Here is a 72,089-nt window from a genome sequence, read left to right on the forward strand (position 1 = left end):
GTTCCTTCATCGCTTTACTATTGAAGTTCTTCAAGATCAATTTGCATCCCACTGTTCTCTTGGCTTATAAGTTCTTGCTCTCGAAAAACCCTTATCCTCGCAATGAAGACAACATTGTCACTCGGTCTATAGAAGAGATATCCAAAGGACTTCTATGGATAGCCAATGAAAATACACCACTCACTACGAGGTTCAAGTTTGTCTTGAGTCTCTCGTCTTACGAAAGCCTCGCAACCCCAAACCTTGATATGTACCAACAAGGGAGCTTTCCTTGTCCATATCTCGTGAGGTGTTTTGGCAACCTTCTTAATAGAGACTAGATTAAGGATATGGGCGACAGTCTCTAAGGCATACCCCCAAAATAAGATAGGCAACGAAGCATGACTCATCATGGAACGAACCATGTCCAACAATGTTCGATTGCGCCTCTCAGCCACACCATTCAACTGCGATGTCCTAGGTAGCACCAAGGTCCAGTGGCATCATCAGAGAGGTTCTGACTAGACATGGGAGCCTGAGGCGGAAATGCGAGAGCACTACCCTAATTTATTCACGGCAACAGACTTTGAGGTTGAAGTCTATTTCAAGTGGGGGAGAGTTGTAACATCTAATTTTTCACGTATTCATTTTTAAAACTTGAGTTATGATTTGTTTGCAAGATTGGTCCTTAACAACATTTCCATAAATGTTTGTCCTCGTGTACGTATGTTGGGAGTACTCTTAGTACGGTGGACGTACGTAGCCAGACTGCAAACCCTAATTTTTAGGGTTTGGACCCTATTTAAGCACCTTTATGGCCTCATACACCCTCTTATTTTCATCCTTTTCCCTAATTTTGAAACCCTAAAGTGTATGAGTTCCTTGTGAAGCTTGAAGAGCCTTTTTGGTGTCATTTTGGAGATTTTGGAGAAGAATGAAGAACCTTGAGGTTGTGGTGTTTCACACAAGGCCTTGGATCCATCATCTACTTCCCTTTGTGCATCCTTTGGAGGTATAAAGCTCCAACATTGATGAACATGGATCTAGTTTTACCTTAAAGTTGGTACCTTTTTTTCCCAATCTTGATCTTTGTGAGTATGTAATAATCCAAGACATTTGAGTTGTCCTTCTAGATGTTTTAGGGTGTGTTATGTCCTAAAAATGTGATATTAGCCATTGGTTTCTTTCCATGCATGGTCTAAGTTGTCTTAATGGGTCAAGAAGTTAGGGTTTTTGTTATAAAGGTCTTAATAGCCATGCAAAAAGATAAAGTTGGAAAATTTATGGTTAAAATCACCTTTTTAGGGTCTAGATCTGGATTTTGGACATAAGTGTTTAACGATTAAGCACTTAATGGATAAAGTTGTAAGCAGTCGCATACGCTGGGCATACCAAGGTGTACGTTGTGCGTACATGGTCAGCTCCACGATTCTAATCAGCCAAGTATTATGTCTTGTGTTCATTGTATGTATGCCCAACGTACTTAATGAGTCAACTCGGTTGACTCAGTTGACTTTGACCTGGATTTTTACTAGGGTTTGAACGAGGGGTATTTTTGGTATTTTGATATATATGTTGAGATTGTGTCATTGAATTCATTAAGGTGACTGGTAGAGTTGATCTCAGAGTAGTGTGCTATTCAATTTGCTTATCTGTATGTGATGTGAGTTTTCATACTTGATCCATGGGTCGAAAGAATCAATGTCGGCCCATTACTTGTTATGTGGAATGTTAGTTATATCTATGATACTTGCATGAAAGACTAGGATCTCGCCCTGTCACTTGTATATAGGACCAGGATTTGGCCCTCGTCATTGCAAGGAAAGACTATGGGGGTAGCCCATGGTACTTATATGTAAGACCGGGATTTGACCCTCAACATTGCAAGGAAAGACCATGAGAATAGCCCATGACACTTGTATGTAAGAACGAGATTTGGCCCTTACCATTGAAAGGAAATACCATGAGAGTAGCCCATGACACTTGTATGTTTTGGTATGTGGTATTTCAAGGAACTCACTAAGCTTTGTGCTTACAATTTATGTTTATGGTTTCATGTACTTCCGATTCGAAAGGGAAGAGCTCGGTGTGATGGCATAATATCCTCCCCTCATGATTTCCGCATTTTGAATAATTGTACTCTTATGTTTTGAATATTATGACTTGTGTTGATTTTGAACAATTAATGAATGATTTGATAACCTTTAAAATGAAAATTTTTATTACTGTTTTCGGGACGTTACAAGTATATACTTTGGCTCCATAAAAAGTAAATCATTTGGCTAAAATTTATTTCAAGTATCATTGTATGTTTATTTTGGAATCGAAATCAATGATGTACTTAAAGTTCAAGATCCGATTCGATGGGTACAAATAAAGCTAAAAAAGGAAAAAATAACATCGTCAAATTCATCATGCGTCGTCCCTTTGGATGTAATTGAAATAACAAGGGACAAATTATACATACTTAAATTTTGAATATGAAGAAGCATTTGGACTTCACGAAAGGTATAACGTGTGAATAGGACCAACTTAAGAAAATCCAATTGTTAATGCAATACATAAGTCACTTTTCGGAAGATAATCTCAAAGCAGTTATGACAGTAACAAAAACACAATAAGAAAGAAATGTATTTTGTTATTCATACAATTTACATTTACATTTCTAGTGTTTTAATTTCATATTATGTAATATTCAATTTTAGTTACTAAAATTTTATGTTTTAACAGTGTTCTAAAAGACGCGTCAAGTTGTATCATAACGTGAGTTGCGACTTTGCCGTTTTGAAAGCCTCATGACAGCCCTCTTAGGCTACTAGATATAGATTGGATCTTGTGACTTTCCTCATTAGTGGTTCTACTACTAGGTGGAATAAGTTACTTCCCATAAAAATCAATATTTTTATTTGTAGACTTTTGCTTAACCAGTACTAACACGTTGTAATATGCTCTAATAAATGAAGTTTTTTTTACCACATGTCACACCCTCATTCAATTTGCTAAATGTCATTTTATGGTTTTTTTTTTGAATTATTTTTTTTCCACATGTTATTTTATGAGTTTTCTATTTTATTAAATTCCACATAATATTTAATTTAATAATTGCAATAAATATAGTAATAAATGGATATCAATTTTATTAATGAATTTACCTTTTAATTTCAAAATTAGCAAATTAAAAGCACATTAGTTTTTTTGTTTATTTATTTAAATTATTTGTTTAAATTTAAAAGATAAAAAAACATTTCAATTATAGTAATTCATTATCTTTCTTATTTTCTTATAAATTCAAAGTACACAAATATTTTGACCTTTATATTTAACCTTTTTTTTTTCTTTTAAATTAACTCATGTAATACATGAGTCTCACAACTAGTATTGATTATAGATGTATTGAGTTGCTTTCTCTTTTATGTCCTTGTTGTGGGGGAGGGGGTGCTCGAAGAATTGTTTCATTTATTTTTGAAGTGTTCTTTAACGACGGATCTTTGGAATAAACCGGTGACTTGGTTAGATTTATTGATTTCGAGTTTTCATTATATTGAAGATGTGTATGTTTGTATTGATGATCAGACATTGAAAAATGCTTCTAGATCTATCATTAGGGTTACATGTGCTACGTTGATTTGGGTTCTTTAGACATACTAGAATGCGCAAGTGTTTGAGAACAAGAAGTATAAGAAGGAGTTTATATTTGACTCTATTATTTTATTTCGTTTAATTGGTTTCTAGTAGGAATCATCAAGTTGTGAAAACGTGGATGCAAAATCCACTCATGAACTAATTGGTTTGTTCGTTTTTTTGCTAGCTTCTAGCTAGTCTTTTATATATACACAACCATTCAATATATATATATATATATATATATATATATATATATATATATATATATATATATATATATATATATATATATATGAAAAAAAAAATGATATTTTTGAAGTTAGAAAGTATAAATATGATATTTCATTGGGTAACATCCATAAATTTTACGTCAAATTTAAACTTTTTCAATCATAAATAAAAACCAAATAACATTGTTTACAAAATGTTTTCAAATCATTTTCCATCAGAGTGCCGCAAAAGTCATAACATAAGGATGAGGAGCGGTACGGTCACACCTTCGCCTTTCCCTGATCTCTTGAAGTACCTGAAACAATAAATTGAAAACTTTAAGCCTGAGGGCTTAGTGAGCTACCCCTAAAATACAAATACCATACTGACAATACCATATTAATAATAATCAATCAGTCAACATGCTCATTGAGCCATCGGCCTGACTGGACCGCCCTACCGGGCCTACAATCTTTCTGAATCTATCCCGAGCCTTCGGCATGACTGGTCCGCCACGTGGGCCTACAGTCTCCCCGGACCGCTCATAGGGTATATTGGCCTTCAGCACAAAGCAAGACTGCCTCAACCCAACCACAATCAAATAACCATGTGAGGATACTATCATATACAAGCATATACAAACATCAAACATATCTGTCACACTGATCATCAATCAAAGAATTCTCTTGTAACTAGAGTACCGACCTACCAGGTCACTAAGATACCAATCCCTACGGATCATAAGAGCATAACATACTGTCTACCCCGATTCCAATCTAACAGATCATAACCAAATGTAGCATACCATAACAATAACAACTAAAGGGTCGGCCTTGGTGCCGTAGACCCTATCAATATAGTGAGGATAATTCACCTCGCAGATGTCGACTCGGAAGGTAAAATCCAACTCTTGGATCACTTGACACAGGCTCCACCACCTATTATCATATTACATCATACTCATAAGTCCTTAACCTTATAAGGTACTCCATAACCCACTAGTCAACCATTGGGCAAAGGTAAATTCCTCAGTCAAGGTCAACAATCCATGTTGACCTTAACTCGCTGAGTATCCTTGGCTACTCGTCGAGTTCCCTGAAGTACATTCCAACTCGCCGAGTCATCGGAGTGACTCGTCGAGTTCCTTTGATTCTCGATCAAACTTTAAGGCCACCCGTCGAGTTCTTTCCTTGTAACTCAACGGATACACACTCATACATATCCAAGAGAAAACTCATCCGACTCGTCGAGTCTTATGACGATCTTCATCAGAGTCGTCGAGTTGTTCATCAACTCGTCGAGTTTACAGCCATCTTCATGTGACTCGCCGAGTCACTTTGCGACTCGCCGAGTCCATTCAGTCCTTTTTCCATACAAACTTATTTTTGAGCCATGCAACGACTCCAACTCATAGATCCAAGCTTCTAGGGCATGCTTATCACGTAAAGTTGCAAACTTTACGTGCTTGCATGGCTATAAAGGCTCTAAATGTCTATTTTAAGCTCTTAATGGAACTTCATGCTTAAGAGGGACCTTAATCACAACCAAGACTGTGACTTTATGCTTCTAGAATCCAAGGAGGGTCCTGATCTGAAGTTACAACTTTAGATCTAGCCCATAGCTCATCATACTAACTTGAAAATCCGTAAAAAGCCCCAGAAACTCAACAAAAGGGAAAAAGGGAAGTTAGGATGGCACTTTGATACCTCCAAAGGATGCTAGCTAAGGTAAATCCTGCTTCCCACTCCTTCCTTGCTTCAATTTCCTTTGCATTCTTAGCTTTCTTCCTCCAAGATTCTCTTTTCCAAGCTTCAAACACCACACAAAGGCACTCACACACGTATTTAGGGTTTTAAGGGCTCTCAAAGACTGGAAAGAGGCCAATGGAGGCTAAGGCTCCTTTAAATAGAGGTGCAAACCCCGAGATTTAGGGTTTCATCTGTCAGCTCCTACTCGCCGAGTCCCAATATGGACTCGTCGAGTAGGTCACTTAACTCACGATCTCATCCAGCTGCTACTCGACGAGTAGGTCAACCAACTCGTCGAGTAGAGCTTAACCCCAATAATTCTTATTTAAGCAATACCTGATAATCGGGGCGTTACACATTGGGCAAATATAATATTTTGATATTTATTAAGGACATAGTTGTTAGATGTTAAATTTACCAAATTAATAAATTCGTCTATGCCTCATTTGAACCTAAGACCTCCTCTCTAAGAGTATTGGGTATGAGCAACGGTGTTATGAAGTCAAATATTGCCACCTCACTTTTCAACATGTTATAAGAAGTGGTGGTGGTGTTTCCATGTTATAAGATGATGTTAAGAGGAGAGAGAAGGAAAAATAAAATTTTTTGGTTGAAGAATGAAGGAATAGCCAATGAAAGTAAATGTTTTATCTCGTCTTTGTTACCACTAAATATAACATAACACCCCCTTAACGAGAAGAAGAAGAAGAGGGGGGGGGGGGGGGTTGATTGTGTTAGACGACGTTATGGCCACGACCTCAGCCATAACGCGACCAAAAATTGGCCCATGCCGTATAATCTAAGAGGCTTCCACCTCTACCAAGTGGGCTAGTCCCACATTGGCCACCCTATGTATATTATAATAAGTCTTTTTGTTTCTTAAGAACATTTAATAATTGAGACGAGGGTTTCAAAATAGTTACGGAGGCTTGAAAATAAAATTGAAGCCTTTTTCTTTTAATATAAAAATGAATAAGGCATAAACTATAAACTATAAAGTACTATAGAAATGATAGCATTAAATTTCGTAAACGGTCACACAAATATTTATTAATAGTTTTATAAACAAAAATTGGATCTTGAATATACTATAAGATTTCTTGAAGTTAAATGAAGTCGAGTTCTAGAAGAAAGATGGACCAAAATAACCCCATAATATATATCGTGATTGTATGGAAGAGAGATTGGTTGAGTGGGGTTTATCGGTCACCAAACTGCCACAGAAACACCACAACCACCGACCCACCCTTCCATTGATAGGCACGCAACCCCTCACAACATCTCAGCTAGTCCCCTCAAATTTACCACCTATGATTGGATCCCATACTTCCTGGGTTGATCTAATTCCCAATAATACCCTTCGGTTATAGTAATAGCATAGGTTATTAAGATTAAGAGTGGTGTTAGCTTATCGATCCACCTCAACCCACCAACAATGGAGAAAAAGTTCGTGATGTCAATGAGTGAAGAAGAAGAGATTGAGAAGAGAAAGAGACCGGCAAGGTGGAGGAAGAGATGATCAAGTGAGAGTCTACAAGGAATTGTCAATATCGTATGTATTTATCTAAAAGACTATTATTATTTTATATGATTAATATTGTGTTTTTTTATCAAATGATTCCGGAATAATTGCCATCAAGATTAAATTTACAAATTTTGTCATCTTAATGAAAAATGAATTTTCTTTGTGCTAAACCTTGGTGCACATTCAAAAACTATGAGAGGTGGTATATGCATCGGGTTTTATGTTATGCGTCAAACTAATCATAGTGTGATTGTTTATCGGATTCCGTATTTCAAAATAAGTTGTTTTTTTTTTCTTTTTGCACAATAAAATGTTAGGTATATGAGTATTTTTTTGTTTGACTTCATACGTGTTATAGCAAAATTAACGTATAAGGAGTCTAAAAATTGTGCCGCTTATCAAGAGAAATCCAAAAATCTTTCATGTTAATGGTGACAATTTCGGTTTCTTTGTCCTAGACCTCGGTGATCATTCAAGAACTTTGAAAGATTATATAGGAATTTGAGTTTAGGTTCCATGTCAAATTAGTCATGGTGTGGGTGCATACAATTTAATAATTTATAACCGTTGTCCATTGATTTTTTGTTTCTGCGGGGAATAAGCACTAACATTTATTTTAGGTTTAAGATACATTGTATTTCGTTATATGTAAGACTATGTTTGGTGTACTAGCTGAAAAGCTAGTTGTTAGTTGATAGCTAAAAAGATAACTGTTAAATAAAAAGTTAGCTGATAGCTGAAAAACTAGCTGATAAAAAATAATGTTTGGTAAAACTTGTTGAAAAGTTAGTTGAAAAATAATAAATAATATAAAATGACATTTAAATGAATGTGTATTTATAATTAATTAAGGAATATATTTGGAAAAAAAAACTAATAAAAAACTAATTTAAGTAACTTTTTAAAAAGCTAGCTTATAAGGTACTTTTTGGTTTGCCAAACAAGTTAACTTAAAAAAAGTTCGAAAAATAAGCTAGCTTTTCAGTTAGTTGTAACGCGCCAAACACAGTTTAAGTCATTTTAGTAAACCTTTGTTATTCATTTGTTTTGTAATTTCTCATTTAAATGATGATTATGTCCATCGAGTTATGATACATATTTAAAGGAATAACACAACATGTTAACTCTATGGATGTTGAATAATATTGTAACCGACATGTAATTTTAAGAGTTATTTAAATTAAATTTATGGTGTTGTTGACTATGTGCTTGACTAACGATCACCTTAGATTGCTCTTTCAAAAAAAAAAATCACCTTAGATTTACACTTAGTCTTATACTTACACTTAGACTAAGATAAATATACAATTTTAAGGATTATTTAAATTATTTATGATGTTGTTACAAATAGTATTATCTAAGAGGCAATTATTATTAAATGGGTTGGTTATTTTTTTAGAACAACTAAATTATATAGAAAAACTAGTAAGAAGCTACAAAAATTACATAGACATAGCTAGAAAAGGGTTTGACAACCAATAAATCCATCTAGCATAACTTTAAAGTTTCTAAAAATAAATCAATTAAAAGAAAAAACAACAATGTTATAAAAAAATTATGTCTCCTTATGGAATCTTGTCAATAAAAATCAAATCATTTAGATGTTTCCAAATTAACCAAATCCCCACAACTATAATAACCTTCATATCATCCCGTTTCTTAAAACCACCAACCATAACATTTGTCCAATCAAATATATCCTTTAAAGTAAGCCAATCTGGTTTATCCAAATCACACCATGAGAATATTTTCCTCTGACTATTCGAATCAAGCTCACAAAAAATGCAAAGATGATCAAGAGTTTCCATAACAAAAGTACAAACCGAACAAAGAATAGAATGAACTTCAACTTCTTTATGGCTTATCTTCCACCATGTAGGCAAACGATCAAGCATGGCAGGCCACAAAAATATTTACTTTTTTTTTTTTTGGAAGAAAGCGATTATGTCTAGTTGGGGTAATGTTGTCAGGAAAGGTAATATGATAAACATATCTTCTAGTAGTGCAAACAGTAAAATCTTCCATGTTCTTTAGATTCCACTGTCAACAATCCCTTTCATTAGAAGTCTGGAAATCTCCAACAAGTCAAAGTATCTCATCAACCCTAACAGGTCCAACTCCAGTTGTAACCACCAACCAAACGATCTTGAACCATGCAATGTTTAACATACTCCGACATGAAAATACTCTAACATGAAAAGTCTCTGAAACTGAAGCTTCAATGGAATTTCACCTAGCCAAATATCAAACAAAAATTTCATGTTTATCCCATCCCCAACACATTTTTCAAAGAAAAAAGAGGGACAATGCGTTTTTCATGCACAATATTAATTGAACCAACTATATGAGCCCAAACACCACACCAACACTAACATCAAACAAATCATTAAGTTGACTTCCATGTAAATTGGAAATCTAATTAAACCATAAAGAATATGTTTCATGAACATAGCACCCCTCCATTTTAATAACAAAACCAAATTTAACACATCATCACTGTGAATCTGTATACCACCTTTATCTTTAGAAGCACTCACCATTATCTTTAGAAGGAATCACCATCTTTAGAAGTAATCACCAGGTTCCAAGAAATCCACACACACACACACACACAGACACACACACACACACACACATATATATATATATATATATATTTGAATTTTCATCTTCTCCCCCAAAAAAACTTTAAACGTAATGACTATAACTTTTTTACTTAGAACATGCATGCGAAATAGAGAGAGATAAGATGTACCTAACAAACCTAAAACTGAAGTAATCAACATGGCACGACCCCTAATAGAAAGTGTATTTGTCTTCCAACGATATAATTTCTTTTTTAAACTTGTTAACAATAGGATTCCAATTCTGAATCAGAGACATAAATGAGCCCATAGGAAGTCCAAGATAAACAAAAGGAAGGTTTCCAGAACGACATCATGTGAAAGAAGTTATGGATCTAATCTAATCATCTGTCACACCCACTACATATAAAAAAGATTTATGCGGATTTATTCTTAACGCCGCATCATCATTAAAACAATCTAAAATCCGCATCATCATTTTATCTACATATATAAAATGAGAAACCAAAGAACTCCCAATTTTATCGCCTATAATGAAACCATCATTTATATCATCTATCACCACAACATGTAAAGCTCCATAGTAATGATGAATAAAACATGAGACAACAAATCACCTTCGTGAAGCCCTCTCTCAATCTCAAACTCTAGAGAAGGATTACCATTAATTAACATCGAATCTGTAGACAAAATTAGAGCACCATGAATCCGAGACACCCATTTTCACTGAAACCGAGAATCATCATCACATGTTCCAAGTAATTCCAACCGATTGGATCGTAAGCTTTTTCAAAATCTATTTTAAGTATCATCAAATTTTTTCTTTTTCTTCTTACATTAATCTACTATTTCATTAATCGTCAAAGGGCTATTAAGAATTTGACGACCCTTCACAAAAGCATAGTGCTCCCCACTAATCACAAAACCAACCATCTTCACCAGACATATAGTCAATGCATTAGAATAAACTTATACTAAGCACTTAAGAGACTAATAGGCTTGAAATCAGTAACCACCACATGACTATTTACTTTAGGGACTAGAGTGATAAAAGAGGAATTGCAGCCACTTGGAATCCTTCCTTTAATAAAGAATTCCTCTACAAAGTCTATAATATCAATTTTAAAAAGATCTCAATATTTTATAAAAAAAAAAAAGCAAAAGAAAAATCATCGGGCCCCGGGGACTTGTCTGGCCCACAAGTCCACACTACTTGTTTGATTTCGTCTTCTAAAACCATAGATTCCAAAAGATCCACATGAGTCTCATTTAATTGTTTGAAATTAACACTCCTTATGATTATAGGGATACAATCAATCTCTTTAAATTTCTCTTTGAAAAGTTGAAAGAAAATATTTTTAATAGCCAATTGTTTTCTTTTCTTATTTATAATCCCATGACAAAAACTCGTATTTTCATTCACTTCTATTCCCATTTTAACTTTAGCTTTTTTATCAGAATCACGAACTCAATCACATTGAGTTATTTGATTTGTTGAAGCATCTCTCTTCTTTGCTCCCTACATGTAACACCTAGTTTTGGATGTTTCTTTTCTTAGGATAGCGTGCAATAAATGGATCAAGTAAATGTCTTGTACTTTAATGGAATAGAGCTTAGACCCTATCGGATGATGACAATGTTTGGTTAAGTGTTTAAAACCCTCGAATTGTGTTTCAAAGAAAAGGGTAATATGGGAAAAGTTATATATCAAGTTTCGTTAATGGATTATGGTTTTCTTTTGACATGTGTTAAGCTAAATACAACTAGATAGGATTGTGAGGATCATTAATACCTTTATGCGCATATAAAGAACGTAGACAACAGAGTTGAACGAAGAAATTATGGTTGTTTGAAGTTGAATTGGAAGTTGGTGGTTTTGTCCTACGCAGGGCATAGGCAAGTTACACAGGGCATAAATGATGAATTATGGATGCGAGTTTAATAACCTACATATGGTGTAGGTTATGCTACGCAGGGTGTAATCGCGGCATATCAAAACCTTATTTCTTCGATGTTGAGCCCTATTTAAGGACTCTAACTTCTAGGAAACCCTCTCATGACCATCCTCCATCACCTAAAATCACTCCTTGAGAACCCTTAGCCTCTTCTTACTTGTTTTGAGCCTTGGCATCAATTATAACCTTATTGCTCCATTGGAAGGTGGAATCTTGAAGAACAAGGTGGTGGCAAAGTGTATAGAAGAAGGGTTCAAGTATAGATCCAACAAGGTTACTTCATTCTTGGACCATTGTGAGTAAAAAGCTTTAAATAGTTTAGAGCCCTATTTAATGGCTTTAACTTCTAGGAAACTCTCTCATGACCATCCTCCATCAACAAAATATGATTTTCATAATTGAGAGACTTTTCGTTTAACTTTGATATACTTGCTATTTATGGTTGATTTAATGGAAGTGCAATGGATTAATGCATCATTGGTTACCGATTCCTAAGATGACTAGGTTAATGTTCACTAACCTAATCCTTTAGCAAATAATTTCATTCATACAGTGATCAGGTGGATAAACTAGAAAATTTACTAGTTCGGTCCGAGTTAAATTAGACTTACAATGGATTGATCAATTTGGTTAATTAAATCAATTCAATATATGATTAGTCGTCATATATATTTGCTCCTATAATTACTTACCCACTTTTCTATTTAACCATTGGTTTTGGTCAAAACATTAGTCCTACAATCTTGCAATTCACAAAGATCATAAGATTCAAGTTTAATCAAGAATGATGGTCATGAAAACTTAATTAAACTTAGAAATAAACAGAAAAGTAGTTCTCATAAGCATAGAGAGGTTCTTTAATAAGCTAATATAACAAATAACCAACTTAGCTTAATCCAATCCATAAATAAGCAAGTAATCTAGTCTAAATGAAATTCATGGGTTTTTAGCCTATGATTTCAACAAGTAAACACATAAAAATGAATCTCAACTTGTAATTCATAATCAAACACAAGAAGAAAAAAGTATTAATAAGTTGCCTCAAATCTCTCAAATTCAAGCTTTTAATCGATCTTCTACAACTCCAAGCTTCAAAGTACGTTCTCGGCCTTCAAAAGTAAGCAAAAGCTCCAACAAAAGTCTAGTTTTTGGAGGCATGTGCCATATATTTATATTTTTCTCGAAGTCGGTCCACCACGTCATGTTAATTCCACCACGACGTGGTCTTCGGGTTTATCATGTAATCCGCAAGCCTTCGAGGTTCGATAGGAAACTTCAAAACACCATGGCATGGTAATGTCACCACGACGTAAGAATGGGACTTTTCTTCATTTTAGCCTTGATCCAAGTTCCTAGCTTCCAGGTTCCTTTTTGTTCCAAGCATGTCTTTTACTCCTACAATACAACATATAATAGATTAAGTATCTTTTGTTCTACAATGAGCATAAAATGGCTAAAACTATTAAGATGTGATGTAAGATATATATATATATATATATATATATATATATATATATATATATATATATATATATATATATATATATATGCACATATCACTCCATTAGAAGGTGGAATCTTGAAGAACAATGTGGTAGCAAAGTGTATAGAAGAAGGGTTCAAGTATAGATCCAACAAGGTAACTTCATTCTTGGATCATTGTGAGTAAAAAGCTTCAAAATTGTTCATTGGTTCATAAATATTGTTAATTGTCATATTTGTCACTTTTTGGTCCCTTGAGTTTATGTTTTGGGAGTTGAGGTAACTCCATCACCTTTTGAGCTATATGGAACACTCTTGGGACTTGTTGGACTTGGAAAGTTGTGCTTTGATGCTTGTTCATCAATCCATGAATGCAGTGTTAGCATTTTAGTCATTTTAGTGCATAAAATTTAGATCTTGCTTGATGGGGTGCCTTAATAGATAAAGGTGGAATCTTTATTCATTAAGGCACTATAGAGGTCCATATTTGAAAATTTGAAGGATTGACTTTCTATATTTTGAGCTTAATGGAAAAGTTGTACATCAGGCGCTATGTAGGGCATAGCCTCATTTTCCCCCGATTTTCCCCTTTAGAATCTACATGGGGTGTAGAGCTATTACACATGGCATAATTTGGCTGGATGTTGACATTTGACTTTTTAACCATTGACCATTGACTTTTATCAAATTTGAATTTAGTTCAAATGAAGTAATTTGAGTCATAGATTGAGGCTTGGTCCCTGTTTGTTGTATGGGTGACCTATAGAGCTGATATTTAGAGTAATGATATGTTTAGCTATCTTCTAGACTTTAAGGTGAATTTTCGTCATTGTACTCGTGGGTCGAAGGCACCAATGCCGACCTACTAGGTTGTGTTATGTATCCTGGTATATAGGAAGTTGCTATATAGTAGTAATTTATTATATTGACAGATTAATATGATTGCATGTACTTGTTAGTTATTGTTTATCTGTACATATATCGACGCAATGTGGTTAGGTTGAGGCGTTACCGCTATGTACTGTAAGCCAACAAAGTCGGAGAAATCTAGTCCGATGACTATGGGCGGGTAATCCAGTTCAATGACTGTGGAGCCGAGGGTAATCCAGTCTGATGACTGTGGACCCAATGTGCAGGACAATCTAGTCTGATGACTGTGGGTCGAGGGTAATCCAATCCGATGATTGTGGACCCAATGCATGTTTGTATATGTTTTGTTTTGTGGGGTATTTTGGGGGAACTCACTAAACTTTGACTTACAGTTTGATTTCATGGTTTTAGGCACATCAAATGATTGGGGCAAGGCGAAAGCATGATAGTACACATCATCCTTGGATACTATATTGAGAGATGTTTTTGGATACTCCGATTTGATAACTAGGTTTTTGGAAGCAATGTTTTGTATGACTTATGGATTATAAAATGATTTTGAAAAATAATCTTTTTTACTATGATTTTTGGGGCGTTACACTACATTGTCGAGAACCACTTTCTACTTGCAAAATCTTCTCAATCTCAATCATAACACTAAAAAGGTCTTTTTCTGTCTTGTTAATATTACCCCAATATAGATTCTTCCATTCCTAAACACGTTGTCTTAAGAACTTCATCTTATTCTTAAATGATAACAAGACACATTTTATTAAACGATACGGTTATAATCTAGCGAATCAGTAGACACTAAACCAGATGAATGCTACTAAATAAGACAACTATGATCAAATAAGATTGTTACTATTAAACGTAATGATTGTTAATACAAGAGAAATGCAACTAAATGGGATGGTTGTTACAATGTTAGCTTTATTTAATTAAAGATGTTAAAACATGATATATATATATATATATATATATATATATATATATATATATATATATATATATATATATATATTATCCTTTCATTAGGTTTAGTGTCAAAGGATAAATTTATGATTGATCTTAGAATAGTTAGAATGAGATTTGATGATTTATTATTTTTATTATTTGTTATATAACTATGTAACACTTGAAATTGTAGCTTTAAATTACAAATTGTGGGGTTTTTTAACGACAAATCTAATCTATCCGTATACTATTTAATTTCACCTATATCCACGACAGGACTTGAACCTTCGATCTCAAGGAGCGAGAGCAATACCTAATACCCCTAATACTGTTGGGATAGAAGCTTTTAGTATAAACTATGGTTGTTTATATGCTTGTCTGGTTGTTAGCACAATATACACCATATCTTGATGCTTAAAACTTAATTGAAATGAATTTTTTATAGGTGTTACTAATATTAGTTTTTATGTGTTACACTTATGTTTCCCATTAACTTATGTACATTTTAACTTATGTTGTAGTTCCTTTAACCAATACTTATATTACCCTAACCTTTCTATGATGATTTCACCTCCAAACGCAAATGTAACATCCATAAAATTAGGTTTGAGATGTTAGGGAATTAAATATTATGAATTTATGAAGTATTTTGGAAGCGTCAAATCCTTTAAAAAGTATGAAATGAGAAAAATTATGACAATTTAATTTTAAAGTTGTACTTGTACATGGTGTAAACTATGTAAAATTGGGTTTTATTGTAGTGTACATTATCTTTAAATTGTCATTTTAAGTGATAGCATGAAATTGTTCAAAGAAATATGATGCTTAATAAGTGTGGCATGATAGTTAAATAGATTATAATTGTACTTTAAAGTGAGATAAAAGATAGACTAATTGTTATATCTTTCCAAGAAAGTATTTAATGATCATTATACATCTATCTACAAGCTACAAACACTTGTGAGAAAGACCTTAGGTTGCATGGGAAGTGTTTAGAATTTGGATGAGACAAATAAAAAAAAATTATAAGATTTATACTTTGAGAAAGGGGTATTCCAAGAACTTGTATACATGCATATTTAATAAACTAAAACTCTTGCAAAGTACATGGAAGTTACAAGGGTAAAAGAGACCAAACAAATAACATTCTAACATGGTTATTCTCCCGAGGAAGGCCTAAGTCAAATCCAAACTTGGACCGAGTAAGCGGAGAATCAAAGAAACATCAAAGTAGAAACATGTGGGCGAGGTTAACACGAACTGTGTGCTTGATATAATCAAAATCTTACACGGACCGAATAAACATGTGACATTTCCATTCTTGACCATTGTTTAAGCACGAGTGAAGTTCATTTTCAATCCATTTTCGATCTAAAACTTTCCTAACATGTGTGTGCTAACTCAACGTGTGTGTAAATACTCAAATGTGATGCAAACAAGTGGGTTTCATAGGGGAAATCAAGATTCAACCAATTATAGCTTTCATTGATGGTAAACAATCTTTTATCATGCATGTAAATGGTGTACCGGTTGAATTTGAAATAGTTGTCAACCATAGCTTTTTAGTAAATGCCTTACATGTTAGAATTAAGTAAATACAATAAGAAAATAAGTTATCTTAACATGCTGTTTATTGTTATTAACATGTTTACAATCATAATTTGTATTATGCATCTTCTTAAATAGAATTAGTATCAACAAAGCTTGTATGAATAGGTTATGAAATCCCATATATATGATATAAATATATATGATATAATAATTAATCATGAGTATTGAAGCACTAGTTAAATTTATGGATTTGGATCTCACTGAAATACAAATATATTTGACTCGATTTTTCTAAATATAATTTTATTTTTTTTGGATGGAAAAGGAGTTGAACTCGGTATGCCCGAGTCAGACATCTCCTCGGAAACCAAAAGACACAAATTATCTATCACTGGATCCGATTTTGCCACGTATGCACATGCATCTGACCACCGCTCGATCTAACTAAAGCTTCCATCTTCTAAATTACACATCCACAGTCAACCGCCTATAGCCGGTCTCGTAGGGTTATCCACCGGCACTTCCGGTCACCCCCTTCTCTCAGAGTCCCGCTAGGTATATAAACCCCGATCGAACTCTGAAGTCAGTTTTCAGCTCCATCGCGACGACTCTTCCCCATCAATTTAAAGGTTAGATGTTTTTTTTTTCAGTAATTGATGTTTCTTTCTGTTTCATTTTGCTTAAAAAAATTGAGTTGCTTTTTCATGTTTAGTTCTCTGATCGATACTTTCGAAGAATAAGAATCAAATCTTTATTACTATTATTTTATTTTTTGTATCTTTCCCCTTTTGAATCTGAATTTGTTCCCAGTTTTGTTGCTCTACTCATCGACTTAGGTTGAACCAGTCTGTTTTTACTTCCTTTATTTCAGTAAATTTAGTGATTTTTGTCACGAATTGAGTTCGATCTCTTCTCGCGATTTTCAATGAATGTGACAAGGGTTTCTAGAAAAAATTTGAAAATTTAGTCAATTTAGTGAACATCTCTGCTATTAGTGTTTCTTACGACGTTACATCATGTGTGAATTCGGTCGTTAGTTTACCTGGTGATGGCATTAATTAGGGTTTTCTCGTGAATCAAAATTAGGGATTTTGTAATAACTGCTGATCTCGTTTCAATAGATGCTCTTATCATATATACTTTATCGATCTGTATTCTTCAAACTTCAACCCCCTTGATTCCATGTCTTGCGTTAGCTGCTGATTATTCTCCTTATTTTGCTTACAGACAACTTTATCAAATCCGACCCCTTTAAATCAAAGTATTACCAAAATTGGTGATATAAAAAAGCTTCTTAAGGTGAAAGGGTATAATTCCTCTAAGTTAGCTAGATTTTAAACTAGATCATCCCCTATCTCCTATCCTGTATCCCCTTAGGGGTATTATAGGAAATCCATCTAGTGATCTTCCATCATTGATCCACTGCATCACTGTGGATAACTACCTGGATTCCAGCCAGGAACTGGCCCTACCTACCATGGGGCCTTCTCGAACAGGTGGAGGAATGTTACATTCTTCATCAACTTCTGGAATCTTCTTTCAAGATAACATGCAGTCTCAATTTGGATCTTTTGGAAACATGTCAAACCCAATGCATCCAAATGCATCTCATTCTCATATTTCTGCTGACATAAGCAACAATCTCATGACTAGTATCGCCACATCAGCTCCTAGCATTGGTGCAAGCTCAATGGTTACAGATGCTAATTCAGGTCTTTCAGTGGGCCCACATCTCCAAAAAAGTGCAAGTTTCAACACAGATTCCTACACCCGTTTACCCACATCACCATTATCATTCTCTTCCAACAATTTAAGCATTTCAGGTTCTTCAATCATAGATGGAGTCCAAAAGGACCAAAACTCAAACCAAGATCCACACTCTCATCAAATGCAGAAAAAACCAAGATTAGATATCAAACAAGATGACATCATCCAACAACACCAAGTTGTTCAACAGATTCTCCAAAACCCTAACCCTAACCCTAACCAAAACCCCCAATTACAAGCTTTGATTCAACAACAAAGATTACGCCAACAACAACAACAACAACAATTACTCCAATCTCTTCCTCCATTACAAAGAGCACACTTACTTCAACAGCAACAATTGAGGCAACTTCAACAACAGGCATCTGTGAAAAGACCTAATGATGGAGGTGTATGTTCTAGAAGACTCATGCAATACCTGTATCATCAAAGACAACGCCCTTCTGTAAGTTTAATTAATGAAAACTTACTCAAATCATTCTTTATTGTTGTATATGTTAATAAAGTTTGTGTCTTTTTATGTTTTTTTCACATTTGTAGGATAATAGTATTGCATACTGGAGGAAATTTGTTGCAGAGTATTATTCCCCACGTGCTAAAAAAAGATGGTGTTTGTCTTTATATGAAAATGTTGGGCATCATTCTTTAGGTGTATTCCCTCAAGCAAGTCTAGTAAGTATATATTTATATAAAAAAATGTTCTCCTTTCTTCCTTTTTTAAGCATACTTTATGAAATCTTTTTTAGATTGTAACAAGTTTTTATTGTAGGATACATGGCAATGTGACATATGTGGTTCAAAATCTGGAAGAGGATTTGGTATGCATCTTGTGTTTTGAGTTTTGAGTTTATTTATATATATATATATAATAATAATTAATGATTTGAATTTTGGGATTTGAACAGAGGCAACATTTGAAGTGTTACCTAGACTTAATGAGATAAAATTCAGCAGTGGTGTAATTGATGAACTTTTGTTTCTTGATTTGCCACGTGAGAGTAGATTTCCTTCTGGAATAATGATGTTGGAATATGGGAAAGCTGTTCAAGAAAGTGTATATGAACAAATTCGTGTTGTTAGACAAGGTCAACTCAAAGTCATCTTTACCCCTGATTTAAAGGTCAATAAAAGCATCTTCAATCTTGATTTATAACTATTAATTAATCACAACTATCTAATTTAATGTTTTATGCTTTTATTTATATGTTTTAGATATTAACTTGGGAGTTCTGTGCAAGGCGCCATGAGGAGCTTCTTCCTCGAAGAATCGTTGCCCCTCAGGTTTTCTTTCTTTTTTATTTTTTTACTTAAATGTAAAAAAAAAAAAAAAAGTTAAGTTTTAATTTTTTTTTTCAGGTGAATCAGTTGTTACAGGTGGCACAGAAATGTCAGTCTACAGTTTCTGAGGGTGGATCTGATGGGGTATCCCAACAAGATTTACAGACAAATAGTAATATGTGAGTTTATAATTTATATAAAAAAAAACATATTTTACAATTTTTACGATATATTGATTGTTTCGGGGACCAGGGTTGTGACAGCCTGGCGCCAGCTGGCGAGGAGCTTGGAGTTACAATCACTAAACGACTTGGGATTTTCCAAAAGATACGTTAGGTGTTTACAGGTAAATATTTAACAGTTTTTTAAATGTAGGATATTGATATTGATGTTGACTTTTTGTTGACTTAATTCAGATATCTGAAGTTGTTAGTAGCATGAAAGACTTAATGGATTTCTGCCAAGATAACAAAGTGGGCCCCATTGGTAATCAGTTATTGAATCTCGGGTGAAGTTTATAATTTTTTTTTTTTTTTTTTTTTCATGTATTGAATGGTTTGGGGTTTTTGTGTGTTACAATACAGAGGGGTTGAAGAGTTACCCTCGCCAGGTCAGCGCGGGGTCTGCCAAGGTGGAAATGGGACAGGTGTCAAGTCAAATGGTCAACAACCGGGGAGCTATGTTAAGTGGCTCACCTCAGTCTGCACTTACACTCACGAATTACCAGAATATGTTAATGAGACAAAAGTCAATGAATTCAAACCCCCCAAATAACGGGTCACTTCAAGATTGGGGGTTGCAGAATAATAGAGTAAGTGGCGGCTTCCACCACCAGCCACCGCCGCCGCCATCTCAAGGCGGCAGTCAGGCGGCACAACACCACATGATACAGCAATTGATTCAGGACATGAATAATAATAACGGAGCAGGAGGTGGTGGTGGAGGTGGAGGGCCAGTTCCAGGGCCAAAGCCGACGGTCTCCGGGCAGAGTGGTGGTGGTGGTGGGAGTATGAGGTATGGCGGTGGTGGTGGTGGTGGTGGTGGGCCAACGAGGAGTAACAGTTTCAAAGGTGGTTCACACAGTGACTCATCTGCAGGGGGTGGGAATATTGGAGTGAGCAAAGGGGGTGTGTTGGACATTGTTGAGGACATAGGTAGTGAGTTCAATGAAAATGGATTTTTTAATAATGACGATTTTGAGTTTTGAGGATACAATATAATAATATAATATAATATAATATAATATAACATATATAGATATATCTATATGTGTCTTTGTACAGTTGGATTGAATTTGGGACATTTCGTACATTATCTATCTTTAGATTGGAGTTGAAGGTTATGATGTTTATTTCCCCCTTTTTAGTCGTGGGTAAGTGTTTTTTGCAAGTGTAATCTATTTGTATACACATTTAACAAGAGTTTTTTTTTTTTTTGGGATTTGCTGTTAAGTTATTATGATATGTTGTGGTGGATTTCCATTTCGTTCATGTTTTGTTGCTCTTATTGGTTGTTCTCTTTAAAAATTATACTTTAGTTGTTTCAAAACAAATAGTTTTTGGCATATAAGTATGACGAAATTGTTTGATTACTAGCTAAATGTTGGAAATATCGTTTGGATAATCTCTATGAAACTTGTACGTACCATGAAATTTTGGGAGAGTACCCTAAATGCTGGCTTTAGAAAACAATTTTTTTTGAAATTTGAGGTCAACATCCGAAGAGAAGGGGTTACAGTTCAAAACTGATTGTATATGTGGTGCAATTTTAGGAGGAAGGGAGTAAAATGATGAAGTAGATATGAGCATAGGGGAATCTATACCCAAAGAGGGGTTCCAAGTATTTAGGGTTTATGATTCGTATAGGAGGAGGCAAGGGGGTTTATGGTTCATAGAGGAGGGAGGAGGTAGACGATACTAATTGCATAAAAGAAGGTTTTAACAAAGTGGAGGTCTTGCGTGACAGTAAGGTACGGTTGAAACATTTAGAAGACTTATAGATTCTTGTGTAACAATAAGTTACCGTTGAAACTTTAGAAGATTTTACAGAGTGGTTGTTAGACCATCTATGTTGTACATATACAAATGTTGGTAACCACAGGAGTATATGAAGATGGAAGTAACATAAATGAGGATGTTGTGGTGTACATATGGTAAGACATTGCTAGAAAAGATTCCAATTGTGGCTTACAAATTATGTTGGGAGTTGCACGATCATTGAAATCGAAGGAATGGAGATTGTAGTGGTATGGACATGTCCTTAGGAATGGGAGGACACTGTCGTTGATCGATAGGAGGGTGAAGTTTGTGCCGGTTGAGGGTGAGAGAAGGAAAAAGACAACAAAGAAGGAAGTGGAAAGATAGTTTTAGGTTAAAGATTAAAGAGTTCGCGGTTTTAAAGAACATGACACATGATAAAGAGAGTTTGTAGACTTAGTATGTGGGCAATGTAATATTATAGGTTCCTTCTATACTTGATGTATTCATTTGTATATGTACGATTTACCCCATTGCAAGTATTTGTTGCATGTGTTATATCTTAGGGTATATGTTTGTGTTTTTCGTACATGTTTTTGCATTTTTTCGTGTAAATGATTTGCTAAATATAAGTGGTTTATTTATTCCTTTTGTTTTGTTGTCTCATTTACATGTTCATGTTTCTTTATGTAAGAGGTCATCAACATGAAATGGTTGCTTTGCCATCGTAATATCCTTTTTATGTATCCAAATGTTGTAAAAAAAATTAGTGTAAACAATTATTCATCTTTATATAATTTTTTACACTAAAACGAATATCAAAACATATTTTCCTTCTTCTATATTATACAAAATATTGTTATATTTATTAATTTATTTTACAAATTTGACTCATATATATATATATATATATATATATATATATATATATATATATATATATATATATATCCTCTTTAATAAATGAAAGTTTTTTTTTATCACTTGTCAACCTCTTATGAGTTTTGATACTTGTCATTTTGTGGTAATTTTGAAATAAATATTATCCACTTGTCAATTTTTGGTTTGTTTTAATTTTTAATTAAAGTTATATACTTATATATGTAAGGTATTAAATATCATATATATGATATTAAATTGTAATAAATATGTTTTTTTATTTCTTATTTTAAAGTTGTACATTAAAAAATATTTCTTTTTTATACTTTAAGTTTAATCATTTTTTAAATCAACCTGTATAATATACGGGTCTCACACCATATATATATATATATATATATATATATATATATATATATATATATATATTGGTTTATAACCCGTGGGAACCACGGTTATAAAATTTTAAACTTTTATAAAAAAAACTCAAATTGATTAATCAATTATAATAAATAAATTACTAATTAAGAGATATTTGTATTAGTTATGTGAAATTATAATCGTTAATTCAAATAATTATGTAAAATTAATTTTCAATATATATTAGACATTTTTTATTTGTGAACTAATGAAAACAATAATATAAAATTTAAAATTTAAAATAGAGAAATCAATACATTGACAAATAACATCATATTAATGAAGATGTCTAATAAATTTAATGTGGAGAACTAATAGATTGATAAGTAGCAATACATTAATTAAGAGGTCTAATATGATGACACATGACAAAAGAACTACTCTTTTATTAGTATACTAGTTTATAACCCGTGGGAACCACGGTTATAAAATTAATTAAACTATTATAGTGACAACTTAAAATTATCAATCAGTTATTTCAAATAAATTATTAAGTAAGAGATATTTTTTTAGTTATATAAAATTATAATCATTAATTTAAATAAATATGTAAAATTATATCACTTTATAATTTGTATTAATTTTAATTTAATTTTTATTATAATGTAATTAAATTAATGTAATTAGAGTGAAAAATTTAAATTTTAAAATTTAAAATTGAGAATTAATAGGTTGATAAATGACATGCATTAATGAAGAAGCCTAATAGAGTGACACATGACAAAAGTAGAATAAAATATGCATTAATTAGAAGGCTTAATAGGATGATACATGTCAAAAGGAGATTAAAATTATTCTTTTATTAGAATAGGAGATATATATATATATATATATATATATATATATATATATATATATATATATATATATATATATATATATATATATATATATATATATATATATATATATATATATATATATATATATATATATATATATATATATATATAAAATAGTGCATTTGAGACAAACATAATTTTGTAAGACCGTAAGACCACTTTTTTTCTAGTGAAATATTCTAATATTATAGTTATCGTAAAAATATAATATATATAATATTCAAAAATTATATGCTTTTAGAATATTTCAATGTAAAATGTGTTAAAAATATTGTTTTTGAATATCATAATATTACATATATTATATTTTTTTGAATAACTGAATATTAGAATATTTCACTAGAAAAAAAATGATATCACAGTCTCACAAAATTATACCCGTCTCAAATGAACCTAACCCTATATATATATATATATATATATATATATATATATATATATATATATATATATAAAGGTGAATATCATAATCTAATAAAATATATTGTTCTCATGAATTATAAAATAATAATTTTACTACTAATTTAGTATAAAATATTTTAAATATAAAATGTATAATATTTTAAATGTATAATAAAATAAAGATATAGTACAACCACATCATCTTAATTGTATTTTTATAACAGCTTATGCATGAAATAATTAAACTAATAATTTGAACTTTTATGAAATTTAATTAATTGAGATAGGTATTTTATACTTTAATCATCGCAATAATATATAGATACGGGTCATAAACAAATAATACTAAACATATGTATTGAACCGATATTATTTTTAACTATTATTAATGTTAATTATTTTAAAAATAAATTATTTGATTATTTCTTTTGGTTTCGATCATGATTATTGTTTTAAAGAACAACATTGTTTTCAAAATAGCATAATATAGATTTTAATTTTTTAATAGTTAATGTTATCGTTAATTAATTGTAACATCCTAAAATTTTCAAATAAAATTTTAATTTGTAGATCACCAAAACAGTCCCATAAATATGAAAATTAAATAGCAATTGTTTTCAAAATTTATAACCTCGAGTCCTCAAATATTTTATTCAATATATCAGAGTGTCCCATAAATAAAATTATACTTTAATTGTTTCAAAACAAATGGTTTTTGGCATAGAAGTACGACGAAATTGTTTGATTACTAGTTAAATGTTGGAAATATCGGTTAGATAAGATGTATGAAACTTGGTCGTACCATGAATTTTTGGGAGAGTCTTATCGAGGCAGTTTTGCGGTGTGTTATAGCTGTTTTAGAAAACAATTTTTCTTGGAAATTTGAGGTCAACATCGGAAGAGAAGGGGTTAAAGTTCAAAACCTAATATATATGTGGTTCAATTTTAGGAGGGAGGGAGTAAAATGATGAAGTAGATGTGAGCATAGGGGAATCTACACTCAAAGAGGGGTTCCAAGTATTTAGGGTTTATGATTCGTATATGAGGAGCCGAGGGGGTTTATGATTCATAAAGGAGGAAAGAGGATGTGTAGACGCTACTTGATGTGTGTAAAACCAACTAATCTTAATCCTACTAACTTCAACACAAAGACAAACACACGAAAGGCAGTGTACCTATCGATTAGCAGTTTAGTTAAGGTAAGTAGGGTATCGAACACAGGGAACAGTAAACAATTAAAATAGATGCTAATATTATCTAAATAAAACAAGTAATAGAAAGAGTTTTCTCTAGTTTTGCAAGACTAGAAACTTAAACAATTAACTAAAACTTAAACTAAGAAACTAAGAGCTAAGTAAATAAAAATCAACTAAATTCAATAATAAAGAGGACTTCTGTTTAGGTTCGACTCATTTGTTCTCATGGATGATTTCGATGTATCGGATTAATTCTTCATTAGCTACCGACTAAGATGATTAGTTCCACGTTTGCTATTACTAATCCTTAGGAAACAAATTAACTCAAGCAGTGGCCAGTTGTCTAAATCAACGGATTTCCTAGTTATTGATTCGGGTTAAATAAGCCTTGTAATAGTTAATCAAATTGGTGATTCAATTAACCTCTTGTTAATGGTGTATCACACAAGCTCACACATTAACTTACCTATCTTCAAGTTAATTCTAGTTTCACATTCGTTATTCCTAGACATACAACTATGTGGTCACGTAAATCATATGAAATTAGCAACTAAGAGATGTTCATACAACTTAATTACTAATTTATTAACAGAAGAATAGTTATTGTTAACACATAAGGTTCTTTAACAAGCTTAATAAAACATAATCACCAATTAAATTTAATCCTAATCAAATAATCAATCCATGTTCACAAATTCATCTACCTAAACAGAAGTTATGATTTTCTAGCTCATGATTACAGCAGAAACAAGCTCAAAAATGAAATCAATTGGTAAAAACATAGTTCAAACAAGAGATTAGGTAAGAGTAAACTTGTTTTTGACTTGAATCTCCTTAAAATTGAATGTAGGGTTGATTCCCTTGCTTCCCACGCTCCAACAGCACCTTTAGTCGACAATTGGCCTCCAAGGGTTCATCCATATGCTTTGATATCGATCTGAAAGTCCCTTTATATAGATTTTCACAAAACAGAGGCTACTCGGCGAGTCCAGTGACCTACTCGGCGAGTCCGTCACTTAAAACCCGTGTACGACAAGTCAGCGCGTCCAGAATCGCGAAAGTTCGATACAACTCGCCGAGTAATCGACCCTACTCGCCGAGTACCTTTCGAATCATCATTTTCTCAAAACATGAAAGTCGTCCGAAATTGTGTCTACTTTTCAGAACATTTTGAATCTCGTCAATCGGAGTTACGGTTCATGAGATATGGCCAAAACACTGACGAGGGGTCAAGCTGTCCAGCAACATCCTTCTTTCTTCAAAATCCAAGATCCAAGCCTCCAATTGCTAGTTCCACTTCATTTTCCTTTCGAGCATGTCTTTGTTGCTGAAAATAAAATATTTAATCTAATTAAGCACCTTTTGTTCATTAAATGAGACAAAATCAACATAAAGTATTAAGATAATGCATGAATTTTATAACTAAATATGTCCATATCACTACTCATTGCATAAAAGATGGTTTTGATAAAGTGGAGGTCTTGCGTGACAATAAGGTATGGTTGAAACTTTTATAAGATTCATAGTTTCTTGCGTAACAATAAGTTCCCGTTGAAACTTTTAGAAGATTTTACAGGGTGGTTGTTAGGCCATCTATATTGTATATATACGAATGTTCGTAATTGAAGGAACATGTGAAGTAGATGGAAGTAACATAAATGAGGATGTTGTGGTGTACATATGGTAAGGCATTGCTAGAAAAGATTCCAATTGTGGCTTACAAATTACGTTAGTAGTTGCACGATCATTGAAAAATCGAAAGAACGAAGATTGTAATGGTATGGACATTTCCTTAGAATAGGAGGACACTGCTGTCGATCGATAGGAGGGTGAAGTTTGTGTTGATTGAGGGTGAGAGAAGGAAAAAGACAACAAAGAAGGAAGTGGAAGGATAGTTTTAGGTTAGAGATTAAGGAGTTCGCGCTTTTAGAGAACATGACACATGATAAGAGAGTTTGTAGACTTAGTATGTGGGCAATGTAAATCTAGGTTCCTTCTATACTTGATGCATTCATTTGTATATTTACGATTTATCCCATTGCAAGTATTTGTTGCATGTGTTATATCTTATGGTATATGCTTTTCTTTTATGTACATGTTTCTGTATTTATTTCGTGTAAATGATACCACTTTTTCATAGTGAAATATTCTAATATTATAGTTATCTTAAATATATATATATATATAATATTTTAAAATTATATGCTTTTAGAATACTTCAATGTAAAATGTGTGAAAATATTGTTTTTGAATATCATAATATTATATATATATATATATATATATATATATATATATATATATATATATATATATATATATATATCAATGCGTCGCACATAATCTAATAAAATATATTGTTCTCAATTATAAAATAATAATTTTACTATTTATTTAGTATAAAATATTTTAAATGTAAAATGTATAATATTTTAAATGTATAATAAAATAAAGATATAGTAAAACTATATCATCTTAATCGTATTTTTATAACAGATTATGCATGCAATAATTAAACTAAAATTTTTAACTTTTATGAAATTTAATTAATTGAGGTATGTATTTTATACTTTTATCATTGCAATAGTATATAGATGCGGGTCATAAACAAATAATACTAAACATATATATTGAATCGATATTATTTTTAACTATTATTATTAATTTTAATTATTTTAAAAATAAAGTATTTGATTATTTCTTTTGGTTTCAATCATGATTATTGTTTTAAAGAACAACATTGTTTTCAAAATAGCATAATATAGATTTTGATTTTTTAATAGTTAATGCTATCGTTAATTAATTGTTACATCCAAAATTTCCAAATAAAATTTTCATTTTTAGATCACCAAAAGATTCCCATAAATCTGAAAATTCAATAACAAATGTTTTCAAAATTTATAACCTCGAGTCCTAAAATATTTTATTCAATATATCATAGTGTCCCAAAATAAAATCGCTGGAGAGAGTGCACGCTGCGCCATCAAGCCGGAACCTTTCCCTTAGGCTCTGAAGTACCTGAAACCAACAACAAACTGTAAGTTAATGCTTTGTAACATCACAAGCCCATGTATACCTTGTAAACCTTGATCTTATGAGCATTTGTCCATTTTGGCCTTATTAGAGAAAATGTGATAAATAAGTACGCGGGGAATACTAGAGTGTACACTCAGCGTACTCATATGCATGCATATGACGTAGAGGCCACCTAGTACGCTGGGCGTACCAGAGGGTACGTTGGGCGTACTAGGCCCAGATTGTTAACCCTAATTGTTGGTGAGTCCCCTATATAAAGGATATGATGGCCTCATTCCTAGCCACCTTTCCAAGATACCAAACCCTCTCAACCTAATTATTCGTTCTTATAGCTTGTAAGTGCATTTGAAAGCTTGTGAGAGTATTCTTGTGTTCTTGAAGTGCAGAAGGAGTCTTGAAGAAGAAGGAATGGGATTCCAGGCTTTGGATCTGAGCTTATCTGAGGGTGGAGCTTCATTTTGAGGTATAAAGCTCAAATCTTTCTCACTCTTTTGATTTGTGCATCTACATAGTGTATTTTAGGGGTTTGTCCCAAAAGATGGAGACTTTATGAGATAATGAGATCCAGAGACCATGAACAACACCTTTTAGTGTATTTTGTGGAGTAATGTCATAAAAATCCAATCTTGGACGTTAGAAACAAGCCATGCATGAGATATGAGCTTTATGAGAAAAGAGGATGAATGTTTTGGGTGTTTGTGACCAAATCAGCCATGCAAAGGCTTAAAGTCACTGAATTTACGGATTAAGAAATATTAGAGAGTCCATATATGCGATATGAGCCAAGGTCTTAACTGATTAAGACCAAACATGTGAGGAGGGTGAAACTGGGACTTACGCTGGGAGGTAATCCCAGTATGCACAACGTAGGGGTCGAGCATCCCCAATGCCTTCATGGCAGCTGAGTACACCCAGCGTAGAGAGCCGGTACGTGCAACGTACTCCCTGCCGTTGACTTTCAGTTAACTTTTAGGGTTTGGTCAATGTGTAGACTATTAATCCCATGGAGGGGTAAATGGTCTTTTACCCTTCTGTGAGTGTAGGGAAGGATTGGTCTAGCTTCATGAGAACCATTATTAATTAGAGATAGTTATTGTGTATATTAGGCGAAGGTTAGTTCGAGATTTCCGAGCACGATACTTTTACTTACTAGCGTACGAGGTGAGTCTTCTCACTATACTTACCATGAGTGGTATCTTGGTGTGACTAAGATGTATTATGTGGTTATATGTGCATTGTGCTACTTGCATTTTGTCCTTATGGTTTATGCTTATTGTTATGAACTTATTGAGTGAGGGCCAGGGGGTCCTCCCGAGTGTTGGACCGAAGGGTCTCCATTGGAACACATTGGCCAGAGGGTCGTATTGAGTTAGCCTCGAGGGGATAATGTGATACGTGTGGTATTTTGGGGAACTCACTAAGCTTTGTGCTTACCGTGTTATGTGTTTCACGTACTTATTCGGATCACCGGAAGGCGCCGACCTGATTATACACACGTCAGTGATTGAATTATGATATACAGGACCCTGGAGTTTTAAATATGAACAGTTTTTGATATGAGATTTGATGATTTGACATTTGATATTTTGTGTTTATTTATTGAGACAAATGTGTTTTAACTTGAAAATTTTGGTTGAAATTTCACGGTGTTACATGCTTAGTGAGTTCCCCATATCATACCCCCATACAATCCACATGATCACATAATCTATATTAGCTCTATAAGCTACACATAATATATAAGCCATGCATACAAACATATAAGGATGCCAGGGAAACCATCCAAGGTCTTACACCAAACGCCACTGGAAACCCCCACGTGGTCTTAACTATCTGCCATGGGAACCCCCCCCCCCCCCCCCAACATGGTCTTTGCTAGCCGTCATTGGATCCAGTGTTGCAAAACTCGGCCTACTCGGCCGAGTACTCGGCCGATTACTCGGAATCGGCCCTCCACCGAGGCGAGTAATGTCAACTCGGCCAAAAAACTCGGATTTAGTCAAAATCGGTCAAACTCGGTCAAAAATCGGACAAACTCGGTCAAACTCGGGCCTACTCGGTCTTACTCGGGCCTACTCGGTCAAACTCGGCCAACTCGGTCAAAATCGGTCAAACTCGGTCAAAGGGTCAAAATTATCATAAAAAGAGAAAAAAATCAAGAATTTCAAGATTAATATGTATAATGCACTTAATGATTTATTATTTAACACATACATGTGATTATTACTACATGTATATCTTAAATTTTCAGTAATTATCCACGTAGTGAGATAATTATGTGTATTTCAGTTTTTATGTATTCACATGTATCTAATTTTGGTTATATATTTCAATCAAATTATGATTTTAACTTATGATTTTGACATATATAATTTTCTAAAAATATTTCTACATGAATTACCGAATCCGAGTACCCCCCGAGTACTCCCGAGTACTCCCGGGTACTCGCTACTCCCCAGTCGACCGAGCAGGTACCGAGTAGCGAGTTCTACAACCTTGATTGGATCCCCCACGTAGTCTTGGCTAACTGCTGTGGGAATCTCTACACTGTCTACACTAACCACATAAATAACATACGAGCTAAACATGTAAACATACTAGGAAGCCATGGAAACCCTCCAAGGACTTATACCAAATGGCATAGGAATCTCCTCATGGTCTTAATATACTGCCACAGGAACCCCTCGGGGTCTTCCATACAAATGTCATACCAACATATCATATAATCAACTAACAATACCTATATCATGAAATGGGTCATCCTTGGTACCTTAGACACATTGGTATGGTGAGAAGGCTCACCTCATAAGAAATGCTGAGCTGATAAGATAAGTCCCAAATTTCAACTCCACCTCAAATGTCTACAACCATCATGTGATTAACTTGTCAAAATCCTGAAATACCAAAAATACCCTCAAGGTCAAACTTGGTCAACCCTGGTCAAAGTCCAAGTCAACAGTCCATGTTGACCCCAACTCATCTATTGCATCTAGCAACTTGTCGAGTTCCTTCAGAGTCCATAAAACTAAAATCTTGAGTCAACTCGCCGAGTTACCTGAGTAACTCGTCGAGTTCCTTAGTGTCCAGGAGACTGAAAACTCGAGTAGACCGAAAACTCTAATCAGTCCACCGAGATCAATCAGAATCCTGAAAACAGGTAAACCCTACCCAACCCGTCGAGTTAGCTATGCAACTTATCAATTCTCTTCAACCCTTTTCATGTTCAGTCCTTTCTAGTTGAATCCAAAGCTCCAAACTACAAATGCAGTTCCCTAGGGTGTAGTTACCACGTAAAGTTGCCAACTTTACATGCATGCAAAGCCTTAAGAGGATAAAACACTCAAATCTAAGCTTATGAATGGGTTTATGGCCTGGAGAAAGGCCAAAGCTTGATAAAGCTTGAAACTTTAGGCTCAAGGAGGCTTAAGGTGTCTAGATCTGAAGTCATAACTTCAAATCATGATCAACTCCGAAAGTGGCTCCCAAAATGGGTTAAAATGCACTAAACTCCCATGGGAGGAGATCTAAGAAACAATAGGTCAAGGTAGAGACTTTTCACCTCCAAACGGATGCTAAATCGGGGTAGATGTCAGATCTAAAGCTTCCACCTCACTTCAATCCCTTCAAACTTCGAGTTTCCTTCCAAAGAACACAAGATTCACTCTCCAAAGCTCACACACACTCAAGAAAGCAGTAAGGCATGACTAGGGTTTCTCTCTGGACAGTAAGGACGATGAGAGAGGCCACAAATGGGCCATAACTTCCTTAAACAGGGTACATACCCTTGAAAATTAGGGTTTCCATTTACAACGTCTACTCATCGAGTTGGGCCTTCCAACTTGTCGAGTATATCCTAAATCTCGCGTACAAAATGATCTCTACTCGACAAGTTCGAGTTCCCCAACTCGTCAAGTTCCAGTCTAAAACCCTAAAATCCTGAAAAGTAATTGATACCAGAAATGAGCATTACAAATCTCCCCCACTTGAACTAGACTTCGTCCTCGAAGTCTTCTGATGCGAACAAATCCAGGTAGTGCTCCCGCATCTCATCCTCCAGCTCCCATATCCACTCAAAACCCATTCGGTGCTGACATTGCACCTTCACTAGCCCTACCTCTTTATTGCGAAGGACCTTAAATTTCCTATCCAAGAACGCAACGAGCCTCTCAATGTAGTCCAGGCTCTCATCCACCTGAATGTCATCTAAAGATATAACCGTAGCCTCGTCAGTAACAGACTTCTGAAGCTGAGAGACATGGAAGATGTTGTGAATCTGGCTAAGCTCACTCGACAGATCCAAACGGTAGGCCACCTTGCCCAACCAGGCGGTAATCCGGAATGGATCAATATATCGGGGCCCCAACTTGCCCCTCTTTCGGAACCGAATGATACCCTTCCAAGGTGAAACTTTTAGCAAGATGAAATCTTCCACCTGGAACTTAAGATCCGAGGGCCGCCAGTCTGCATAGCTCTTCTGACGGCTCTGCGCGACTCGCAGTCTATCGCGTACCTGCTGGATCAACTCGGTGGTTTTAAGCACCACTTTGGTGCATCCCATGACTCGGTGTCAAACTTCACCCCAACAAACTGGGGTCCTACACCTCCGACCATACAATATCTCAAACAAGGGTCGGTCGATACTAGCATGATAACTATTGTTATATAAAAACTCTGCTAGTTGGAGGTATGTATCCCAGCTCCCTCCGAAATCCAGAAAGCATGTCTGCAACATATCCTCGAGCATCTGGATTGTTCGCTCGCTCTGGCCGTTTGTCTAAGGGTGATATGTAGTAATGAAGTGTAGCTGTGTGCCTAGTTCCTCATGGAACTTCCTCCATTGAGTATCCAACACCTCATGAAACTTCCTCCAAAACTGGAGGTGAAACGAACATCTCGATCTGAAACCACCAAAACTGGCACCCCGTGCTGAACCACCACCCCCCGATGTAAATGTTGGTCGACTTCTTAGCAAATATACTCTCAGTGATCGGTATGAAATGGACACTCTTGGTCAATTGATCAACGATGATCCATATAGAATCAACCCCACGTGCCGCCCTCGATAACTTTGTGATGAAGTTCATAGTGATCTCTTCCCATTTCCACATGGGAATGGGTAATGGTTGCATCTTGTCGTGGGGTCTCTGATGTTCGACCTTGACTTTCCAGCAAGTCAATCACTACTCTACAAACCACACTATCTCCATCTTCAAACAGATCCACCAATACCTCAACTTTAGATCCCTATACATCTTTGTGGCTCCTGGGTGAATCGAAAACTTTGACTTATGAACCTCCTCTAGTACTGTCTGTCTAACCCCACCAGCAAAAACCATAAGTTAATAAGTTGCTTTTAATGTCAATAATTATAAATTTTGTCTATTGATTATCTTTCAAATATATTCAATAGGATAATAAATTATTTTTAGTTTTTTTTAATGGTGAACGCATTAGAAACTAACAAAACGCTAGCACAAAAGAGAGTTACAGATTACAAGCATATAAAGGAAAACTATATCAATTAATCAAAGAGATAAAATTAAACATCAATCTATTCTTTACACAATCGAACACAAATATTTGAGTTTCATCCGCCACCTTGAGAGGGGGCCATCACCTCTTCTTAAAAACCAAGTCATTACGAGCTCTCCAAATAGCCTATAACACCAAGTATATTAACAGTAACATGAAATTCACTCTCTTCACATCAATAATATTCGAGGAAATCAAAACCATTTTGAGCTCATTGCGGTTATTGGGAATAGAAAGGAGTAAACCACTTCAATTACTAAACCAATACCATATCTTAGTTGAGAAAGAGCAATACAGAAAAATATATTCAACTGATTCATTATTTTCTCTACAGAAGTGACAAGTAACAGACTCCAACCCAACTTCGTTTTCCACAAGCTTGAAAGCCATCAGAATCCGATTACCAAGCATCCTCAAAACCAAACAATTATCTTTAATTGGAATCCATTTCACCCAATGCAAATATAATTATTGACATCCAAATTATTATCCATTAAATCCCTAAGAGATTTATACAAAATATATTTGACTAGCCAACCTTCCACTCCCATAAATCCGTCCGTGTTTCCAAACAAAGTTGTACCCGCCACTATACATGACAGCTTCTCCAACTCAGCCGACTCCTATCACTTCTCGAACATTCTCTTCCACAAGCCTTGAAAAACAACACCATCACCAATATTACTCCTATCCGAGATCTTGCAATTCATATCACTTTCAATCTTATACAACTCTCAGAATTCATTTCTTAAAATTACATCACCACACCTCCCCAAAGAAATCTTTCCAAAACTCCAAAAACTTTTTTAGGATTTTTAAAATAGAAAAGACGAAGAAATACATAAATGAAAAGACAACTTTTTCTTGAACTTCTCAATAAATTATTTTCAGTGTTAATCCATCATAAAGTGTAAACCGATATATAATTCTACTTGGCATCCTATGTGTCATCCAACATGGACACAATATGATTGGATGTTAATTCAACCGGTTGAAATATACTCTCATGACTTAATACAAATACCAATAATACTTTGCTACCTATTCGATACAATTAAAATTAAAAGATGAGTAACTAAAATAGCAAATTAACAATTATTAGAAGCCATTTTAGACATTAACCCTTGAAAAAAGGCTTCTTCAACACAAAATAACCAAAGTTCAAAACAACTCATGCTAATGTATTCACATGAAAAACAGCCATCAAAATTCAAAATAACAACCCACACACACATATATATGTCTATATATATAAATATATCTATATCTATATATTATCTATAAACCAGTCTTGTATCTTTTCCATGCAAAAGCTTTCCTCCTTTCTTCACTTCTTAAACGCTTAAAAGTCAAACCACCTCCTTTTGACATATAGGGCAGTTCTGACACCAAAATTCAAAAAATATATATAAAGGGTATTTTTGTAAATTGACACAAAAGAGAACCAATATTTTTTTTATTTTCTATTTTTTACCTTCTTCATCTTCAACCACTCACTAATGCATTTGATATGATACTGATGCAAACAAGGCAATGTGATCAATCTTTCACCAAAGTTGAATTCAGATTGACATATCACACAGCTAAAAAAAACAATCATGTTAAAACCATTATAAAAACAATTAAATTAAATTAAAAAAACAAAAAAGATAATTTGAAATTGTTCTTACTTCTCTTCTTTTTTCTTATTCTTTGAGAACAATTTATATCCATACTTGGAAGTTGGCAATTGAGAAATACGAGTTGCAGATATTCCTCTGTTTTCAACACCAATGGCTTCAGCCAAGTGTAGTAATTCCTACAAAGAACGGAATGGAATCAACCATTCCATTGTGTTAATTTTCCATTTCATCATGGAATAGCAAGTCCATAATATATTTATACCTCATATTGCATGCTATCAGGATCAATGGAATCTTGCATTGAATTCAACCTTTCTGAATGTGCCTGATGATTGAAGAATATCAGAGTGGATAATTTACAATTTTAACCTCAAATAAAAGAATTTTATTTAATACCCTTGAAGGAGTTGCTATAGGACTTTGTGTGCTTCCTGTATAAAATATAAAAAAATATGTTAATACATTTTTACATTTATTGATTTACAGATATATTTATTTTGGATTAAATGTTGTGAGTTGAAACAAACCGCTTGCAGTGCGACTGTGTTCAGATATGATGATGTCATCAAATCCCTCTCCTAATTCCTGCAAAGATCGAGCTAAAGCTTCATCAATGGCTTCCTGTGTCATGACACCTTCATGCCTTGAACATTCACCTTCTTTTTCTTCTTCTTCTTCATCTTCTTCTTCTTCTTGTAATAAATGACACAGATAGATGATGTCGTCATCAATGGCAGCTACTTTCTTGTTCTTGTCACGTTCTTGAAATGATTGATACATGCTTTCCTGTGTCATTGTTAATGTTATTCAATCTAAGAAGTAAGTTTACGATCTTGATTTTGATTTCGATTTTGATTTTGATTTTGATTTTGATTTTGATTTTGAATTTGAATTACCTGTTGCAAAAGAGCTTCTTCGTAACTAAGACCATCGTCGTCTCGAAAAAACTCTATCAAATTTTCAGGGATTTCATCTGGAAATCTGGAATTCAAATAGTGATTATGAAGGTCCATGCTTCTGCTCATGGATCTGTTAAAGAAAACACAAAGACGATTTGCAAAAAGGTTCCGATTTATACACAAAAAAACAAAATTGATGAGTGAGAAGAGAAAAGTGATATGATATGATATGATACAAGTAATTACCAGAAAATAGTTAAACTATGTGCATATGCTTTTTAGTGGACTTATTTGTAAGCGATTGTGATTGATGAATCAGAGTTGTATATATCTGTAGCAGATTACGACAATAAAGACTCAAAATTCCAAATCAGAAAAGTGTCTCATAAATTATCATAAAGTTGTATATTCCCCGTGGAAGAAATTCATTGCGTTACTTAATCATGAGGTGAAATCTGATTAATTTCTCTCACAAAAATCCATATTTATCTTTCGAAATCTGATGTTAATGAAGGAGATATGAAGATATGGTTAATGAATATTCGCATGCTTTCAGTGGGTCTTTTTCACCAAGGAAGACATGTAGGACCTCGATTAAACAACCCTCATTATGATTCAAAAATTAAACAGAAACCCAGAAAGATTAAGCGTGTAATCAGTTCTTCGAAAGTAGTAACATCGATTCCTTATTAAAATTAGATTGATTCGTGAGTTTTTCTTCAGAATAACTTTTGGGTTTGGAATTTAAACCCATTGTACTTAAAAGATCCAGTTCTTTAACACAATGAGACAAACAGTGATAAAACCTAAAAGACAACAGAGATGCATCTGAGAGATATAAAGTTGGGAAGTGGAACAGATCACGAAGATACCCAAACCAGAACAATCGTACGATTAGCACATTATTGTGTTTTTCGAGAATTTTAAATGAAACGGAAAGTCTGATAACCCTTTAATTAGTGTAAATAATTGGGAATCTGATTACAGATTCTTGTAAGATTCAAGAAGCATGTGAAATTGGGCATTTTACCTTTGATAATGGAGTTGAAGATACAGAATAATAAGAAGCTAAGAACAGTCGCTGCCTTTTGTAATGTTCACCGCCAAAGGTGAGCTTTTTGTAGGGGGTGTAAAAGAGTAGTGTAATTGAGTGTTAGTAGTTTGGTGGAGAAAAGGGGGGAGTGTGTGTGTGTTTTTTGCTATGAATGAACGATAAGCTCCATTATTATGTGTGCTCTGGCCTCTGCCTTTGGGTCCACCCTATCAAGAAAGGTCTGCCAAATTTACGGAAGGTGAAAAGGAAGTAAATTAGAATTTCAACGGATTTAATAAATTTATACATATACCATTATTCTTGGTGGCAATTGACAGTTGACAGTTGACAGTTGAAAGTCGGTTGCTAATAAAATTATAGTTTTATTTTAGCGGAGGAAACAGTTTTAGTCGGGAGCTAGGGGGAGGTAGAAAACAACTAAATCAAATTATAAATTACAAGGTGTGAAAGTTGAAATTGAATTACATAACCAATCTATCTAGTTAATAGAGGATATTTTTTTTTTCCGGTTGTTTATCTAACCTCGTAGACTAGAGTTGAATGTTGAATGTGATTTAGGCTTGTGGATGTACACATGAACCACCACAATACCCAAAACAAAGGAGAGTATTATGGCTTTAGCACTTCTTCCTTGGGGCATCCGTCATGTTTTGGAACATCTGCATAATAGATGTCATCCAAGGATGAGTTTAGTATCGGGAGCGTAGGCACCAACAACGAACTATACATTCTCATAATTTAGTTTTGATTGGGCATAATTTAAACAAATGCAAGGTTGTTTTGGGAACTACTTTAACTCAACACTAACATTTAGGGATAGAAACCTATTAGTCAGATATATTTTGTATCATTTGTACCATTGTGTATTGAGTTTAGCCTCATAGATCTATACGACCCTTTTGTATTCTCGACCCACTTCTCACGTATATATATTTGTTATTCTCAATGAAATTAGCAAAGGAAAAACAATTGCTTTTATGGTATCAAAGCAGTTATTTACTTTCCCTTCAATTTTCTCCTCAATTCTCTTCCTTCCTTTTCTTTCATCTTCCTGTCGGCCCTACTAGTTTCTTGTATCCTCTATGACGAATGATACCATTGAGAAACCATTTGCAAACACCAACATTCGCTATTACGTGCCAATCACTCTTGATCTCGAAGAACTAAACTTTGACCCATAGAAAGACCTCTTTGAAGCATGCTGCATCACGTTTGGTGTTTAACACCACTTGACAGACCTTGCTCCTACTAACCCATCTACTGACTGGTCCAAACTTGACTCAATGGTTAAGATTTGGCTCTATGGCATAGTTCACAAATCCTTGATTCAGATGGTGTTGAAGAAGGGCATGACAACATATGACATTTGGAAAAGTTTCAATGACATCTTAAATGACAGCAAAGATGCCCGAGCTATGGAGCTCGATCAAGAACTATGTACCATAACAATTGGAGACATGCCAATTCACGTGTACTGTCAACACATCAAGACCATTGTCGACCTCCTAGCAAATATCGATCAACCTGTACCAGAGAAAACATTGGTCACGTTCATGGTCAATGGTCTCAGGGAAAAGTTTGATTAACTAGCCGGAATCATCCACAATCAGAATCCTCTTCCACCTTTCTTCCAAGCACATTCGATCCTTATTCGTAAAGAACTTCGCATATCCCGTAAGCGCCCTCAACACGGAATTCATCGAGACAATTCCTCAGCCCCAACAGTACTCTACAACGGAAATACAGACCCTTCTCATACTCCCTTCACCTACTCACATGGAGACTACCGAAATCAAGATCGCCAACAGAATAATGACCGTCGGGGTGGAGATCGTCGGTATCAAGACCGCCGTAGCAATGAACACAGGCAAGATGAACATTGACAACAGCAACAAATTAGAGGCGGTGATAGGCACCAAACTCACGTAGTTAATTTTGCTCCCTGGTAAATGTGGGCTTCCCCACCACCGTGGGCTCCTCCTGCCCAATGGCTTTAATCCTTAGCTAATGTTTCGTGGGCTCAACAATAACACCCCTCAGCACCTTGGGCTTTTACTGGAGCAGGACCATCTCGTCAACAACAATAACATGCCTGTGAAAACCTAAAATTTTCATTCTGTACAAACATATCAAGTCAATAGAAGTCAGAGCAGTACTACTAATTTTCAAACTTTTTGGTTTAAATTTGAGTATTTTAGGATTAACACCTTAGGAGATATCAGGAGAGAGGATTCCCTAGGTTTTATTGTGCAACAAAGTCCCGACACATCAAAATATAGGAGTTTACGGCCTAAACAATGGTGTTTATGGCCGTAAACCCCAATGAAGGGGGGTATATAAGTGACACTTAGTCTTTTAAATCATTTTCCACCTTTCCAAGAGCAAACCCCAAACTCTCTCAAGTATCATCCCAGTTTTCTTCGAGATCTTCAACCTAGTAAGTGTTTCTAGCCCTTTCAAGTTAGTATATCATCTAATCTAGTGTTTTAACACACATCCATCCGTGAAAATGTTCCAAAAGGTTGATTCTTCAAGTTTCACCAAGAACATCAAGACCACACACTAATGTTCTTGGACTTTTGGCTCATTTCAAGCTTCTATATTGTAAGTGATTCTATCCTAGAGTATCATAAAGCTTATTTTACGTCCATAGATCAAGAAATCACGAGGAAACACCAAGATCAAAGGTGTTTACGGTTCAAGAACACCTTGGGTCGTAAACCCTTCTTTAGGGGCCAAATGTGTACCCTAGTCCCTTCCTTCCCTTGTGAAACTAGTCTAGACTCATTCCTTAATGTGTATAGGACTTGAAAACACAAAAATACCATAGTCCACGAGGGTTTACGACCGTAAACCCAAAGGGGAATGGTCTTAGGTACGTAAACCCCTAAAAGGAGGGAAATGGTGCGCTAACTTCTTCCTTAGGCTTATACATCAAGTGGAAACACTTCTAAGTACTTATAAGGCTTCAAATCAACAAATGATCAAAAGATTATGAGCTTACGGCTGTAAACTCAAGGGTTTACGGCCGTAAACTCAATGAGTTATGGTCATTAAGGCGTAAACTCATGAAAGGGGTTCTATTGAACCCTAAAATCAATGGTCTTGTCCTACAACACTTAAATGCACTCCTTAGCACTTATAACACTTATATAAAGTGTTTATCAAGTCCTATGATGTATTAACTTTGTTAATTAGTTGTTTAAAGACTAATTAGATACATATATATATATATATATATATATACCACTATATGTTAAGTAGGATCCTTGTGTGTGTACAAGTCTTCACTTGACACTTAGCAACCCTACATCAGTCAATACATCCAAACCATGAACTACAGGTGAGTTCATACCCCTTAATCACTGTGTTAAATGTTTTTAAATGCTTTTATGGGGGGGGGGGGGGGGGAATACAAGTTAAATCATGCTAGTTATTATATCAATCACATGTGATTAATAACCAACATACAAATGGATTTACTACACTTTTAGCTGTTTTATCAAACTGATTACTTCAAATAGCTTTCCAAAATGTTTTACTTGTTTAACCAGTTTTTATTAAACTATACTACGTTCTGTATGTTTTCTTCCAAACTCTGTTATACTTTGTTATCAAAGGAATTACTTTTGAAATGCTTTATAGAATGACATCAAGTCATTAATATTTATTTATTGTTCAAAACCCTTAAATGTTTTATAAAGCTTCTTTTATACTTTTAAATTGTTAAAAGCATGCCTATATATGTATAGTTATATAAGTAATGTTTGAAGGACTTAGGAAGGCTAGCTCGCCTTATTTCCTTTTCCTCATTGGGATGTGGCTTTAGGGTATCGGTTACCCTTCCGAAGGTCGTTCAACTATCAGTTATATATCATGTATACCTATATAGACATAAAAGTACCCTCAGTCAGTTCAGTACCTTTGGCTAGCAAAGTTATACCTTCGTTGATACTTGTACCTTGCTAGTAAGTATTATAGGTATAGTTAGGAGATACTACTTGCTATTCCTATTACAAGGATTTACACCAGAGTCAGTTCACACATGAGTCTATACTAAATGCTATATGAAGAGATACACTTTCATGGATACACTTACATGGATACACTTACTTGGATACACTTACATGGATACCTTTACATATACACCTTGTTAAAAGCATGCATGTATGTGTATAGTTATATAAGTAATGTTTAAAGGACTTATGAAGGCTAACCCGCTTTATTTCCTTTTCCTCGTTGGGATGTGGTCTGGTGGGTATCGGGTATCCATCCGAAGGTCGTTTAAATATTTAGTTATATATCATGTGTAAATATACGGACATAATAGTCAGTTCAATACCTTTGGGTAGCAAAGGTATACGTTCATATATCCCTAGTAAGCTATTATAGGTATAGTTTGGGCTTATATATGATTTGGTAATAAATATGGATTTTGACCTAACGATTCGTTGCGGAAGTCACCTTTAGTTCCAAACATAGAATAAGGACTACCAATCATATTATTACTTACTTACAACGGGTCTCATGAGAAGACTACTTACTTACAACGGGTCTCGTGAGAAGACTACCTACTTACAGCGGGTCTCGTGAGAAGACTACCTACTTACAGCGGGTCTCGTGAGAAGACTACCTACTTACAGTGGGTATCGTGAGAAGACTACTTACTTGCTTACCTTCTTTCACTTAAAGTCTTGGTAGAAGACTACTTTCAAAACAATCTAGTTTTGGTAGAAGACTACATGTTTATACTAGTAGGAAATATGGGATTTTCTAGGAAATTCAAACGTTTACACTTTTACTTATAAGACTTTTCATTAATACTTATTTAGATAACGACATTAAATACTTATGAATTCACTAGCTTTAAAGTTGATACTCGCTTTCAAAATAACTTGTATTCTCAGGTCACAAATAGATAGGTACCGATGCAAGGTTTAGAGAAGACGGAGCAGTCAAGACTCGTCTTTTATTTTGAGTATTCATTATGTTGTTATTACTATGAAAGAATACACTTGTAATTAAAATTATACTAATAATGCAATGGATGATGTTGTTGCTTGTTAACTACTTTGCATTGTTGTGATATTGTACATGACGTCCTCCACCCCCGAACGTTTCCGCCGTTCCGGTTTTGGGGTGTGACAATGCCCAATAGCATGCTGCCTTTCACACTTCATGGACTGCTCCAAATTCAAGACCCACGAACATCTCAGATCATGCAAATTTATTACCAGAGGTGTTTCAAACCATGAACCATCAAAACCCGACCAACTCGGGATGGTACAGGGACACGGGTGCAACGAATCATCTCTCGGCGGGTATAGGTAACCTTCACACTATTTTTAATAAAAGACCCATTTCGTCAATTCTCGTTGGTGATGGTTCTCCCATACCTATCACTAACACGAGACATAGCATTCTTCCTACTCCTCATCGCCCACTTCACTTACATAATATTCTTGTCACCCCAAATATAATGAAAAATATTATCTTCGTTCGTAAATTTACCACTGATAATGATTGTTCCATTGAATTTGACCCATTTGGTTTAACTGTGAAAGATCTTCGGATGCACCAAACTCTTCTCCGTTGTGATAGTACCGGGAACCTTTATCCAGTTCACGACCTCCAGTTAATCCCATAAGCTCTTGTTTCTTTGAGTCCTACGACATGGCACCAAAGGCTCAGACATCCCGGGAACGAAGTGTTTCGTCATTTGCTTTCTAATAATTTCATTTCGTGTAATGAAACTGTTTGGATATTATTTGTAATGCGTGCCAATTAGGCAAACATGTGAATCTTCCTTTTCATAGTTCTAATAAAGTCGTGAACTCCCCGTTTGATTTAATTCATTCTAAAATTTGGACATTCCCTTTACCCAGCTTGAGTGGTCCAAAATAGTATGTCATTTTCTTAGACCATTACTCTTATTACTTATGGGTTTACCCTCTCAAATGTAAAAGTGATGTTATTTCAAAATTCTTATATTTTCAAAAACTTTTCAAAACCCACTTCAACAAAGACATCAAAGCCTTTCAATGTGATCAAGGGGGCGAATTTGACAACAACACCCTTCGAACCATTTTTGACACAAATGGTATTCTTATACGATTCGCATGCCCAAAAACATCTCAACAAAATGGAAAATCCGAACGAATGCTTCATACAATTAATAACCTCATTCGATCACTTCTTTTCCAATCTCACCTTCCTCCCACATATTGGGTTAAAGCTCTTAACATGGCTACTCACCTCCACAACCGCCTCCCATCCAAATCTATCCACAACTACACCCCTTACTATAAACTTTTTCAAAGTCAACCAACATATGACCACCTTCATATCTTCGGGTGCCTGTGTTATCCACATTTACACCCACCACACAAACTCGCTCCTCGATCCACCCCGTACATTTTTCTTGGGTATCCGGAAAATCATCGTGGGTTTCGATGCCTTGTCCTCCACTCCGAAAAGATCATTATCTCAATACATATCATTTTTGATGAACATGTCTTTCCTTTCGTATCTATGACACCCAACACGCCACCATCATATGATTTTCTTCACACATATGAACCTTTAAACTACATTGCATCAAAATTCATCGAAACCAACACCACAACAACCCACTATTCTCCACCAACACCATCCTTGTCACCACCTTCCACAACATCCTCCCCTTTATCATCTTACTCATAAGACTCCCCTATTTTGGGTGACCAAGCTGCTTCGGTAGCTTCTTCGGCCTTTACCACATCTACAATCGACACCTCACCCTCTCCCACCAATACGACTGTGCTACCCATCTCAAATAATCCTCCTCCAACTGCTCCGTTGCATCATCACATGCATATTCAATCTCGTAGTGGAATCACTAAACATGTCACTCACTTAAACATTCACACATCCTCTATTTATCCAATACCTAAACTCACATCCAAGAGCTTCATGATCCAAATTGGAAATACTCTATGCTTGACGAAGATGGGGCTCTTATTAAAAACAAGACTTGGGTTCTTGTTCCACAACCACCAGGGGTCAATAAAGTTCATTCCATGTGGCTATAGAAACATAAATTTAATGTTGATGGTTCTCTTAGCAGGTACAAAGCCATACTTGTTGCAAATGGTAAGAATCAACAACAGGGTATTGATTGCGATGAAACTTTTAGTCCAGTTGTCAAACCAGCTACCATACGCACGACTCTACGTCTTACTGTCTCTAGAAAATGGACTGTTCACCACTTGGATGTCAAAAATGTGTTCCTTCATGGCCATTTGTCAGAGACGATTTATATGCGTCAACCCCCAGGCTTCATAGACTCATCAAAACCAAGGCATGCTTGTCGTCTACAGAGATCATTATACGGTCTCAAACAAGCTCCAGGAGCCTAGTTTCAGTGCTTCGCTAACAACGCCATTTGACTCAGTTTTCAGCACAACAAGTCTGATTCCTCATTGTTTGTCTTACAGAAGGGTACAAGCTTGGCTTATTTACTTTTATATGTCGACAACATCATCCTGACAACTTCCAGTCCTATGATTCTCAACCAAATCATCTCATCTCTCAGCAAAGAATTTGACATGACGGATCTGGGCAATCTGAATTACTTTCTCGACATCTCTATGATTGGGCATAAAATAAACAAATGCAAGGTTTTTTTGGGAACTAATTTAACTTAAAACTAACATTTAAGGATAGAAACCAACATATGGTCATCAATGGATGTTCATAAAGAAAGTAACAACTGTTTTATTTCAAACTTTGGCAAAATTCTACCTTCCAACTTGTTGAATCTCACATTGTTGCATAAGGATTGGATGTTGAGTAGATCATTACGCATTTTGTTGAGTCTAAATAGGAAGTACCAACACCACATAAACATGTTTCCATGGTAAATGGAAAATTTTATCGAAAAAAACATATTCAAAGGTTTACTTCAAGTGAAAAAATAATGGTGGAAAGGTTGAGGCTAGACGTTGGATCCAATACGTGATCTTCTCTCATTTTTTGTTTTGCTTTTAGTACCTAATCGTTTAGAAAGTAGCTTAGAAAAAAGAATGTCGTATTTGTATAAGAAGTCATGAAGTTTAGTGAGTGATCTCTAATTCCCCCCCCCCCCCCTGTAAATTGAGTAAGGAAGGTTATCGAGCCTGCCAAAGGGAACATGTAAAGAAACATTTTCATCCTTTCAAATGCTACTTTTTACAATTTTGAAACACCACCACCACTTTCTCAATAAGGCCTAGTTTTGAGCCTTTAAACTCTCGACCTTAAGACCTCTTACTTTCATCTGAGCAATTATCTTATTCCAAGAAATCCAGTCTTTGCTCATGGTGTCTGTACCACCATGTTTTCCTGACATACCGGTAAGAACGAAATGCATTAAGATAGTCCATAAACCAGGAACTTCAGACTTCTTAAACTCCTTAGCCTTAAACTCACCATTATAGTCAATTTGGGTAAAAAAATGTAGAACTATTCAGACATCAGTTCCTACACTTGAAAACCTTTGGGGTTTTCTATAATTCCAATCGCTTTGAGAAAGGTAGAATTATGAACCAACACGATCCTGTAATTAGTAATCATCACTTCAGGAACACCATCTTCAATCTTCACTCTTTCGAAGGCTTTGTGAAGAAGTCTGTAAGGGAAATTAGGGTTAGGGATTTTGTGAGAGGAACAACAATGGGTTAGTGGTAGATTAACTCAATCATGATTCTCACAGACTCATCATAATCCATCGGCTCAAGAGAGAACAATTGAGTTGCATCTCTGAGAATGATCTCAGTGGAGGAAGAAAAACGAGACCCTTTTGAGGATTTCTTCTTGGGTGTAGGTTTTGAAGATTTGGGAGCCACATGAGGTGATTTGGAAGCCACTGTAGGAGGTGAGAGAAATCTTGAAGAATAGAGTGCGGAAGAGAAACACTCTAAGAAGATGATAGCTGAAATTTCAAGTCGGGTCGGAGATTAGAATGATGACACCCGAAAACCGAAACAGGTTGCAATTAATGCACAACCCAAAAGAGCTTCCTATGTCACAGTTATTATCCAAAGGATTAGACGTTTGTTTGTTCAATTTGGGAAAACTGTCAATTCAGTTCAGCATACTCATTACTTTATTGGAACATATTCCAAAGACGTGGTTACTGAGAATTAAGAGGATAATCATAAGAGAAATTACCATTAAGATAATCATGAGAAAACGTTTCGGAATCAAAACTTTAATGATAAGCTTAAAGTTCATTTATTGTTGTGAATTTCAGAACAGCCAAATTCTAAAATGGAATGTCATAAGATGCTTCGGAAAAAAATGAAACACATCATTAGTACATGATATAGATGTTGAGATGGTACAATCTCTAAACGAATATCAGAGGCAGAAATGCAGGAAGATCTTAGAGGAAATTTTTTTTGAAAAAGATTTGAAATTCTGAGAACTGAAGGAACAGAGCTCAGAATGATATAAGTGACAAAATCACATTACCAGGTTAGATTTGAATTACGAGTTATACTTCAGAGAAAAACATCCTGAGGCAAGTCGTTCAAGTTATCCGATGTGACTATATCGGATGAAACTTCAAGTAAGGCAGTATCCTGTGAATCTTAACACTAGAAGAAAAGGTTAGACAAAAAAGAAATATAATGATCCTTTATTTTCCGAGAAGAAATAATTCCGAGGAAGAAAAGTTTTAATTCGAAACTTTTTAAATTTCTAATGTTTCCATTTGAGAGTACAGACTTCTTGGAAGAATTGAGGATCAAGCATCATCATTCCTATTTTTCTTCAGAAATCCATTAAATTTGGTTTCGTCCACTACCTTAGTAAAGACATCAACAACTCCATCGTCAGATGAAACAAAAGTGAGCTCAATGTTAACTTTTAGAACATGATCTTTAATAAAGTGGTACCGAATATCAATGTGTTTGGACGTGGAGAGTTGAATTAGATTGTGAGAAATCGCAATTGCACTTTGAGAGTCACAATAGATAGGAATTTGTTGAAATCGATAACAATATCCTAGAAACTGAGATTTCATCCATATAAGTTACGAGGTGCAACTTGCGGCAACGATGTATTATGATCCTTTATTTTCCGAGAAGAAATAATTCCGAGGAAGAAAAGTTTTAATTCGAAACTTTTTAACTTTCTAATGTTTCCATTTGAGAGTACAGACTTCTTGGAAGAATTGAGGATCAAGCATCATCATTCCTATTTTTCTTCAGAAACCCATTAAATTTGGTTTCGTCCACTACCTTAGTAAAGACATCAACAATTCCATCGTCAGATGAAACAAAAGTGAGCTCAATGTTAACTTTTAGAACATGATCTTTAATAAAGTGGTACCGAATATCAATGTGTTTGGTCATGGAGAGTTGAATTAGATTATGAGAAATTGCAATTTCACTTTGAGAATGACAATAGATAGGAATTTGTTGAAATCGATAACAATATCCCAGAAGCTGAGATTTCATCCATATAACTTACGAGGTGCAACTTGCGGCAACGATGTATTATGCTTCGGCTATTGAAAGAGCAATGCAATTCTGTTTCTTGGATGACCAGCTAACCAATCTTCCACTCAAAAGTCGACATCCACCAGATGTACTTTTTCTATCATGTTGAAGTCCTCAATGCATAGTTTGAGTCGGAATAGGCTTGAAGAAAGAAACTATCATTTGCAGGATACTTTGCTCCTTCGAGATATCGGAAGATTTTCTTAACCGCCAAAAGATGAGAGATTTTCAGATTAACCTGGAATCTAGCACACATACATGTTGAGAACATGATGTCAGGACGACTTGCGGTGAGGTAGAGTAGAGATCCAATCATTCCCCTATACTTCTTCTCATGTATAGCAACATCGGACGTGTCTGAGAAGATTTTGTATCTAAAACCGATTAGAACTTTTGCAGATGCACATGTGTCTATAGAATATTTCGTTAGAATTTCGGAAATGTATTTTTCTAGATGAATAAAGATTCCTCTGGTGTTCTATTTGAACTGTAGTCCAAGGAATAAGCTTAATTCATGATTCATACTTATCTGGGTCGACTGACCATTAGTTTTGCAAAGTGTGCAACCATCGTTGGAACAGCTGACCCAAAAATGATATCGTCGACATAGATTTGAACTAGCATGAGATGTTTCCCATTTGTTGTGACAACCGTCAAAATTCGAGTCGGCTCCAGATTTGGCTAAGCTCGGTTGCACGAATAGGCATGACACATGGTAGACTTAGTAGCTCGAGGCTAAGTCATAACCTACTTGAAACTTAGATTCAATTAGAATCGAAGGATATTTGTACTTAGATTTCACATTAATAGGTGAATTCTACAACTACTTTAACTATAACAACTATCCAAATTCGTATAATTCCTTGACTCAAGTATCTTTGGATATTAATTTAGACACATAATGCATTAACCTAGTAGTAGAAATTGGGTCAGAGTCTCATAGGAACTTAAAGTCGAAGTTGAAAACCAAGACTAGTATACTTGATTCTTCAACTTCACTTGAGTCTCGGAATCACTACATAGAAATGCCAATAAACCGATAAAAATAAGTTACAAACATTAGTTATAACTTGAATAAGAGTTAGGAAACCCAAAAGTAATGTGGAGTCTCAAAGATTCAATTTATTTTGATATCCAAATATTTATAAAATTCCTTAAAACCCTAAAAGTCCTAAAAACTCATATTTATGAAGTTTTACATTAAAATCCCATGGAATTTTTTTTATAAACTCTATATTATCAATTTAAAATATTTAAAATGTAGAAATATAATCAAAGAAAGTAATTTAATTCATTAACATTAACTTTACTTTTATAAGCTAAAAATCCAAGAGTTATGAACAAAATTTCTATAAAATACACATTTTATATAAATTGAAAGAAATTCTATAAAAACTAAGGAATTAATTAAAAAAAGAAAAGGAAATAAAATTTCCTCTCTCCTCTTCAAATTTCAGATCCTTCTCTCTTTCTCTCTCCCCTCATTTCTCCTCCCAAAGTAAATCATTTTCACTTCCCATTCAGTCCACTTCATACTTTTCTCTTTCTAAAACTTATCTCTTCCTTCTCTCTAACAATGACGAACTTAGAGGCCAAATAACTGGGAGAGATTTTTACATTCGATTCTTCATGAGATCACATGCATCTCTGTATTTTGGTGGAGAGAATCCCCAAAAATATGGCGAGAGAGATTGTGTATCCAGAGAGACAGAATCTCTCTTTTCTTCTCACTAAAACCCCCCATTCATCCCCTCTACGAATTATCTCCAAAACCCAAGAAATTTTAAGTAATTATCACTCATTTTACTCAAGAATCTTCATTATTTGAAGCTGATCTTCAAGGTAAAATCAAATTCCTTACATTTTGTTCACTTTTATTTCAAAATTTTCAAGCTTTCTTGCATTTTCTCCCTCTTCTACACCATTTTTTATGAACATTCATATGCATGTTCATGCAAGTCGAATTTAATGATGATAGTGGAAGGATTTCACCCAAAAACAACATGCATGTAGTTAGAAGGTGAAATCCAATGACCAAAACCTAAATCAAATCCATCAACTTGAGTTTCTACAAGTTTTAAAGATCCAAAACCATATGCATTCAACCTTTTCATTTAGAAACATCATTTTGAACAAAGTAAGTTCATTCAAGGTCTTCAAATCATAATGCATGTACAGAACATCAAGCTTAAAGGCTTGATGATCAAAGTACATCGTTAAGAATGCTTATAAATGATTTATTCACAAATAAATATATAAACCTCATTTTATGCTCACCTCCGATTTTTCCAAGATTTCAAGCGAAAAAATAAGATGATCTGGAAATTTTTAGAAAGTAACTCATTTTTTTTATTTATTGTAATTTTTGCAAAAAATAGGGCAATAATTCACATAAAATACTTTTGAATATTAATAAATTCTGGGAAATTTTTTTATGACCTATACATTAATCAAAGACATTTTACGAAGTTGCGTGCATTTTTATGGCTATTTTGTATTCATTTCGATTTTATGTTTGTTCAGAATAAATAAATAGTAAAATACAGTTATGAATATCAAAAAACCATATTTTATAACTGTCTCATCTTTTATACATCTTGAAGACTTGATGAAAAGAAAAATACAAATTTTTCCATGAATATTTCTAATTTTTACCCATTTATTGAAGGTTTAAGGGTTTAAACTAATATTAAATATCTACACTTGTCCAAAAATTATAGAACTTTCTTAGAATATCTTAAAATACATATTAATCATAAATAAAAAGTATAATGAATTTTACTTTGTAAATAAAAAATTTAATGAATTTTACTTATTGTTTAGTTATTTTTCATGAATTAATGCTTATTTGATGCTTATTTGTGAGAATAAATCAAGGAAAAATAGTTAAACTATCCTAAAAATCACAAAATTATCATAACATCTTATATTACATTTTAACAACAAATAAAAGTTTGGGAAATTTTATAAACTTTTTAATATTTATTTCCATTTTTGCTAGAATAAATATACAAGAGTCATAAAAACTGGCTAAATATTTAAAAACCAGTTTCAATATTTTTCTCAGTATAAATATATTAAATAATGGTTGTACAAAAAGTTTAAAGATTTAGTTCAACTGTTTACTATTTATTTCTAATTTTCTAAAATTAAACACCCATAAATCCCAAAATAGTTTTCAACAATTTAAAAATGACTTTTAATATTTTTCTCATACTATATACATTGTATAATAGTTGTACAAAAATATTGGTAATTTTCCAAAGTTGTTTAGTATTTTTCAAAGTTTTATGATTATTTCAAGGAATTAAACAGAGGAAAATAGTTAAACATATTTAAAGAACATGAAAAATTACAAGGAGGTTCTAAATTATAGTAAGAACCGAAATCTAAAGTATGGAAATTTTTAGAACTAAATTGATTTAGTTATTGAATATTTAATCATTGGAACACCTCCTAAAATGTTAAAATTTAACATTTTAATAATGAGAATTTCCACTTGAATTTGTTATATAACAAATTGATTCATAGAAATCTAAATTCATAGAAAAATGTTTATAACTTATCAATATCAAAACTTTGACACAATATTTTCATAATTCTATTGTAGTAGTAAGTATAGTAGTATTAGATTTCGGTTAGAGACTCATTAGTGTGTAACATCATTGTAGGAATCGGTAGTGGTACGAGTGGAGCATAGTTCAATGCACCATTTGCATTATCTCAATGCATTATGAGTATTCAAGCCTCCCCCTACTTTTTTTTAAATGTTTTGGGGTGGAAAAACATGGCGTTTACTCAATTATTTTCGTTGTACTTATTTTCAATTGTATCAAAAGTTATTTGTTATGTATGTGTATGCTATTGTTAATTCATGAGGCCTTATTGCGGTTAAATCCCTGGAATCAGTTCACACAACTCATTAACTCATTTGTGCACATGGTCATTACAGGTAACGCTATTAGGAGGTAAACAACTCCTCACTCACCCGTTTCATAGAGTGCATTTTACCATTTCTATATATGTGAGGGATACACGTAAATCTCAATAAGGCACCCCTCGGTCATTAGGCTTGAGTTGTGAACTCATGATTTGATCATGAACCTTGTATCTCGTTTTAGCATCAAACTTATTTCCCATGAGAATATAAACTTTGCATCTCATTTTGGCAACGCAACTTAATTCTCATGATGACAACGAACTTATTAACTCATCATATCAATGAACTTTTTTGTTATGAAAACTTGTTTACTCATTATAACAATGAACTTGCTTACTCATTTTAGCAACAAACTTTATTTTTCATGATAACAATGGACTTTGTTTCTCATGATAACATCGAACTTTATTTCCCATGAAAATATGAACTTTGCATCTCCTTTTGGAAACATACTTTATTTCTCATTATGACAACAAACTTATTTACTCATTTTAGCAATGCACTTTTGCTTGTGAAAACTTCTATCAGAACTTTTGATTATGATTCATGAAACCATATTTTTTTGTAAACCTGTGCACTCACCAACTATTTCTGTAGTTGACACTCATTCTACATGCTTTTCAGGAATCATCGAGTAAGTGGCACGTAGGAACACATCATTTGTAGGAGAATTTGCGTATGTTATTTTATTTTACATTGTAATTTAAAAATTATTCAAAAGATATTGTAAATTGTAACACTTTTTAATACTATGGTTGGTGTTGTCTTTATCTTTTTGTTGAATCTATATGCGCAAGAATCATTATGGAGTGATATTGCTAATAATATATGATCCTATAGGGTCACACCTTTTTCAAGTTGGTACATTTTGTATATTTATTATTAATATGATTATTAATAAATAATATCAATTCTTGTATTTAATTATGGAATTATTATTGTTTTGTGAAAATAATAATCATAAGAGAGTATAACTAGTTATTATTTCTTATGGTATGAATTAATAAGTCATGCACAAAATTTTGGACTAGTTGCATTCTTTTGTCTTTTACCTAATGATAATTTATATTTTATAAACTTAAAGTTTATAAAAATTAAACAATCCTCCTCTTTTCAAGAGGTATGACCAAAAATATTAAAATATGGGGGTTGTTTGTCAACATCCATGCATTTTATCTCAAGCTCCTTATGCTAGCCATTATTTTAGAGTATTTTAATGGTTATTCCTTACTTTGTATGGACTATATAAGAAATGCATGAGGCTTGCATTTTTTCTAAAAAGAAAAACACACTCTTCTTCTTCCTTTCTTCAGCTAAAAACCGCAACTAAGAAAGAGTTTCATCTCTTTGAAGTTTGGTGCTTTACTTTTGTGATTAAATCCTTCTTGAGTTGTATCCTCTAGTTCTTATTTGATTTAAGAACTTAAAGGCTTAATACACTCAAGAATAGAAGAAGTAACTAACATTCCAAGTGCCTTACTCTTGATGACGGACACATATAGAGGAATCATATTCTTTGATTTTCGCTATCTTCATCAACACCCTAAAACCAAGTGGGTTTAATGGCTTCAAAGGTTGTCATTCTAAAAACTTTTTGGTTGTTTTTATTTCATTCTAACCTCTATAAATGGAAACATGATGGTTTGGTTTTGTTATAAACTAAAAATAAACTAGTTATTTTTAAAGTCTTCTGTTGTTAGTTTTTATGAACAACAAACTTATATTTTGTATCAAACCCATCACTTTTGCTATGAAACCCTTTTTACTATTGCACCTCGTGTTTTACGCTTTAGCGGGGTGTGACATAAGATGGTACCAGAGATGAAGGTTATAGAGAATACTGGTTTTCCTTGGAGAACCCCAACTATAGCCAAAAAATTTCAAAACGACTTTCAAAAGTATTAAACATACTACTAGTATAACTAATTCGAGTACGCATTATTGGACTTTAATTAAGTATAACCTTGCCAACTATGCTTAATTAAGGAAAATTAATGTGAGACTAGAAACGAATATAGTAGAATTATGTTCAAAATGATTTTCAACTTAAGCTTTTGAAAAACTAAAATTTCGGTGTGCATATGGGCATTTCATATTATAGGCATTCATCTAGGTACACTTAGGAACTAAATTCACTTTTATCACAACGCCTTTATTTAGAAATATTATTATCCCTTATCAAGTGTTAGGCTAAACAGTTAGGTTATATCACTAACCACTTTAGGAACAATACACATAGTACTGAGAACTAGTACTCCTCGGTAGCTATTGACTCTAGAGGTAAGGTTATTAGCTAGATAAACACTAGTAATAATCTTAAGTCGAAACCAATACTAATTATACCTCAATACTTCTTCATCGTCTTCGTACTAGAGTTACAACTAGGAAAATCGTTCTGATACCGACACAGATGAAAATCGGAGCATTGGGTTGGAAGGTACATGATTCACTACAAGTAATCACTTAGAGACCATTGATGAACATCCTTGATATGACTCATGAGTAGACATGATAGTTTAACCCATTGTTACTGATTCGTGAGTGTAAGTCCCAAAACTATGGATCTTATACGATATCAATTAATCTATTTAGTGAATGTGGAGTGTAAACCAAATAGCAATTCAAGAACACACAAAAATATCAACTGCACATGATTATATTAATTAAATCACCTGGTACAATTTAGAAGTCTTTCACAACCAAATATCACAATGAATGAACGACTAGACTCTAAACGGCTAAAAAGCAATATATATATATATATATATATATATATATATATATATATATATACCAAGTACAAGACCTATCACGACCCAAGCTCACCTGACCGAAATCACCATAATTACTTTGGTTCCCAAAACCGAAAATCCAATAAACCTATTAACACAAATATATCTAAGCCTAAATACAGTAATAAATATAAGCCCAACGTAAACCATTTAAATATGACCCAAAAGTCTCCCCCTTGGTTTATTGTTGGCTGACTTCAAGGCTTCTCCACGATATGCATGTCAGAATCAGCCAATGCTCCTGCCCACAACTTCTTATCAATGATTGTTGCAATCATGCTGGTAAAATCCTTTGTAGTAGCTTCAAACATTTCATTCTCCACCATTAGTTGATGTTTAGACAAGGTATGAATATCATGCTCGCCATTTTCACTAAATCCCTAGGATCAACAAGTCGAATTTGATCCCTTTTCGTCTTTATTACCACAGTTGTTGTCGCCTCATCATATACCCAAAATAATAAATCATTCAAAGATCCATCAAGTATATGTTGAGTGATAGGGATATTTTCGCTTTATTCGTAGGCGGTCACATAACGTTCACCACATTCTTGTTGGTATGGGGATCTATGACATCATTGGCCTTTTTAATGAATGATGATGTTGTTGTCATGCCTTCAAAGTTCATCTTTGCTTTGTCTTCAAGGAATTTTTTAAACGCCCATGCATTGGGATCATTTGTTGAATTGTGGAATGGTGTGTGGACCAGCTCTGCAAGATCAACTTTCGTCCAAGACACAAACTCAATCTTCTTCTCACAATACTCAATGTTTCTGCTCTTTCGTATCACAACCCACATCTTCTTTTCCACTTCAAATCCCCACATGCGAATTCTAGAACAATCGTCGTATCTATCAACGAATTTTATTTTTCCAACTTCTTTAATAAACATCTGTGGGTGATAACCATGTGCATTCGGATCAAAAGATTTCATCAGAAGCATTTTATCTTTCTTAAACTTATCAACCCTTTTCTTATTTTCCTTTCTTTCTTCAGTAGTGATAGAGCCATAGGACAAAATTTGATCAATGTTAGCATTTGGGGCTGTGACTCTTTCAAAAGACTCCGGAACTTTACCACCATCAAAACTTGCAGTCTTGAACGCATTTCCAAATTTTCCAATCAATTTGTATTTAAGATCATAGTCAAGAGTTGTCAACCCACCAAGATTGGCCTGAAGGTATGAGATCTGCTTATTCTTTTGATAATTTTCTTTCTCAAGCTCTAAAACTCTCACTTCCAATCAACAAGTCCTTCTCAATAGACTCCTTCTTCAAAAGAGCGATCTATTGTTTGAGCTTAGAATTGGTTTGTTCAGAGTCTTCATCACCTCCATGCCCTGAGAAAATATATATTCCTTTTCCTTTTGATTGAGGAATAGAATCTTGAAAGGCAAGTAACTTGGCTAACTTGACAGATGCAGCATCGTGCTCTGTAGGTGGTGGGGCAGAAGATCTTCCCAAGGCAAAAGTTTCGTCATTAGCTAAGAAGTCGAAGTCATCGTTAAAAATTAGGCTTTGAACGTCTTGATGAACTTGGGCTGGTTCAACAATTGGACCTTAATCATCTTGATGAACCTAGGTTGGTTCAAGAATTGCGCTTTGATAAACTTGAATAACTTGGGCTGGTTCAAAATTTTGGCTTTGTACTTGTTAAAAAATAAGCACTCCCAGCCTTAAATCTCTACGTCTTAGTTTTCTTGGCAAGAGGGAGGCATTTGAATCATCTTTATCACTCCCAGATGGAGACTCAGTAGTAACAAGAACTGCTTGGGGAGGCTTCCTTGCAATTGACTGTAAATTTTCAATAACGGCTTCCATCTAATCGGGTGTTGGATTGTTTGGTTGCTTGAAAACATTGATTTCAGTCTATGTCTCAGCTGGAGTGATCAGAGTTTCATTGACTGGATCCTTAGATGTTACAAACAAACAAAAATTCACATAATCATCATCATCATCATCATCATCATTAACATCATTGTCATCATCATCATCATCATCCTAAACCTCAAACAAAAAACTAAGATATGACCTTGATGGTGCTACATATTCCTCTACCATCATAGCAATTGGAGTACAGGTAGCTTGAACACCTTCTATCTTAATTTTTTTTTCCAAATTTGACCAACTCCTTCAATCCTTTATAGGCGACTTTGGCTGCTTTTCTTGATTGCTTCATGAGCCCAAAGGTGCTGGGACTCAAGGATTTCATATCCAAAGTGTTAGATGACTTCTCAAGTTGGAGATATTTGTCATTTAGGGTCATTTGAAGGAACCTGGGATACATCAAAAACAGGTCCTTCTTCTTCCCTTGAAGGTTTTTTTTTTATTTCTTTAAAGACAACCCTTGAAAAGTTGTAATCCCAGTCCGTTGCTAGAGTGACAATGGCCGAGGTCGCAGTCTGACTAATTTCATCGGATCCTCCCTTCCTTCCAGAAATACAAATTACAAAGTAGTGTGCCAGAAGCCTCCAGAAAGGTGACAACAACTTCTTGAAAGTAGGAGGATAGGTTCCTTCATAACACATCTTCTCAAGGAATCCCTTCACTTGATCGGCAGAGTACTCAACTGGAAATATAGGAGCATCACCAAACTCAAGCACTTCTTGGATAACTTGCTCGGAAATAATTACCGGAGTTCCCTTCACCAGTGATTCAACAGCACCAGCTCCATCTGCTCCCTGCTTGCTGATTGAAGAATTTTTCCAAAACTTAGTAATTATGCCCTTGTAGATGACTGGATTAGAGCGCAAAGTGTGGGAAATACTGCAATTGTTCAAACTCGCGATCATGGATTTGAATTCCTTGTGTGCGGCAGGTAGATCCAAGAGATATCCTGCGATATTGTGAGATTCCACAAATTTCAACTGATCCACCATTTAGAAAACCCACAAGCACATCGAAATGTGCTTTAATGAAAGGTTTGTTGAACAAATCCGCCACATTGTTATCAGTGTAAATTTGTTCCAAACAAATGAGTTTACACTCATAACAGTCTTGAATAAAATGAACTTTAATGTTGATATGCTTTGTTTTTGAATGTTGAATGGGATTCTTGTTAATTTGAATGGCTGCATCATTATCACAAAAAATGGAGGTGTTAAGAAAATTCAAACCATAATCCAGCAATTGGTGTTGAATCCAGATAACCTGAGAGCAGCAGACTGAGGCGGCAACTTATTCAGCCTCAACCATTAAGGTCGACAGCATTTGCTATTTCTTGCATTTCCATGACACCAATCGGTCCCCTAAGAACTGACATCTACCTGATGTAGATTTCCTGTCAAGATCACAATCTCCATAGTTGATGTCAGCAAAAGCATATAAATCAAAATCAGGATTTTCAGGATACCAAAGACCCAATTTAGGGATACCTTTAAGGTACCTATAAATCCTTTTAATAACAATTAAATGGGAAAGTTTAGGATTAGCCTGATAACAAGCGCACGATGTCAGGTCTGCTGGCAGTCAGATACATCATAGATCCGATCATTGAGCGATATTCAGTATGATCTACGGATTCTCCATCTGGATTTGGAGTCAACAGTGGTCTGTAACGCCCTAATCCTCAGGTATTAATATTATTGCTTTAAACATTCAAGTTTTAAGGTCTATTCGACGAGTTGGATACCCTGACTCATCATGTAGCAGCGGGTTTGAGCCACGTGTTAAGTGACCGACTCGCCGAGCCGGAAGAGTGACTCGACGAGTAGGAGTTGGCAGATGAAGCCCTAATTTTCGGGGTTTTCCACCCTATTTAAGGGATCATTAGTGCCTCCTCAGTCCCCTACATCCCCTAGAGAGTCCATAAAACCCTATTTTGTGTGTGAGCTTCATTTGAGTGTGTTTGAGCTTTGAAAGGTGGAACTTGTGAAGGAAGCTTGAAGGTCAAGTAGCTAGCAGCAAGGAACTCGTGTGGATCTACAAATATGTCTCAGTTAGCTTCATTTTGAGGTATCAATTCGTAATCTTGGCCTTATTTCCTTCTAGGTCTCATATGGGTGAAGTTTAGGGCTTTTTGACTTGATTATGGAGTTATTATGGTGTATGAGCTAGATATGAAGTTGCAACTTCAGATGTGAACCATCCTTGGGTTCTAAGTTCATAAAGTTCTGAGCCTTGCAATGTATGAACCCTTCCTTAGGAGTTAAACCCCATTTCAAGCTTAGATATTTGCTTTTGAGTCTATAAAGCCATGCAAGTACGTAAAGGTGGGAGCTTTACATTGATAGCACACCCCAGGAACTCATATTTATTTTTTTGGAATGATGGGTTAGCTCAAAATCGTCTAATTATGGGTATAGGTTGCATGGACTCGGCGAGTCGGATAATCCAACTTGGCGAGTTAATGTAGGGTTTACGGTCATGGGTTACGTTTGGACTCGGCGAGTCTAGGAGATGACTCGGCGAGCCTTTTGGGGTTTTTCCCAGTTGGCTAGACACACTGGACTCGACGAGTTAGAAGCTACACTCGACGATTTGGGTCAACATGAATGGTTGACCGTTAACTTTGACCAAAGTAAGGACCAGTACCTTTAGAGGGCATTTTGGGTAAATTGGGATTTATGATGGAAATTATTGGTGGAATAGGTGTTGGTGTTCGAGAGCGTGGTTTGGAGGAGTTCGTTACTGTATCTTCAATCTACTTTCAAGGTGAGTTGTCCTCACTATATCGATAGGGTCTAAGGCACCAATGCCGAACCATATCGGATTTGCATCCGGGTTTATTGTATGATATGTTGTTGTTTACATCCTGGTAGTTAGGATGGTTCCTATGCTAGTGATTGGTTAGATCGGTATCCTAGGTATAGGATGGTTGCCATGATTAGTGATCTGTTAGATCTGTATGCTTAATTGTTTATATGAATATGCACATGTTTATTGGTTTAAGGGAAAGGGTTGAGGCAGGTCCTATTGTGTGCAGTAGGCCAAGACACCCTGGGTGGACCGGGTAGACTACAGGCCTAGACCGGGCAAAAATCTAGTCAGGCCGAAGGGCCAGTGAGCGGTCTGGATAGGCTAAAGGCCCCAAAGAGGGTGGTCCAAACGTGCTGATGGCTCGGAGAGTGGTCCAGATAGACTAAGGACCGGGATTCGGTCCAGTCAGACTATTGGCTCATTATGCATGGTGTATTTGTATTTGATATGGTTATATTTGAATGGTGTTGGTATTTTTGGGGAAATTCACTAAGCTTTTGGGCTTACAGTTTCAATTTATTGTTTTAGGTACTTCCGGTGATCGTGGGAAGGCGAAGGCATTATCTTACTGCTCCTCCTGTTGTTATGATTTTATGATTTGATGCTGGGATACTCTGATAATTATTATTTTGAAAACAAAATTTGTAATGTTAAATGATTTTAAATGGTTGGAAAAGTTTAAATTTGGCATGAATTTTATGGGTGTTACAAGTTGGTATTAAAGCCTTGGTTTGAGTGAATTGAAGGAACATTCATGTGAATCCAGTCTCAAATAAAAGAAAAGATTTTCAAAATAAACTCTAAATGGTTTTCAAAATAAGTAAAGGAGGATGCAGTGTGTACGATCAACCGGAGCCAATAAGTAGACCCCAAAATACCATACAATTATGTGATTATGCGATATGTAAGAACAGCATGCTAGTACTAGGCTAGAGATCTTCATGAATTGTCTTATAGAATTGCCTGATTACATGATGCCAGCTAGCCTAGGGTTTCCTTTCATGAGATTAACATCATTACTGTAGTTGCTTAGTGTATGCATCACGGTTATACATAATTAAGATCTTATAGCCTGAGAATGTTTGATTTAGCCTATGTTTTGTTCTTGTTTGATTGGGAGCTTAAGGTAGGATTGGATATTCGAAAGTATATGGGGTCCAGCGTTATGTATGGCTAGCATACACTAGTACTGCAGTGTCAGTGGAAGTTTCATGGATGTATGAGTTGTTGGGATGAGTCTGCCGACTGTGAGATCTTTAGCCTTCCTCTAGGAGTGAGGATTAAGCACATGACATGCTTACGTATAGTATTAGCGCGTTGTGATGATACTTGAGAAAAATATGGGTAGGTGTTGAAGGTAGTATGGGCCCGTACTACTGAAAGCATACGACCCGTACGCGTAGCAAGGAAGTCACAACCCCTGGGGTTTTAGCTAGGGAATTAATTCCCAGATTGTTAAAAGGAATATCTAATATCTGTTTGGTTTGATTGCAGCATGGTGGTTACACAACGATTCGTGACTAGATCCGGGTCAGGATCAGGAGAGGGCAGACAGGAGGCGCTGTCAGGGCCCGAGACTATCAGCCAGATGAGGCCAAATGTGATGGAAGACAGGATTCGAGAGATCCTACAGGACGAGGTGGATTCTATGTTCCGGGCTCAAATGCTGGAGATGTTTGGGTCTATTAAGACCGCTATGGTGGAGTACTTTGATGAGCGATATGCAACCCTCACTGAGGCGGCTGCCGCAGCAGCCACCGCAGCTGTATTACCAGCAGGGTTGGATGCTAGACGGGTTTTTTAGTACAGGGACTTCGATAACACGAAGCCCCCTACTTTTGATGGGATTCAAGATCCCATCAAGGCTATGAGGTGGTTATATGATGTGGAGGGGTGTTTCTTCACGTGTTCATATCCTACTGACCAGAAGGTCAGATGTGCCCTGAACTTGTTGCGAACTGGGGCAAAGAACTAGTGGAGGTTGGTGATAGGGTCGTATATGGATGACCAGAGAGCTGGTGTGACTTGAGAGCAGTTCAAAGATATGTTCCGCGCTCGCTACATTCCCCGTGTCGAGCGCGAGTGGTTGGCACAGGAGTTCTTGGATCTGAGACAGGATGGTGAGTCGGTGATGGAGATCACTCGTATGTTCATAGAGAGGGTGATGTTTTTCCTGGATTTTGCCTCTGAGCAGGTTCAGATGGCGTGATATCTGAGCATGCTCAAGATTGACATTCTTCAGTTTGTTGCTACCCAGTGGTGTGATACCCTGCTAGAGCTACATGAGGCCGCAAGGCGGCGAGAGTTGGAGATTGAGCAACAGTTGAGGGAGCAACGATGGGCCCTGACGCAGTCTCAGTCGGCACCGAAGTGGACTAAGACCGCTAATTCTAGGGTCGTGGGACAGCAGGGTCGTACTTGTGGCAAGTGCCGGAATGGTCATTCAGGGGTTTGTAGGTCAGGTAGTGGATGCCGCAAATACGGCCCTGGTTCAGGATATGAGGATCTACTACCATGCAAATGGTGCCTTGAACTATGCTCCACTCATACCACCACCAATTCCTACAATGATGTTACACACTAATGAGTCTCTAATCGAAATCTAATAATAGTATACTTACTACTACAATAAAATTATGCCAATATTGTGTCAAAGTTTTGATATTGATAGGTTACAAACATTTTTCTGTGAAATTTAGATTTCTATGAATCAAGTTTTTATATAACAATTTCAAGTGGAAATTCCCATTATTGAAATGTTGAAATGTAATATTTTAAGAAGTGATCCAATGATTAAATATTCAATAACTAAATCAATTTAGTTCTAAAAGATTTCCTTAATTACCCTTTCATACTCATGACCCCTTAAGTGTCAACTTTGGTCAAAGTCAAAGTCAACATTCTAGTCAAAGACAATATTCTGAGTTGACTCAACTCGCTGAGTTCCATAAATCATAAAACCCTGAAATCGCGATCCAACTCGTCGAGTTCTTTCCTATCAACAGAATTGGGACTTCTCAAATGAACCCGTCGATTCCACCCTTGAACTCGTCAAGTTCTTCCTTTTAACAGAATCGGGACACTTCGACCCAATTCGTCGAGTTCCTCTATGAACGCGTTGAGTTCTTCAGTATGTTAAGCCTTCTTAATGTATTAAGCCATCATTCTTCGAATCTAAGTCCCATATTCAAGATCTGGACTGAATACACATCTAGGAGGGTAAAGTTTCCGAATTTACCCATTAAGACCCATCCTAGAAGAAATGAGCTCTAACCCTAACTCAAAATGGATTAGATCCAACTCCAAAAGCCATTAAAACTTCAAGATAAGCCATGGGGTCATAGGCCTGGACTCTAGGAATGATTTGGTCACGTAAAGTTCCTATCATTACTTACATGCATGACCTACTTGGCTCAAAAGACCAAAAAGATGGTCTAAAAGTTTCATGGGACTTCCATGGCCATAAATTTGGCACCCTTATGCGATAAAGTCCCCTTAAGACCCGAGATCTGAAGGGTTTTCCCACATAGGATGTCCAAATCCCAAAAACAAACGTACTTGTACCAAAACATGAAGGAAGCATCCTAAAACTAGATCTAAGCATGCTATAGACAACGTAGGAGCTCTATACCTCAGATAAACCAGAAATGAAGCCCAACTTCTGGATCTACTCTCCTCCTACACGTCCGTGCTCCTTCTTCAAGTAGTTTCTTCTTCAAAATCACCAAGAATGCACAAACGTTGACTCAAAACTCTCAAAAGTGAATTAGGGTTTCGAGGCTAGGGTTTGGGAAAATGGAGGCTGGAAATGAGGCCAACTTATGGGGGTTAAGGTGTTTAAATAGGGTGCGAAACCCTGAAAATTAGGGTTTCATTCTTACGGCCTACTCGTCGAGTTGAGACTTCTCAACTCATCGAGTAGACTTCTTAACCCGCGTCCCAATCCATCTCAACTTGACAAGTTTGGGGCCTCCAACTCGTCGAGTTTCTATACAAAAATGAATAAATTATGATTTTAAATACATACCATAAACCAGGCGTTACATACTTTGTCATATTTTTTGATGACTTCATTAGATATGGATATATATATTTTATTAGACATAAGTCTTAAACCTTTGATGCGTTCAATACATTCCAACAAGAAGTAGAAAACCAACTGGGCAAGAAAATTAAGATACTCCACCAAGAACACCACAACAAAAATGGTGTGTCTAAAACTAGAAATTGAACCTTGTTGGCCATGGTTCGATCTATGATGACTCATGCTACACTTCTAATAAGTTTCAAGGGCTATGCGTTAGAAATATTTGCTTACATTCTAAACCTTGTACTAACTAAAAAGGTATCTAAACACCATTCACGATGTGGAAAGGGACTCATCCCTCCCTTGAATTAATCAAGGTCTAGATTTGTAAGGATTTTGTTCTTTGTGAAGCGCTCAACAAAATTGAACCTGGATTCGAAAGGTGTTACTTCATTGGTTATCCTAAAGATTCATTTGGATACTTGTTTTACAAGCCTAATGAGAAGAAAGTCTATATTTCTCATAGGGAAGTCTTTCGAGAGAGGGAGTTGATATCTCAAGTAGCTAGTAGGAACCAGATTGATCTTGATGGTAGGAGCCAGATTGATCTTGATGAGATTCAAGAGTCAATCAATGAGGAACCTGAAGTTGGTGATAAACCTCAATAAGCGGTAGAAGAATCTGTTAATGAATCTAACATCCTTATAGAGGAGGATGAAAACTTGTTAGGCTATAATGATCTGTACATCAACTAGGAAGCCATGGCTGACCCAGAGGTTGAAAATGAAAAAAAATATGGAGAGCAAGATTCAAAACATGTATAATATTCGATTTTTGAAAATTAGTTGATCTTACGCCTGGCACTAGAACTATTGAGTGTAAATGTGTCTTCAAGAAAAAGACTGACATGGGTGAGAATGTACAGACATTCAAATCTTGACTAGTTATGAAAGGTTATACTTCGACTCAAGGAATTGACTATAGGGAAACTTTCTCACCAGTGGCAAGGATCAAATCTATTAGGATACTACTTGCCTTGACCGCTTATGATGACTATGAAATATGGAAAATGGATGTAAACACCACTTTACTTAATGGAAAGCTGATTGAGGATGTTTATATGACTCAACCAAAAGGTTTTGTGTAGTCCTAGTATCTGAATAAAGTCTGAACACCTGATAGGTCCATTTATAGACTTAAACAAGCATCTTGTAGATGGAACATTTGTTTCGATGAGAAGATCAAAGATCTTGGCTTCTTAAGAAATGAAGATGAATAGTGTGTGTATGTTTGAACTAATGGGAGCGTAGTAGTCTTTCTTATTCTATATTTCGATGACATTCTACTCATAGGAAATGACATACCGACGTTGTAATGTGTAAAATCTTGGTGTGGGAAATCTTTCTCTAAGAAGGACATTGGAGATTTCGGACATACTTGGTATCAAGGTCTATAGAGATAGATCCAGATGATTAATTGGACATAGCCAAAGTAAATACTTAGAAAAAATGTTGAAAAGTTGAAGATAGAAGAATTTAAGGATTTGTACCTATGCAGCTGTTGGATTAATGTCTAAGTCCATAACTATAATTGGTAAGACTTGACCCGACCCGGCATGGTCCATTTGGGTTGCATGGCATCATGCACTTGGATAGACTATAATGAGAGAAATAAGACACTTATGGTTATTAATATATTATAAGTTCTAGTATATTAATAATAAGAATAATAAGATTATTTAATTAGTATTGATCAAGAATTAATCTAGGATTAATTAAGTGATCAAAAGAAGACTAATTAAATATATGGGTTGATTGTGTAAATCTTCCATACTTATATAGTGGGCTAATGCTCCATGGATTATCTAGTTGGGCCAAAACCCATATGATGCTCCATGGATGCTCCATGGTGTATTTGAACCCATGGATCCAAGGAAATGGAAAGTCATGACAATTAGGGGTTACCCTAATTGTAACACTATATAAAGATATTATTCTTCCCAAAATCGGTGACTAGAATATACTAGAGAGGGCTAACCGATTTCATGAAGTGTTCTAGTTTCTCTCAAGTTATTCCAAGTGTATTTGGTGTTGTGTGAACCATTTGAGGCATCACCACTTGAGGTGCTAGGCTCACAAGGTTTCAAGGAACACAAGCAACAACAAGGTATGTATTCTATCTTGTTATATTGATATATATTGTATGCTAGATTAGGATAATACCTTGGATGTTTATATTTGCATGTATAATAGAGAAAACATAGATCCAAGGTATTTAGGGTTGCATGTACACTTAGGAGTGTTAGAATGCTCAAAACCCAACAGTGGTATCAGAGCCTAGGCTTGTTTTCTTGTTATACCTGCAATAGAAGCTGAAAAATCGAGTTTTGATGCTGTCAGCCCAGCTGACTCGCCGAGTCCATGAAGGGACTCGACGAGTCCAAGGCAAAATGCATCCAACTCGCCGAGTTGTGTTCATGCACTCGACGAGTTGGACCCTAGACAGCATATCTTCGAGGTTTTTGGCTAGAAATGGACTAGGAACATTACCCTAAGTTGTTTTGAACTTATAAACTTGTTTTTAAATGTGGTAATGTTCATGCTAATCCATTTTCAAGATAATTGTCAATAGATTCATGTTTTTGTATTAGTTTAAAGGTTAGACTAATTACATGAAAAAGTTTGATTTGAATTATCTTGTTCTTATGAGTTGCTTAGATTAATAGAAAAGTTGAGTGAAAAAATTGTTTTCAATCCAAATTAATCTAAGAGTTGAGTATAAAATGTGTTTGTGTAACTTATCCTTAAGTTACATGAAGAGTCACATTAAAGACTCATAAAACTCATAAAGTTGGCAAAGGTTACAAAAAGATGAAGAGTCTTGTCCTTAAGTTATGGAGGTTCAAGAGTCACTTCATTAATAAATAAATAAATAAAATATGTAACCTTAATTAATTCCATAAGTTATAAAATAAAGAAAAAGATTAATTCTTTATTAGTTTAAAGTCTTCCATAATTTGTCCACAAGTTATGGAACTTGAAGAGTTTTTGGATTAAAACTACTTTAAATACATAAGTTATGGAATTAATTAGTTTTGAATAGTTTCAAAACTTGCCCTCAAGTTTTGGAATTTGTAAAGTTTTCTCTTATGAATACTTTAATTCCAAGTTAGCCCTTAGAATTTTAAAAGTTAAAATTCAACCCTTATACTTTATAATATTATAAGTTAATAATATTTATATGTATAAGAGTAAAGTCGGTCTTACCGCTAGTACGCCTCATTCACGAAGCCGGTCTATAAGGTGGGTATAAGGTTGTTGCCTATAAAATGGCAACTTAATGGGTGTTCACTCTCACCCACCGCTCGCTTGACTGGTGGAGGGTCGATAGCCGAACGGGTTTGACATGACTATAATTCTCCCTTCATTAAAAGTATTAATGATAAATACTAAGTAACTAAACTCTTAATAATACCCAATCTTAGTTACTTAGGAAAATGTGAATAAGGTGCTAATCCATGAAATTACACTTTGCACTTTGTTTAAGTCGGTTAGTGGAGCGTGTGTGGTTAACCGGCACACTAACTCGTATTTAACAAGGTAGGCAAAGGGTAACTTAATGTTTATCATAGTATCGATGGAGCGTGTGTGGTTAACCGGCACATCGATTGAGGGATAAACACTTAAGGGTACCCAGTAATTTGCATGGTTACTTCACACCTTGTTTTGTGATCCTCGGCATCCCAGTCACAAAACCTGAAGGGCACACTCGAGATTGAAACATGCCATTGAACAGTTCAATGAATCTCAAAAGATCTAGGAGTTTCAAAAACCAATTAAAACCTAATAATACATTTCGTTTATCTTGGTGGAAATTGGTGAATCGTCATTCACCTACCTTCAAATTGTTTTATAGCTTGGATTACGGCATACCTCTTCTAAGTTATAAAATAGTTTGTTGGGTCCTAGCCTTAATATTTTCATATTGGGTGTCATATTAAGGACTCAAAGATCAACTATCTTGAATATCTCCCATAACATGTCTGGATTAGACATTTATGATCTTCCCAAATCTCTTGAAACAAGCTTTCCTAATGAAGATGATGTCCCATGGATATCATACTTCTCTCTTCTCTTCCAATTATTCTCCCTAACCCACAAGTTCTTGAAAAATTTAAGGTCACTCGAACCCTATTGGCAAGACAAGGTCTAGGTGTGATCACATCTTGGAGATGTAGTCACATATTGACAAGCCGGGAGAGTTGGGTGTCAATGTCTTGAGAAAGTTGGTGGTTCAATCACTTTCTAAGTTACATAGTGAGTTCCTTTGGGACACCTATGAAATAGACTATGACAAGACCCTTAATGATCTTATCTATTGTTAAGATCAACTTCCTGAAACTTTATGGACATTGACAATGGTGACACTGGAAATACAGAAAAAGCATTCTCTTCCCAATGGAAAGGGATCGGCCATAGTCAACTCGGTTGAACAAATGGTAAAGAGAAAAGCTAAGTCTGTAATAGTCCTGTGCACCATTATCAAAGGGTCCATATGTTTATATTGCCAAAGAAAGGGTCATTAGTTGCGAAGCTGCCTAATTTACCTAAGGATGTTAAAGTCAATAAGATTGACTCTACTTCAGGTAAAAGTCCACAAATCTAACTCTGTTAAGTTTCTATTCTGAGATTCCTGATACATGTTGTGACTGGGTCACATGGTAATGTTTTAAGAATCAAAGAAAAGTAAAGGAACTTAAAGAAAGAATATGCTGAATCTGATCGCATAGATGGATTTCTATCGCGTAGTTTGAAAAATCGGATTCTTGAGCTACTTCTTAGGAGTTATGAGATATTGTTTAGGAATAGATAACAACAAGCTTTCATATGGATTGTAAGGATAATTTTTTCCGCATAGTTTTAAAATAAAAGAAAATTTTTGATTTTATTTATTTTAAAATATCCTTACAATGGCATTTGAGGAAAAAATTGTTGCTTATATGATTCCATTAATAGCAAGAGTGGAAATATGAAATTGATTCTTTCATTTGTGGTAATGTCTAAATTTACCAAACAAGGAAAGATTCTCATCATCCAAAGTCTCAATTGGACCGGGACTTGGAATCATGCAAGTTGTATAGCATGATGAATGAGAACTTTCAAGTATTGGAAAATTAAGACTAATTACTTATTCACATGGATGTGTGAGTCAAGTAATGGACTAAGGGATCGAGTACATAGGCATGTGCACTGATTAAGTCCACCACAAAAGATGTAAGGCTATTCGTCATAGTTTACTAAAGCTCAGTAAATATGATTATACTTACAAGCTTAAGTGTAACTCTGAGACATTGGAAAAGGTTCCAATGTAAGGCAGAGCGAATAAGAAGAATCAAATTAGGCAGAAGGATAAAAGTTTCTCAAATCTGAAAAGATGGGAGAGTACTTTAGTATCGTTTTTGTGATCATCTTAATGATTAAGAAACCATATCAAAATTAGTTCTCTAAGGAAGTCTTAGTTCATTCTTATGACTAAGAAGAAGGGATCTTGAATTGTTGAAATGGTTAAATCAAGAAGATGAGTCATACTTCGTTCCAATACAAGTCTTAGAGTCGTACTCCAAGATTGTAATTTGAGTGAAATGTCTTAAAGAAGGTTTAAAACACTTATCAAATGTAAGAGTAAAAGTTTTCTACTCTTGTACATTTGAAATTGGTAAGTTGTGATGTTTTGGATAAAACAAAGACCAACTTAGGCCAATTGTGTGAAGTGTTTGTCTTGATTAGAATCCACACTATCTCTTGGATGTTTGACAAGGAAGTCTTATAGGTCAAGAGGACAGTGGGAGTCTTAAAGGTCTTGAAATTCTCAAGAACTAATCAAGAATGAAACCTGAAGTTCTTCACTAGCGCACGACTTGAGGTTTATAACCTATCGTGTTGACATATTCTGTGCCCATTCTAGTTATAGTTGGCTTCGCATATGAGTTCTTAGAGTTCTCAATGTGTTGCACAACAACTTGGAAGCAATGGTAGGCCCTTGAGCTGCCAGGTGGCAAGAAATTAAGATTGAGTTCAATCCATATGGTTTTGGATTTGTCATTATCCTTGTCTTGTGATTATGGTTTTGACAAATTCATATGGGTAGGAACTCATACACCATTAAATCTAAGTGTCATAAGGTTTCTCTCCGATTCATGAAAATGATGGTGAGGAAACACTTCCTCTAAGTAGATTTTAGCTAGATAGCAATTGTGATCTCAAAGTCGTTAGTGGAGCGTGTGTGGTTTACCGGCACACTAACTTGGACTTGTGAGAAATGGCAAAGGTCAAAACGATCAAGACTATGATTACGGCATCCCTTTTCATAGTTCTTAAAATTGTTTTGACACACCCATGAGCTATCTAAGGAAGGTGTATGTTTTTGATAAAGTCTTATCAAAACAATCTAGTATCAGAAATCTGAACTTTGGTAACAAAGTCAATAAAGTATTGATTTCTAGAAATCAAGCTTTCCGAGTATATGTCAAAGCTAGTGGGAGCATAAGTGTTATGCTAATAATCATCATGTTAGTGGGAGCATGATAATTATGATAAGTATTGCAAGTTAGCAATGTTAATTATAGAAAACAAAAGGTTTCAATTGGGAAAAAGTTGTTTTACTATAATTAAGGGAGAGGAAATTATACTTCATCTCAAATCTATAAGCTTAGATCATGAGGTTTTAATCAATTAGTCAAGAATATATATGAATTTCATGTTGGAATGGCTCAACATAAGGAAATTCTGTATATGGGTCCATTATTTGCGTTCTTAAATTCGATTATGATTACGGCATCCCTTTTCATAATCTGAATTATGAGAACTTGGCAAATAGAAATGGAAATGTTATAGCAAAAGACTGGTTTAGTCTTTATGTGAGACATCATGAATCGTGTCCCATATACTTCGGATATAGGACCGACTACATGTGCTATATTCATCCTTTCTAAAATTTTCCAAATGCCTGGGGCGTTAAGAAGGGAAAAGGTTTAGAACTGGATATGACTAAAAGGATTAAACAATTGTCGAGGACAATCTAAGGTTTACCAAAGATTGGTTTCTCAAGGACAATTGGAAGTATAGTGATAATTCTGGAAGGACCATATTGACATAATCTGTAAGGAGGCAACTCTTGTTCAGAAGTGATAGTCAAAATGAATTAGGAAATGTTTCAAAGTTAGATTTTTTTTTCAATCTGTTTAAGATTAAGGAAACTTAATGCAAGAAGGATGGTTCCAAGGAGTTGATCTCCTTTGGAATGCTCTGTAATGATTGTTGTTAAGTCTTTCTGACTTTGTGCATAATCATTACAAGAGGATCGATGCATATAAGTCTAGAATCTAACAGATTTCAGTAAATGACATGAATTTGGAATTCTTGCATTTGCAGTAAGGATTTGGGAGTGTGAAAAGAGAATCATTGAAGTTATGTTCAATTGATCTAGTTCACAAGGTAAAGATCATAGACAAACATAGTATGCATACTTGGTGTATGGCATGACTATTGTTTAGAAAACATAGTGTGCGTGCTTGGAGCATGGGACAACTATTGTTTTAAATTCAAGAATAAAGTTGATAGCTGAAACAATATACAATGAATAATGTGTAATCATATGGTGATAAATAAAAGGAGTTTTATTTATATTCATAAGTTCTGAGACCATATTGGATTCAATTATTATTGTGTTTCACTTTGCATGTTTTGACTTCCAGAATAAACTAGGTTATTCTTCCGGAATGACTAAGTTATTCAAACCATCCACAGTCGGTCATATGTTGGAAGTAGATATGAATTAAGACTGTCATGGGTTGGCTTGTAGAGGTCTAAGATGTTGGACAAAGGGCTACAACACTCATGAGTGCTCATAAGTTCTGAGTATTGGATTCAACCCGCGCTCATTGGAATCACTTCATGGATTTTATCACGAGTGATCATGAGACGATAATATCTTATATTCTTCAAACCTAGAGATATGAGTTGTTACTATGAGTTGGTTGTACATTAATTGCACGAAACTGCATTTGGTAACTCGGTGCTATAAAACGTGTCTTTATGTATGATTCAACAAGTAGTAGAACAAGCCATATGAGTCGAAGTTTATCCATTCCTTTTACCTTCGGGATGAAAGCGATATCTGTGGGCCCCTCGATGATTTGATGATGACAAATGGAAGTGCTCGGCCGGGCCAGGACTGATTTGATTTGTTCAATTAGTCAGTCGTCATAAATCGGAAATCGGGAAACAACTAATGGACAGAGAGAATGATTATAATCCATGTCTCAGTCCATATGATATCTAGAATGGAGGAATATATGATCCCTTATCTAATGGACAAGTCGTTGACAAAAAAATCAGAGTTCATCTACAAGGTCAGAGTTCGACAGAAGCTTTTGAGAGCTACGATTGCTAGTTGGTTCCTGAAGTTCTACGCAATAATAGTTTTAGACTTATCCAAGTGGGAGACTGTTGGATTAATGTCTAAGTCCATAACTATAATTGGTAAGACTTGACCCGACCCGACATGGTCCATTTGGGTTGCATGGCATCATGCACTTGGATAGACTATAATGAGAGAAATAAGACACTTATGGTTATTAATATATTATAAGTTCTAGTATATTAATAATAAGAATAATAAGATTATTTAATTAGTATTGATCAAGAATTAATCTAGGATTAAT

At 34.9% G+C, this 72,089-nt stretch overlaps 2 protein-coding genes across 3 annotated transcripts; one reads left to right on the top strand and one right to left on the bottom strand.

Moving 5' to 3' along the window:
- The first annotated feature begins 16,986 nt into the window (after positions 1-16,986).
- On the top strand, positions 16,987-21,023 carry LOC145015206 (putative transcriptional regulator SLK2). The gene is made up of 10 exons (XM_078973652.1): positions 16,987-17,115; positions 17,714-18,698; positions 18,794-18,925; positions 19,023-19,071; positions 19,159-19,373; positions 19,466-19,534; positions 19,610-19,710; positions 19,784-19,877; positions 19,948-20,017; positions 20,116-21,023. The coding sequence occupies exons 2-10, from the start codon at positions 17,964-17,966 to the stop codon at positions 20,736-20,738; spliced, it is 2,088 nt and encodes a 695-aa protein (XP_078829778.1). The 5' UTR covers positions 16,987-17,115; positions 17,714-17,963; the 3' UTR covers positions 20,739-21,023.
- A 13,863-nt stretch (positions 21,024-34,886) lies between these two features.
- On the bottom strand, positions 34,887-37,543 carry LOC145013898 (uncharacterized). 2 transcript variants are annotated; one of them, XM_078972247.1, is made up of 9 exons: positions 37,366-37,543; positions 36,582-36,666; positions 36,333-36,465; positions 35,964-36,222; positions 35,833-35,867; positions 35,699-35,761; positions 35,485-35,612; positions 35,289-35,397; positions 34,887-35,196 (listed from the first exon to the last, which is right to left on the bottom strand). In XM_078972247.1, the coding sequence occupies exons 3-9, from the start codon at positions 36,459-36,461 to the stop codon at positions 35,164-35,166; spliced, it is 756 nt and encodes a 251-aa protein (XP_078828373.1). In that variant the 5' UTR covers positions 36,462-36,465; positions 36,582-36,666; positions 37,366-37,543; the 3' UTR covers positions 34,887-35,163. The 2 variants fall into 2 exon arrangements, with proteins under 2 accessions (XP_078828373.1, XP_078828372.1); XM_078972246.1 differs by lacking the exon at positions 36,582-36,666.
- Positions 37,544-72,089: the final 34,546 nt, after the last annotated feature.

The sequence above is a fragment of the Lactuca saligna genome, chromosome 9 (assembly GCF_052625555.1).
Source record: "Lactuca saligna cultivar CGN05327 chromosome 9, ASM5262555v1, whole genome shotgun sequence".
NCBI classification, from domain to species: domain Eukaryota; kingdom Viridiplantae; phylum Streptophyta; class Magnoliopsida; order Asterales; family Asteraceae; genus Lactuca; species Lactuca saligna.

Excerpts from the sequence above, each read along its gene's own strand:
- LOC145015206 (XM_078973652.1), top strand. The coding sequence starts at position 17,964 with ATGGGGCCTTCTCGAACAGGTGGAGGAATGTTACATTCTTCATCAACT. Across the intron at positions 18,926-19,022 it reads TATTCCCTCAAGCAAGTCTA|GATACATGGCAATGTGACAT; the intron begins GTAAGTATATAT and ends TTTTTATTGTAG. Across the intron at positions 19,374-19,465 it reads TCTTTACCCCTGATTTAAAG|ATATTAACTTGGGAGTTCTG; the intron begins GTCAATAAAAGC and ends TATATGTTTTAG.
- LOC145013898 (XM_078972246.1), bottom strand. The coding sequence starts at position 36,461 with ATGAGCAGAAGCATGGACCTTCATAATCACTATTTGAATTCCAGATTT. Across the intron at positions 36,223-36,332 it reads AAGAAGCTCTTTTGCAACAG|GAAAGCATGTATCAATCATT; the intron begins GTAATTCAAATT and ends ACAATGACACAG. Across the intron at positions 35,398-35,484 it reads AATAAGAAAAAAGAAGAGAA|CTGTGTGATATGTCAATCTG; the intron begins GTAAGAACAATT and ends TGTTTTTTTTAG.